Consider the following 67,650-nt stretch of genomic DNA (forward strand, 5'->3'; position numbering starts at 1 on the left):
TTGTTTTTAGGGTGACGGAAAATATGTTCAAGATTTTCTCTGACGAGATATTAGGTGAGTCCTAACATTTATACAAACGTCATGATCAGGGATATTTTCCTCAAATAAGAGTTGTTTTCCTTTCCTTGCCGTGTCTCTTTGTGAACACCGATGAAAAAACGTTTATACCAATTTTAAATCTATCAGCTAAACGAAAAATAAGACTTTTCCCAGTTGGTTGTATATGAATCTTATACGGTACCAGATGCGCATTTCGACAAATTATGTCTCTTCAATGATGCTCATGCCGAAACGTTGGAAATCTGAAATATTTAAATAAAAAAAACTGAGAAGAGCAGAGAAAAGGGGTGCCAAAGACTGGGGCCAAATATGTGGAAGGTTCAGAGTTATGCATAAGGAGGACCATGCCGATGGAAAAAACTCCATTGTCCACAAACTTTATGGACAATTTCATGCCACTGATTTAAATTCCCTATAAATTTATTTTTCTATCTACAGGGGTCGCTAAAATTCCTTAGTATAGGTTTCTTTAAGTGTCCCTTGACTTTCTTAAAAAGTGTTTCCTGACAATATTCATTTTTTGTAACAAACTCGACATGAAAACGGTTGTCTTTTCCTCCCTTGTGTTATACTGAAAGATACAACATGAAATAAATAGTTTCAGCATAAAAAAAAAATTACCGAAACTTCATGTCTTTTACATTTACATCGATCCTGCTCCATGAGTTTAGTGTATACAGTTTATTAACTTATCTTTTCTAAGTGGTCGAGGAGACCTAGAAGTGAAAGTCAATGGTCTTTCGGACGGGACCTTAAAAACCGAGGTTCCGTGTCACCGAGGTGATAGCACGATAAAGAATCCTCAATGCTCAAAGACCCTGAGTTTCGAGGATAAGTCTAAAATTAAAGCCATTTACCGGTACATATAAATGGTGACGTCTGCATATGAGTAAAGAATTCTCGAATGGGCAGTAAAACAACACACAATCAATCAATCAGTCAAGTATATAAGTTTTACTTTGATTAGTTATGTTACGTTTCAGTTAACGTATTTTGCACTTGTATTTTAAAGAGAGCATTTTTATTAAGTGTTATCAAACGCATGCTTCTACATATGATTTACATCTTCCGATTTGGAAGAGTATCAAATCCGCAGAAGTAAAAATACGCTGATTTATAATCATCTTATAACTCATCGACGATAAGGAAAAGACAAGCAAGTTGTGCAACACCGGATGTTTTTTCAAGCATATTTATCCGCCTATTGAAGCACTATATTGAAGGATAGCAAGTTCACAATAGAGAAGTTTACAGAAAAAGATGACATAACTCATGAGGAAATGATTCATTGTAATAGCAAGGTTAAACTGAGACCGCAGAACATTGCCTGGCAAGATTAGAAATATACAGCTTACAAATAAGTTCCATCCATTAGAGAAAAATCAATGATTTCGTGCATGCAAGGGTTGATCTTTGGAGATTATTTGCCGGAAGTTATTACATAATGAAATGTAAAGACAACAAATATTTATCATGCTCAAAAGTCCAACCACACAATGCATATTGTGAGTAGAACCAACAAATATCTCCGAAACAGAGGTTAGATCGGTGTCCTGGAAGAGAAAGCATCTTCTGTCTACCGGTCACTACTGCCGTGAGCTACTCGTCATGATCGGGTAAACGGAAAAATCCGTAGACAACTCCACATTTACTTAATGGAGACGTCAGTTCAAATCGGATTGAAATTTTATATGCAAAATGATTTTGAACCAATCTTAAGAAGTTTTGGTTTGATTTAATAGATATCTTACAAAGTGTAATATAATCACGTGCACTGCATTTAATACGTTTCATTTGTGTGCTTGAGAGTCGCAAAATGGAATTTATTTCGCTTTGACACCTGTAATTTTAATCCTGATTCCACAAACACGCGCACAGCTCTATCCCACAATTACTGATGCTAGATTTTCAATACAATGATTTCACGGATGTTGTAATATATAATAGTCCAGCGTCAAAGATTTTGACTACAAGATATGCAAATGACGTAAACGATCTATTTCTTATCTTGTTAGCTATGATCCGGTTTTCAAGGAAATTTAGTGCATTGGGGTTCCTACTAAAACAGTGATTATATTCTTCTATCTGATAAGTGGAGAACAGTACATTTTTTTAACTTTACAAATACAATCTGATCCTTGTTTTAGTAGAATTAAAAGGCTTCATAAAATTTTCTAAATTCATATCTATATGTGCACAGATTGCTGTAGAATTTGAAAATTACATTTACTGTATGTACACTTCATGGATTAGAATTTGTCTTTATCGACATGGATGGAAGTATCAAACTTCTGTATTGTCTTGTTGGATTAATATTAAGAGAAAAAATAATATCTGCTTATGGTAAGTTCATTTCCTTTCACTTAGCTAATTTTCGTCTTGGAGTTTGATTTTTTTCGTTATTCTTTTTTCGTTATCATTTTTTTTTCAGCTGAAACCTAAAAACGTAGTATTAGTTGTATATTTCAACACGAGTTCTTTCACACAGTCTTAAATTTCTGTAAAGCACAATGGACCTTTAGTATTTACAATTAAGTATTCACCATTAGAAGTAGTTCACTTTGGCAGAAATAAAATTCAAATAAATTTGATTGAATATTTTGCAAAGAATAGCTTATTTTGAAGAAAAACAGTTTTCTCATTTAAATTAAATTAAGGCAAAGGCAAATGTCTGGATCGTAAACTTGCACTTGCACAAGTTACTTGGAATTATTTGTGTAAGCATAAACATCTGAATTTTAATTTCGATATCAATAATGACAATAACATCTTGCAATTTCACATTTCACGGCAAACTCCTGACTAAAAACATGAAAGGTCTTGAGATGTGTTTGTTCCTATAATTAGTGGTTCTTGTACAGAGAGCACAAGGAATTTCCTCGTAGTCCTAAATTGAAATACAGCCTCTAAAATACTTTTTTAAAATCTGCATGTGATTTATTGATTCAATTTCTTTTCATGGATGAAAATTGAAATGGTCGTTCTGAATCATATTCAACATGTTTCTCGCCAAAAAATGAAAAAAAAGAATGCAAAGAATGACAGTCTGTTTATGTTCATTTGTGCTTTTTAGGGGTGGGGGTGTTCACGTTTGTTTGTTTGTATGTTGTTTAACGTCCCTCTCGAGAATTTTTCACTCATATGGAGACGCCACCACTTGCCTGTGGAGAGCTGCAATTTTTCTGTCCTATACTGGGCACTTACGGCCATTGAGCAGTGAGGGATCTTTTTCGTGCCAGCACCCACTGCTACACAGGACCTCTGTTTATACGGTCTCATCCGAAGGACCGGTCACCACGTCCCGCAGTGGGAATTCGAACCTGCGAGGTAAGGATCAACTCCTTACTTCGCGACTCTAGAGCAGACACTCCAACCACTGCGCCAAGCGGGCGACGGGGTGTTCAGGTAAAATAAAACATAATTCAGGTAAAATAAACATAATTCTATTTCATGGCACAACAGAGACAGATATACATGTTCATCTGATTTAGCGATGTAAATGATTTTCATTTTTTGTAAGTTTGATCCTTCGCCTTAAATGTAATTATTCTTTAGAGAAAAAAAAAAAAAAAAGAAAAGAAAAACCCTAAACCCGAATAATGCTCAATTATAATATTCTAAATATATTATATTTTTCTTTATTTTTTCTGCAATTTTTATTTTTTAAGTGCCTATCATATTGAAGTGTTGTAAAATAATAATATGATAAAGAACATCAATCTAGTTTTTATTACGTCTCTCAAAACTTACTCTGACTCACAACCCCTACAATACTGTATGTGTATAGATTCAAGATATAGGTTTTACCTCTCAGAAAAACACTGCAAGAATTCAATTAAATTGTCTACATATGAGGACTAAAATTCGCATCCTAATTTTATGATACCCCGTTCCTATCTGCCTTACCTTTTCATTGATATAATTTACATAATACATAATAATCTTTTGCACCCAGTTACAGATTTTTATTTTTCAAATAAAGTAAAACAGTCCATCATGCAAGGACAATCATTAAAATTTCTTCAAAATACTAAGGTCAATGTAAATAATATTTGCATTACGTCGTGTTTTTAATTCAGAAACTTATCTGCTCTATGTAAGTTGTATTTCTTTTTTGAAATGAATTATTTTCCAGTATACATGTACTCTAAATGGAAAAAGTTATATTGATTAAAATAAATCATTGTACACTTGCTTTACAGAAAATATTGCTTTGAACAAGAATGCCTGGGAGCAGTATCCGTATAATGGCCGGCCATGGGGAGCGGATAAAGCAGTGGATGGGCGGTTTTCAGATCGTTCTGCTTCTGGAGGACAATGTACGATATCTGGCAATAAAAAAATAAATGCAACCTGGAGGGTGGATCTAGGACGAGTGCTCGGTATACATCATTTAACTATCTACCTCAGGACGGATAATCTTCCATGGGGTACTGTATTACAAATGTTTTCAAAGGAAATTACTTAACTTTTCTTCACATTCTATTAAAATGTTTAGACATTTCATTGCTTTTTTATATTCATTTTCCTACAAAATAATGGGCCAAATATGACCAGCAAATAGTAATGCAGTCATTAAGCAAAAAATATAGTAAGCAATTCTTTTCAAATACGTTTAAATGAGTTTTTTTTTTTTTTTTTTTTTTTTTTTTTTGTTGATTTGCCCTGACATTTTCCGAATGTCTACATAATAGACAAGGACTTAAGATTTTGATGTTCCCCTAGTTTATCAATTTAAATATTTTATTACATTTTCAGCAATGTAATTCTGTGATTAATTTATTGAATAAAAGTGATATTCTTTCACTGTGTGAAAGGATACCAACGTGATATATTCTGTCACATTGTGAAAGTATAGGAAATAAAGTATTAAAGTATAAAAAAAAAAATAATTTCAAGACTGTCATAAGTAAGAGATAGTAACTAAACCATATTGATAGGAACTAAAATTGCCAATTTCTTCCTAATTATGTTGGGAAAATCCATGTTACAATATTTTAAACCTCACATTTGCTAAGCTATTACGTCTCAACCGCTCAACTATGACGTCACAGCCTATGACACAAAGCAAAGAAAAGACAAGGGGCAAAGGGAAATCAAAGAAAATGTAATAACATCACTTATACGAGCCTGATCTCGGATAAGTGAGTTTATATCAGTAACCCTAGTAATATTTTGGTTCTGGATAATAAACGTGCATTCGGTTATTTATTAACTATTAGTCACAAGCTATCACTCCGGACATATTAAGCCCATTGATATATAATCTAATATAAAGTTGTTCACCATTTCCTTTATCGAAGAATCAATTAAACGGTAAGGTCATATATATTCTAAGGAAGTGATACTGTGGCAATTTTTTTTGATTTTTGAAATTTAATGTTTGATTTCAAGAATAACTGTTGAGGTTTGTTGATTGATTGATTGTGTGTTGATTTACGTCCCGTTCGAGAATTTTTCACTCATACAGAGACGTCACCATATACCGGTGAAGAGCTTCAAATTTAGACATTTACTCGGTACTTAGGGCCATTGAGCAGTGAGTGTTCTTTATCGTGCGAACGCCTACCGTGACACGGGACGTCAGTTTTTAAGGTCTCACCAGAAGGACCCACAACTTTCACTTCAAAGTACCGAGCGATTGGCGAAGAAACAATTGCTGCCTCTTTTTTAATGACTTGGGTCAGTCGCGGTAATGATTGGAACACACGACCTTCCAATCACGGAGCGAGCACTCTACGACAAAGCTACCGTGACGGTATATTGAGGTTGGTAGATGCGAAGCAGCAAACCAAATTAGCCGATGGCGAAGTTTGACATTGGATTTGGCCGGATTATATATTTTTTTAAATCAGATGAAAACTGTTTTTATTTTACGCAGTATTGTAGTTTGCATTACAGGTAAATGGAATAATTTAACAATTGGGGGTCAACGGATTGTTTAATTTGAGTTATTATTTTAGGAGCGAAATGTTAAACTTCAATCCATCATAGCTATAACGGGGGGGGGGGGGGGGATTTGTTGTTAAAACACGGAATTTCAAAGAAGCCTTACATACTCGATGCGAGACAGTTTTGTTTTCCACAAATTTTTATTGTGCTTGGAGAAGGTACATCCACATTTGCCAAAATATACTCGTCTTCAAATCGGATGAAGCATTCACGAAAAATTGGTCACTTTCACTTTTGCAGTAATCAAAGTACTTATCTTTTCCTATATCCGGTAATTAACAAGGACTGTAATTAAAGATTTGCAAAAATTACAAAACTAGGATATGTTGCTGCCGTTCTAAAACTAGATATAAAAGTGCAACTAGCAAGTGATATATATCCTAATCCAGCTACAATTAATTACAGCTATTAAGATTACATTCTGAGGAACAATGTAGTTTGGTTAAGTGATTGCCTTTTGGGAGTGGAGAATATTTCAAATGAACTGGTAGTTTATGAAATAGTTGATCAAAATCAAATTGGTTATCTCGTTTGGATTGATTTAAGTGTATTCAGTCGCACCTCAACACAACTGGAGGAGAGCAACACATATTCTTGTGTTCATTCCATTGTTTCTCATATTGCAGATGAGTTGTTAATTGAAATTAAGGATTTGAATTTGTGCAGTGGAATATAATTGACAATTAATTGACTTGATTGATATTAAATTGATTGATTGATTGATTGAAGATTGACTGAATTTGATTAATAATTGAATTAGTGACGTTCATATTGTTGTGATCTACCCAGTGTATGATCCGCCCGATTTGGGTCGTCACATTTGTTATATTGATTGTTGGTTGTGGGGCAGCCCTGTGGTTGCCCCAGCAAATTAATCACCGCGGCCGGAAGCGCAAAATTAAACATGCACAATATATAACATCTCATTTTTTTGTTTGATTTAGAGTTTGAAATAAACAGAAAATTCAATGTTTTGTTGTTGTATATGGATTTATTTCACTCCTGAGACAGATTTTTTTTTATATTTTCACTCGTGCTTCGTACTTATGAAAATGTCAAAAACCCTGTCCCACTCGTGAAATAAATTCCATATCAACTACAAAATAATGAATATTCTCTATTTCTTTGGAACTAATACTCTGTATTTTGTGTTCAAACCCTGAATATTTGGTCATATGTCATAGGACCATACCCTGAACATTCAACTGAAATAACATTCTTACTTTTTTCTACCTTGTATAAAAAATCATATGTACACTCAAATATGGTGGAAAACCAGAGAGTATTTATATATATCATATTCTATGATGTATTGATTGTGATGATAATTATTGCTATATTCTTAAAATTGATGTTTAAATGGAGTCAGAGAAATTTCGGAAAAAAAAAATAATTTAAAACCATTCTGTAGACCTTCAATATTCCACTGGTGACAGTAAGTGGTTTTTTTTTTTTTTTTATTATTTATTTATTTATTTATTTTATTTTACATCACAGGAACATTGCATGTGTACGTGTAGCTTAAATTTTCTCTGTCGTTATTTATATGTAATATCAAGAAACAGAAGGGATATATACAATCTGATGTATTGTTTGTTTGTTGTTTAATGTCCCTCTCGAGAATTTTTCACTCATATGGAGACGCCACCACTTGCCAGTTGAGGGCTGCAAATTTATATCTATACTCGGCACTCTGGGCCATTGAGCAGTGAGGGATCTTTCTCGTGCCAACACCTACTGCGAAACGGGACCTCTGTTTATACGGTCTCATCCTAGGGACTGGTCTTCATGTCCCGCAATGGATTCGAACCCGCGACGAAATGATCAACTCCACAATCCGCGACTCTAGAGCAGACGCTCTAACTACTGCGCCACGCGGGCGACTATACAGCCTGAAAATCAAATTTTTACATAACATTATACATATTTTATATGGATTCGAGGGCAACATACCAGAATATTTGCCCCCAAGATGACAGGAAAGCCCTGGAGTGTTATGTATCTCGATTCCAAAGGTAAAGGGCTATATAACACTCCAGGGCTTTCCTGTTACCGAGGGGCAAATAATCTGGTATTGTTGCCCGAAAAGTCATGTAATATATAATATATAACATTTTTAAAAACCAAATTCCCACATATTTATTGACGACTATGGACCTGTGAAAATATCTAGAAAAAAAAAAGAAACATGAAAATTGTTTTTAAAAAGCTGATTGGTTGGTACTAATAGTTTCGATTAATGCATCTTCGCTAGCCAAAGGTATCTGATACGCTACTCTCCACATAAACTCTTGGCATACGGTGCTGACAAAAGACGGGATTGTTTTCGTCACGTGATCACGATTCTTACCAGGTTCGCACAGATTGCGTCATCGACAGAAATAAAAAGCGTATTTAAAAACATAATGTTTTTAAAGAATAATTAACAAGAAGGTATTAAGTTATGTTAATTTGTTATTAAACATGTTAAAATGCAAATCTACATCTTCAGTATAGATTCTTAATCACATATTTTGCACGTAGCCTAAGATATTGGATGACACCATATAGCTATTCATAGAATGGCATGTTATCTTACGGATCGTTGTTTACTTGCGTTTTTCATTCCCGATATTAAAGAGTCAAGATATATCCCGAACGCAAATATCGTCATTTACAAAAAACAATTTCAGATTGGTCGAACGATGTCGATCAACTCCAATCACAACTTGAGAAAAAAAATCCCAACTTTTTTTAACACCGTATGCCAAGGGCTTATGAGGAGAGTAGCGTATCAGAAACCCTTGGCTAGCGAAGATGATAAAAATGCTAAGGGACATTAACACTATTGTTGTTAAAATGATAACAGGGGACGGCTGAAAGTTATGAAGGCCGATTTCTCTTCCTTTATAAATTCCGAAAAATTGCGTCTTGTTTCATTGCAGAATGTTTTCAGCACGCTGACACTTGTGTTTATAAGTTTTGTTGCATTTACGGAATTTTTCTCCTCAATCAAACTATCTAGTTTCTCTGAATTTAAATGAAGATAAAAAAACGCAGACGTTGTCCGGATATTTTCATTTTCGCGGAACTGTTTACGTTTGCTTAGCAACTACCTCTGTGATTTTTGAACCCGACTTAATTAATATGCAGAATAATTGCACGTGCGGGAATATAAATGTGTTCGGGAGGGATATAAATATTTCTGGTGTAATATAACTATATCCGGTGTGATTCAGCTGTTTTTCAGGGCATATGGATAAAAATATCATATTTGTGATGTACTGGGAAAACTTCTTCAAAAATGTTATATACAACAATAAACAAGTTGTGCAAGAAGTTGCTTCCTTCGAAATGGCTTTTATATGGGTAAACCCTTTCTGCTAATTATGTTTCCTAAGCGAAGTTTGGGAACGTTTTGTTTTTACTTTACTTTTTTCCCGAAATATCTTCTCTGGTACTTTTTTTGTCCGCCAGTATTCGGAAAGTACACATCTGATTGAGATGAAACCGTTAAAGGCTTAACAGGCAGGTTGTGTAGATATGCGGCACAAATGTCATTGTGTGGGCACATGCATGTAATTGCGTGGTCGTGCAATGGGTGAAATGCCTGATATACTTTATATAGCCATAACTTTTACATTTTTTGATGAAATACTTTGAAACTCAAAACATAAAGATATATTAGTAGCGTATACATGATAACATGGTCAAATAATCATGAACTAACGCGCATGCACATGCGCTTCGATCTGATTGACTGAAACAGAAATCTCAATATCTTCCTTTTTTTTGACAAAATACTTTGAAATTTAAGATATAGATATACATTATATGGTTCGTGTATATGCAGAAATTCCTGAAAACACGAGCATGCAGGTGTTCTGCCATTTGATTGGCTGAAACTTTAAATGACTGTAACTTCCTTATTTTTTCAACAAAACAGAATGAAATTTAGAATATAAATAGGTATAACTGGTTCCTACATTATGCTACTATCAACATTGAATGCAAAGACATGCATGTACATGTGCTGAAATCTGATTCGCTTATGCTTTATAGGTTCTACCTCTCTTATTATTCAATATAATTCTTTGAAATTTAAGAAACTGGCATATGTTGAGGCACTATGAAAATATATATATATGAAATCTAGAAGATTCATGCAAGCACGGGTGCTGAAATTTGATTGGATAAAGTTATTTGTATCTTTATCGTTCTTCATTGTTGAGGATGAAATTCAGAGTTTTTATAATAATACAAGTTCCTACATTATTCAATCTTCAGGAATGTACATGAGGACATGCATGCATGCACACTGATTTCTAATTGCTTAATATATTTATGTTGCTGTAACTTTCTATGTTTTCAGTGAAATTCTTTGAAATTTATATGGAGCTTTTTATTATAGCATTCTTTCAATTTTTTACATGAAATATGTCATTCTTTAAATCATGTGCTTGCACGTGTACTTAAAATCTTATTTGCTTATGCTTACTGTGCTATATTTGCATTGCTATTTCTTCAAAATACCTTGAAAATAAGTGGTTAAATCAATATTACAAAGATTGTGCTTAATTTGTGGAAGCATATAGGGAATGGGGCTCCAAAGTGTGTAGGGGGAACATATGTAACGGTCTCCGTTACAATTAGAACTAGTTAAAATATGTTTTACTTTATCATTCACCTTTTTAATAGCTGTTACTTTTAATTTCTGAAAAAAAAATTGTTACATTCAAACACAAAGATTATAAAGAAAACACTTATTATGTATTCTTCTTAATTGCATAATATTGATCACCAAGCCCATAAAATTCTTTTTATGAACCGGCAAGGTACTATTTTTAACTAAAAAGAAGGAGTTTCGAGTTTTTTATCATTTCTTCGAAATAAAAAAAAAACAAAAAAACATAAGATAGACTTATCTTGCTTCAGCAAAGTGTTCCAAATGAAAGACCAATCACACATGACCATTTCTCATTACATTTAACTAGACTCATCAAATGATCATGCAGCACGGTTCCTTGGATTTTCTGTCTATATATCGAACACGACCAACAAAGATAGAGGATTTTTATGTTATAAGGACATAAACTTCACCAGAGCTACAATACCGAATATCACTACAATAGAATGTTTAAAGCATGGAAGATACGTTATTTATTACAATGAAAGATTCCCAGGAGTTACCTACCCTGTTGGATATTCCAAGTACGCATTCAACGAGCTCTGTGAATTTCAAGTTTACGGTAAGAGAGTACACCAACACACATGAGGAAAATAAACATATCATTCTCTGCTTAACATTAAACTACGTCGTAATCACGTATCTTTCTCGTTAGTCATTTAATTTTGCTTTAATTAAAATTTATTGATTTTAAGAAACTGAGTCTATCCCTCTGCCACTGAATGACATATGTAGAGATAACGAAAAGTATTCGAACTCAAATGTCCATTAACTATCACAAAATAAGAGCAGAGCAAACACAGACCTCTAAGACATCAGAGGTGGGATCAGGTGCCACGGAGGAGTGAGCATCCTCTGCCGACCGGTCACAGCCGCCGTATGCTCCTTGTCATGATCGGGAAAGAAGAATGGCTTTCAAAGTTTTGAAATGGAAAAAAATGATACTGATATGCTGGTCCATTCGTTTCACATATTATCATGTACTGACAGGGTCAGGTGAACGTTGGATTTATTACCTCAGCATGTCTACCTAAAACAATATTAGCTTCTTCATGAACCTTCTCCCTCGAATAGCTTTTGTATTCTTTACAAATGAAACATTTTGTTGAGGTTCTAGTGATTTATTTTTAATTTCTTTCTGTTCCTTATCATCACATGTGGATAAAATGATTTAAATATCAATGTTAAATAGATATTCCATGCAGTTAATTTATGGTATGCGTATAAAACTTCTGAATAACAAAGGGGTGATAAATTTAATATATAAAAAGATAATATAAACAATTTAGAGCTGTCAGTACCCCTGATAATGGAGCTTAAATGGTAGCAAAACTTGACAAAATCATACAAGCTAAGGGAACATATGGCTTTGTCTAATTTTATTTATTTTCGACAGGACAGATCATTTACACTTAATTTTTTTTTTTTTTCAATTTGATTTAAACATGTAGTATTAAACATGTAAATATTTACATTTCATGGGTTTTTCTGTGAATAGAGTTAAAACGTTCTTTTTTTATGAATGAAGGAGTTTGAAAATGTTTTGCAATTTTAGTATAAAGAAATATGAAAATTGGGTAGATTTTACTTAAAGACTTTGACGCATATGCTTTGAGTTACAAAACATTCAGACGCAATAAGGAGTCAATAGTCGTTAATAATCATTACCATTCATTTAGGTTGCCCTACCGCAGGATTTTATGGAGAAAATTGTACATTACCGTGTCCACAGAATTGTCAGGAAAGACATTGTAACATTGTGGATGGGACATGTCTTGGATGCGTTTCCGGATACAAAGGACCACGATGTGAAAAACGTACGGTCACACACACACACACACACACACACACACCCTCACACACACACACACACACACACACACAAACACACATATATATATATATATATATATATATATATATATATATATATATATATATATATATATATAAAGAGAGAGAGAGAGAGAGAGAGAGAGACCATTGTTTTCATCCAAATTTTTAGCACTTTATCTTTATTCCCTTATTAATACGCAATACAAAAGCCCCAGGCAGGTATGACCCAGTCATCGGAGGATCATCGCTTTAGCGTATGATTGTCGTCCTAGTTCTTGTGGTTTCAATGGTTTGTGTTGCCCCGTTCTTACTTTTTTTTTTATTATTAATAGATTCATGAGATTGATGATCTACTTAAATAATGCTAACTTTCTTCTTATGGCAAATAAATAAATTTCCCTCTCAATGAATGAAATAATCATTTGAGAAACCCTTTCACGTTATCAGCAAATTTTTAAGATTTAGATTTAAAATAACAATCTATTGTTGTTTTTCAGAATGTGATAATACTAGATATGGCCTTGAGTGTAGTTTTGCCTGTGGGAACTGTAAAAATGGAGTACAATGTAATCATGTGAACGGAAGTTGTCCAAACGGATGTGACGTCGGAACGCAAGGAGATAAATGTTATCAAGGTCAGTTATTTATTTACTTATTTTTTTTTTTTTTTTTAAATATTTAAATTTAAAACATTAAATCAAAACTGAATAAAAAGTAGTCTTTCTAGATTATTCTGAAATGTTCAATATGTGAGTGCGGGTGCATTTAAAGTTTTAAATTAAAAGTTAATCATTTAAATACCAATAAATAATATCTATGTTGTTAAGGTAATGAAATATGATATTATTCTGAACATATTTTATTGATCAGCAATTTATTGTTAATGTTTTAATCGTTATTCATTAGCTATATTGGATTTCATATATTTTGAATTCTTCAGTCTAAAATGTTGCATTCATGCAATAAAAAAAAAAAAAAATAAATAAATAAAAATTCAGTCTCATCGAATGAATCCACTCAATCATGACCTTTGTGTTATTCCAAAATCAATTGCAATGAATTATGTTGTTATATAATTATTCACTGCCTATTAAACATTTCAGCATGTTAATACAGTTGAACTTTGGTATCTCGAATACATATCTCGAATACCATGGATATGTCGATGTGATTTGGAAGTCCGAACTACTTATTCTTTAAGTATTTTACCATTGATATCTCGATTCTTCAGATATATCCGAGAATATTTTTTTTCTCTGTCCCATCGAGTTCGAAATAACGAGGTTTTACTGTAATGCCAAACATTCTCTTTCATGCTTAGTGAACCTTCCATCATTATTTAATTTGGTTAATCGATTTGATGTGTCTCTAGTTTATTACCTGTAGTGCTGAAAGCCCTTTTTACGTTACTTTTTTTGTATCCATTATGAAAAGACTTAAGAGGGCTCATTTCCATGCGTTAGGTCACCTTTTAATCACATAAATGGAAGCAGAAGCAGTATTTAATAAACCATTGCAATAAGAGGTTGTTTTGCTAGTTATGGAAATACGCAAGAAATATTTAGCAAATTATCGATCCTTGAATAGGTGAGGGAGGGATCTTAACTCTTCTTGCAAATCAGTCACACAGGATCAGGCGTGAACATTTCATAATGTGCCACCGTAGTTGTTACCTGCAACTGTACGGTATCTATATAATAATCACATACTTAATTGACCACTCATAATTTTTTTTTTATTTCATGCTTTTCCCTAGTTAATATAGATATTGTGGATATAATCTAATCCTCTAAGTGATATGTTTAACACCATCAAAAAATAAGAAGAGCATGCACAAATGAGTCTTGAATAATTTTAGATAAAAAAAATAACGAACTGTTTCTGCATTTGAATAATTGATGTTATCTTTGTCAAAAAGTGTATATGACGAACACCATTCCTAAAAGACGTCGTGATGGCAACGCAAATGAAAAATAAACAAACAAACAAAAAAAAAACACCAAATAATACATTCAGCAATAGCACGTTACAAGAAAATTCTTGATAGGGGGGAAGAAATAAATAATGTAAAGTCCTGAATTTCTTTTAGCGATGAAGAACTGTAAAGTACAGCAGCTAGGTTAAGAACGCCTATTGAAAATGCGCCTAGAAATATTCTGAGGAAATGAATACAGTTATTTTTCATATTTGACATTTTCATTAATATAAATCGGGTCTCTGCTTAGTTCGTCTGAAACAACGTCACTTGCATCAGCTGTTTGTCGTGTGACAGGTTTAAATTAGAAGTATATATGGATGGCTACAAAGATCGTAAAAATTCAACAAAATAAGGATATCTTTTCACTACAAAATTGAATCTTTTTTTTTTTTTCTTTAAATCAAATTCCTTAACATGAAAACTGTTGGGATTAACTTCCTCGCTCTCGGGATCTATTGAAAATTTAGCCGTCTTTTTCAAAAAATAAATGAATAAATAATAAATCAGACAAAGACGTAATATGCATTCAAATAACGATAAATTATGGATTAAAGCAACAGTGCACAACCATCTCCTAGCATTTTTTAAAAGATAGGGGATAATAGCTACACTTTATCAAAAACTCAGAATTAATAGTGAAGAAGATATTATTGAACATTTGAGTTATTCGAGGGGCTGTACCTACCAATCTTAAGCATTACGGTACAAGTGTACCTTCCTAGGCTTTATAATTTGTCTCCACTTTAGTAAGGTCATTCTTGTTTCATATTAATGTTCATATTTACAACGTACGATAATAGTTTAATCCGCGCCTCAAGTACATAGAACCTGCGTGTCAAACTTGTCAGTGACGTCATTGCAGTCAGTACAGCGATATCAGGCTGGTTCATTATCATTAAACATTCCACAGTGTTATCATAACAAGATAAGCTGAACATTGTTTTATCTTTATTTTATTTATGAGAAAAGACAGCATTTTAGTGTGTTTGAAATAGAACATCAGCATCCATTCACCAAGATTCATTGGTATTGTTTTAACGTGACTTCATAATTGTTTTCCCGAACCCCTGCATAGGTTGATGTAAATATGGGAATCCTTAACATAGCTGCGTAATTTCTTTCGGGTATAATCATATGCATAAATAAAGTGACTTTCAAATCAAGTGATTTTCTGTTGCTTTCTATTGAACAACACAAAAGACAGGACAATTATTAATTTTCTGTGTTATCCTCTGACAGCTTGTCCCTTCGGTAGACACGGAAGGAATTGTGTTGAATTTTGTAAGCCAAACTGTAAAGGAGGTTGTAACAGATTCACTGGTGTCTGTGAGTTTGGATGTTATCCTGGATGGAAGGGGACCTTCTGTGAGAATGGTATTTTTTTATTCGATCTGTAATTTTCCTTAAGTCTTAAAGGATTCATTTTGAATTGGTCATGGTATGGATTTTATTGATTCTCGCGTGAACAGGTTATTGTCTAAATTGTTTACATTGAAGTGTATTTAACCCCGTTAATCCTACGTATATAAACAGTTGTCTTAAACAATTGGTCTAAAACAAAGTACCAGTTTCAATAATCAGGTAAATGGAATTTCATGCACGATCAGCACAGATTACTTTTTCTTCAATAGAAAAAAAACATTTTGAGAAGCAAAAAAAAAAAAAAAAAAAAAACAGAGCTGACAAACTCTAAATTTCAATTTTGGGAAGGGGAGGGTGCTGGCACCAGACAAAGACAACTTAACTATTTTCAACTTTTTTGAGGACATGCATACATGAAGATTATTTATTTCTAGCCACTAGAGAACAGAATATTCATTTTCAACATTTTGCAAGATTATTTCGAAAATTAGTCTTTGTAGTCTAATATATACATCGTATGTGGAATTACCATTGCCTTAAACGTTTTCTTCATTATTACTTTCGATGATAATGAGAATTTTTAAACATTTGTAAAATAATCATAAAAAAAATGTAAACAAACACACCAAGAGAAAATGAAAATGAAATAAAATTAAGTGTTAACTGTTAACTTTGAATGTTTAAATGCGTTGAACATCTGAAGGATTGAATTAAAATTCATATATTATATACGAGTATATATATATATATATATATATATATATATATATATATATATATATATATATATATATATATATATATATATATATATATATATATATATATATATATAATGCTATTAATATAGTAATATATAAATGCTCACAATTAATAAAAGAAAACTTACTCTGTTACTGTTTGATCATTAGGTCAAGAAAGCAGCAGAGAAAAGAACTTTAAAAGAAAAAAACAACAAAAAGAATATATCCTTGGAAACATTCTTTTAATAATACAGAAAGACCTTTATGGCGGTAGTAATCAAAAAATTTTGTTTTCGTTTTTGATCATTGTTGTAGGTGTACGTTGATTTGTTCCAATCCTTCCCAAGATAATAAACCATAAGGCTATGGTGTACAAAAAAGTATATACACAATTTAGAATATTTTTTTTTAAAAATAGAAACTAGTTGATTCAGAACGTAAAACTTAATAGATAAATAACAAAACTGGAAACCAGTAATAAAGAATGTACATCTATAAAAAGGTAATATATATGGCAACTTTAACTTAAAACAATTTGTTAAGAAATGCTTGCAACACCGTCGTTTTCTTAACTTAAGATAGATTTATCAAAAATAAATAAATTGACGACTTTAGCAAATCAGATACTAAAGTGTACAGACTCCGCCCACTTAATTTACAACTCTTTAAGAAATAAAAGCCAACAGTGTAAGAAACGAACTATCTCGTTTACAAAACGAAATACGAAAGGTACCGTACGCGCAGGTTGTGTAGTACCACGTATTATTATTATTATTATTATTATATTGTGAACATGGTTTCTTTCCAAAATTTTTTTTTTTTTTTGGATGATCATTAAATATGCCAATAAAAATGTATCTTAAAAGCGACATACCGTTGTATAATCCTTGTTCACAGAATGTGATGGTGGTATGTTTGGATTAAACTGTGCCCAGTCATGCGGAGTTTGCCTTGAAAATGAACATTGCCATTATGTAAACGGGACATGCTTGAATGGATGTGATAAAGGTTACCAAGGAATCAACTGTACAAAGGGTAATGAACCGAAGGTTATATATAAAATATTGAGATAGTGATAAAATTAGGCAGCGAAAAACAAATGATCACAGAGGATATGCTTTATTCATAAAAATAAATATCCGTTAGTAAGATAAATGGCCCATTCTTTTTACCAGAATGTCCGAACGGATTTCATGGATACAACTGCCAAGATACATGTAGCGCTGATTGTTTAGTTCCAAAGATTTGCGACGCAATAACGGGACAGTGTAGTGGTATAAAGAATTTCATTATTTATCTTTTTTTCCCTTTTCTTTGAATGATATAAACTTAACTCTATTGTCTAGCAATTTAGTAGCATGTCTACAGTTTAGAAGCAATCCTTGCAGAACGCTTGATTCTACTGAAGAAACTTTTGTACATTATTTTTTCTTCTTTAATCTTGGTAACGCCACCTTATACTGATGAAAGGCTACAAATTCAGACCTATCCTCGGCACACAGGACCATTGAGCAGTGAGGATTCTTCATCGTCTACCGTGACATTGTACCTCGTTTTTTTTTTTAAGATTCATCCGAAATGTTCGCTAATTTCACTTCTATTGCCAGTCGCTTAGCGAAGAAACAGTCACTACCTATGTTTGCGTCTGAGATCTGATGCCGCACGGCACACAATTCGAACTTCCCGCCTCACCACTAGATTACTGTGACCGCTTATTTTATTGACTGATTGATTGATTTTATATTGCGCTTTTTTATTGATTGATTGATTTTATATTGTTTTACGTGCTATTCGAAAATTTTTCACTCATATAGAGACGTACCATATACCGGTGAAGGGCTTTAAATTTAGTCATTTGCTCGGCACTCAGGCCCATTGAGCAGTGAAGGATCTTTATCGTGCAAAAGTCTGCCGTGACACGGTTCCTCGGTTTTTGAGGTCTCATCTGAAGGACCTGCAAACTTCCACTTCAAAGTGCCGAGCGCATGACGAAGGAACAGTTGCTTCTTATATTTTATCGACTTAGGTCAGTCGAGGCCGAGATTCGAACTCACGACCTTCCGATCACGGAGAAAGCGCTCTACCGACTCAGCTACCCTGAGGGTCCTTATTATCATTGAAAGATATTTCAGCTTTAAAATCGCTGTTATCACTGTTCATTATCTTCACCTTTTTATTATCAACAACGGTATTGAAATTACTCCTATTGAAAAGTGTATGCTTATGAACATCCGTTAAAAACATATTAATACTTTCTTAGACTTTTTGTTTGTATGTTGTTTAACGTCCCTCTCGAGAATTTTTCACTCATATGGGGACGCCACCACTTGCCGGTGGAGAGCTACAAATTTTGTCCTGTACTCGGCACTTACGGCCATTGAGCAGTGAGGGATCTTTTTCGTGCCAGCACCTACTGCGACACGGGACCTCGGTTTATACGGTCTCATCCGAAGGACCTGTCTCCACGTCCCACAGTGGGATTCGAACCCGCGACGTAAGGATCAACTCCTTACTCCGCGACTCTAGAGCAGACGCTCTAACCACTGCGCCACTACTTTCTTAGACTTAATAGAAATAATTTTATTTTCTGATTTTTTTTACTCAGATTAATTCTGTTTTAAATATTTTCTTTCCAAAATGTACAGAATATGTATGTCTTCGCTATTGATACATCAATTTAAAGTCAGGGTCTCGGGAAAATAACAGATGTATCTTATATCTTAACTTTTATTTTTCATTCATAGTTTGTTTTATTTGTAGAGTACTAAATACGTATTTAGAGCAAAATTAGATGCAACTCGATAGAGTAATTCTATGGGGAAAATGTGTGTTTGGATCAACTAAAATTATATTGTTTTCGTAATTTGTCGTTCAACATCCATTTTCGCCGTTATCTTGGTTGAGATAGTGGAAAGATTGATTGATTGATTGTATGTTGTTTTACGTCCCATTCGAGAATTTTTCACTCATATAGAGACGTCACCATATACCGGTGAAGGGCTTCAAATTTGACCTTTACTCGGCACTCAGGGCCATTGAGCAGTGAGGGATCTTTATCGTGCCAACGCCTGCCGTGTCACGGGGCCTTGGTTTTTAAGGTCTCATCCGAAGGACCCGCAACTTTCACTTCAAAGTGCCGAGCGCATGGCGAAGGAACAGTTGCTACCCATTTTTTATCGACTTAGGTCAGTCGCGGCCGAGATTCGAACTCACGACCTCCCGATCACGAAGCGAGCGCTCTACCGACTGAGCTACCGTGAACGGTGATAGTGGAAAGAAGATAGTGTACAAACGAACCGCATATGGTGCTAATTATTAGAATATAACGAGGTAGCCGTCCAGGAATGTTTATATCATTTGAAATGTTATTTTTGCCAAAACCTCAAAATTTGGTCTTCATGAAAACAACCTTTCTGAAACTGAAAATTGTCCAGTACATGATAAACTTTTCAGAGAATTTTTAGATTTATTATGTAAAGAAAGATTTTTTTTTTCTTTTTGTAATTACAGTCATATCATCAGATTCTGATATAAAAAGCCAGTGTTATCCAGCTCTTTATGGAGTGGTCTCTACGCTTTGCTTAAGCGTGGCTTTAAATATTTGTTTCGTAATTTGGTGAGTTTTATTTTATATTATCTTCTTTCAAAAGGAACACCAGTAAATAAATTTTGTAAAAAAAAATATTAAATCCAGTCACTTTTATGTGATAGAATTTTTAAATGTGTACATTTTATACTATTTCAATTTTAGGATTTGCAGAAATGGGGCATGCAAAAGGCTGGGTCAAGAAGAAAGAAACACAAAAGAGTTGCCCACAAAACACACCACCCCGGGCATAGAGCTCTATGACAAAGTCGAAGACAACGCACCATACCAGGAATTGGGTCAACTATGTCAACCTTCTCATTATGACAAATTACATTTATTTAGTGTTAAATGACGGATTCTGTGTCTATTCATTGTTTGTTAATATCCCTTTTAGTTGCACTATTTCAATAAGAAAAGATAGAGAAAAAATATAGCATCCTACCTTTGATCCTCATATAATAATCTGATTAACTGTTTGAAGCTTGTTCAATTGTTTAATAATTGAAAAAAATATGTTTATGCAAGGTATCTTTTGAAAGAGAATATGGATATTCTACTAGAAATCTTCATTATTCAAAATTAAGAAATTAAATGCATAAAACTGCAAATGACAAAAGAGATTACGATAAACAAATATAGCATATCTTGTAGCTAGACTTTAGGTGTACGGTTTAATCTACAGATGGAAAAGCGTAGGGCTAGATCTTTTGCGTCGAATTCTACGTCACCAAAAATTTAGAATCAAACTTGGATAACTTCTTAACGGAGATGGACAATTTGTCTGAACCCCCCCCCTCCCCAATGATAGCAATATAATAATAATAATAATAATAATAATAACGTTTCTTGTTACACCATCGTTCAGACTTGTTTGTTATTCTTTTGATACTTTCATTTTTCCGTTTCCACAATTCATGTATTTTACTGACACGATTTATGGGAGTCCATGGTTTTTTGGTACAGCTTAATTTATGTTTAATAGAATATTTTTCCGAAAAAAAATAGCAAAACTTGTTTTTGGATGATAAAGGCCATAGCTTTAATATTTGTTTCAATGACAAAATGTCAGACAAGCATTTAACAATCATTGGGTGCCAAACACCTTAACTGGTAACGGGCGTTATGGCACCTCGCCTATCTAGGGTATTCCATAGCAAAGCGTAACAATATTTATAAATCGACTCCTAGGGTACCCCTTAGCGAGTCAGCTGGGATATCAATGTAATTGCCTCCTAGGGAATTCCTTAGCGAGGCTACTACCTGTTATACCAAACAGGTAAGTCCACTATACCGAGTAAGGCAAATAAACCACCCGTTATACCGAACGGGGTACGAGGTTACTGTTATACCAAACAGATCCGTCACACAAGCTCCTAGTGCACTCCATAGCAAGCTTGTATTGGCTCATAGGGTAGCCTTGGCGAGCCATTACAGGCTCTACCAAGCATGTATAATAGATAACCATACATAAATAATAATATAATGATGAATAATGTCTCTGCTTGTCTTGCATATTCTACCACTCAGAGATGTTTATACATCTCTGACACCCCCCCCCCCCCCCAAAAAAAAAAAAAAAAAAACCTTATGAGGTGATAAAAGCTTTAATGGCAGATTGTAAAGTGTTTGTTATAATTGCATTTCCCACATCCGACATATGCACTCCGTCAAAGCGGTATAGCCCATCCTTGGAAAATTCTATATCAGGGTGATTGATAACTGTACCGTTAACAGATGCGGCCGCTTTACGACCGGCTCGCGTGACTCTTTTCCGTTTCCGTTCGACGGAGCATATGTCATGGCCCCTATCCAATTTCGGCTTGAGAGTATATCAGATCATATTATTTTGCAACTTGGTAGTCTATTCGCGATGACGCATATGTCATGCTCTATTCTGGTACACAATTCCTCGTTCCTAATTGATGTTATATCATTCCCCCCTTGGTGGATTATTAAGTATGCGGGGGAGGACATTTAGCTATTTTTTTCTCAATACAATCGATAAATTCCTCCCATCTCATGCCCCTTTTGCCTATCCAAGTTACCTGTACGCCTAAATTATCCAAACGTAAGTTAGTAGTATTATTTGCAGTTGCCCATCTACATGCCCAGTAAACAATCGAAAATCTAACAATCCAAACAAGGTGCTCTGGAGAGTTAATAAATAATGTGGTAAATACAATTTATTAACACGCTCACATCATATCTATTCTAATATACTTTAGGAATGTGCTTGATTTCCAGCGCCCTAGTAACTGAGTTTTGTCATGCGATACCCCTTTTAAAGCGAGACACGTTGCGCCTCCAATTCTAAAAGAATGCGATTTGTGAGCGGAAATTGGGTGATTAATTGTCAGAAGGTTTTTCTCAAGACTGCGTTAAACTGAAATCTAGTCAGCGGAGATTTATCACTATGCAGGAATAACGATCCCTCAACACTTGGTCTCACTGCAAGAATTTTTTTTTCAAGTTAGAAACTGGGCAAATGTGTTTTTGATGAATAGATGGTAATAAAATACAAGTTGCCTTTCCTTTTTGATCAGTTTTTGAGAATCGTAGAGATAGAGACAAAAGGAACGCGTTTGGACGTGCAAATTTTTTTATATATCCTCAATTGTCAATTGTACATGGACGCATTGTTCTGAAGTATACACTAACTCCCCCACCCTAAAAAGGCCGTAAAAAAAGGAACAAAGTGATCTAAACAAAGTTGGTTCGTATTCCGAATAACACACCTGGCGTAGAGTGCCACAGATTTTTACCAGAAGCTCCTCCGAAATAGGTGTTCGGTGGTCTTTTGTTCTATTTAATATTCGCAACCCTTCTAGCGACTTTCTAATATAAATAAATCAGAAGGATCGGCCCATTGTCTCATTTTGTGTACATAGCTAATACCCGAAATATAAGATGAAACTGTTGAAGCTGCTGAACCCTTGCTCGAATGATATGCTATATATAAAAGAATATGCTTTGACGGCACTGACCATTTATCAGGTATTTTTCAGTATTCTGAAGTCTTTAAAATTCTTTAAAGCTTGTAAATACACAGGCTTTATGTTTGCCGAAATGCTTGCGTCTAATAATCGAGTGATTTCGTCTCGAAAATAGTCAATAGTGCCGTTGGAAATGATGTCGGCTGACTGTCTGCATCCGGAGCTAACTTGTGAAATCGCTGAAATTGTAAACTTGACAAACTGTCCGTCAATGAGTTCTGACAACCAAAGACGTGCTGTGCTTTAAATGAAATGTTCAACTGCAAGCATTTAAGAACGAATTTGAGTAACAAGTTCATAACTAAATCTGATTTTTATGTCAAATTTACGATATGTATTACTGATTGATTATTAGATTGAAATAAAACTTTTCTGTTGCGCAACTTTCCCCCCATACAAATACTGAAACAAGCAAGGGAAAAATTCTTACACAGAGATATCATTGGTATAGCCCTTATTGAACCAAAACTCTGGCCATACGCAGTAAATCCATGCACCGCTAAAGTAAATTTCCATGCCGTTTCCTCGACGCGCCGAACTATCTGTAAAAAGTTCTAAAACCATATTAGAAACCCAAAAATTGTCTTGAAATACAACGAAACCATTAAATCTGTCAAAAGATTCCAGCCAAACATGCAAATCCGTTTTTTATCTCTTTGTTATTCTTAAATGATGATAAGGTTTAGATAACTCACGAGTTGCATTTGACCGCCGCCTGCAGAAAGTGCGCCCAGGAGGAATTGCTCCGCAGGCAAAATTTAAATAAGCTATTAAAGATTGAATGATTTTCAAGTTTTTTTTTTTATTTCAGCAATATGCCATTAAAAATCATGCTGATTTCGTAAACTTTTTCTTCAGGTAATCTGACCTGCATTTTCTCAGTTTCAATTTCTAGTCCAAGAAAAGTAATGACTTGCTTGGGACCCACTCTTTTTTCCCATGCTATTGGAACCGCTAATTCCTTGCACACTTGTATGAAAGTATTGACGACCATTTAGCACTCGTCCGCTGTATTGCCACCGAACATCCAAGTAATGTAAGACTTCTCTAGACGCGGCGCGCTCACGCACTAGCCACTCCAAAAAAGAGGAAAATTTCTCGAATGTAGAACAGGATATCGAACACCCGAAGGATAATCATTTGTCAAAGTAATAACAGTTGTCGAATTTGAAACCCAGAAGCTCAAAATCACCAGGCCAAATGGGCAATAATCTGAAAGCACTTTTGATATCCGATTCGGCTAGGAACGATCCGCACCCTAAACGTGGAACCATGCTAATGGCTTCGTCAAATTTGGTGTAATTGACCGAACAAAGCGCATCGTCAATAAAGTCATTGACGGAGTTATGGGTAGGGTAGAAGAGGTGACGAATAACCCTGAATTCCCCTTCTGTTTTCCTGGGCACTACTCCCAGGGGTGAAACTCGCAAATTTGACATAGGTCGCGATTTAAAAGGACCCTCCATCTGTCCTTTAGCAATTTCCTTCTCGATATTATCTCTGGCAACACCTGCATGTTTATTAAATGAGGGCAAATAACGTGCCTCCTTTTTTTTTCTCCGGGACCATGATAATGCAAGCGAAAAACCAAATTGAAAACCACTCATAGGTTCTTTCGCTATTTGCAAATTTGGATAATTTGCAAGGGCTTTTCTTAAAGTTGAAGTGTTGACAGGGGAGTTTGCCAATTTAAATTTTCTGGTTTTTATTGGTTGCAGCGGTGCTGTTTGAAGCCTTTGAGATACGAAAAGTGTCATTTTTTGAACAACCCGATTTCGAGTGCTTTCCCTTACAAATAGAACATAGATGTGCATAACTGCAGTTGGTTGTGTTGCAACGGCCCCTATTGTAGCTAAAACAGACACAATTTTGGGTTGGCGCGTGTGCTGCAGCGAGGCTAGATTCTTGCTTGGGCGGGACAGCGATCAAGCGTAACCATAATTCAGAATTCAATTGTGATCAGTTTCTATAAGAAATTGCTTGGCGCACTCTAAATTGCTCGTCATAATTTTTCCAACCCATGCCGGGAAATTTCCTCGCCGCAACGCGAATAACAAACATATACTGCACCAATTCGGCCGCCCTCCCTGGATGTCTTTACATGTAAATGTAAATATGCAAGAATATAAGAAAGACATCTATCCATCTATCGATGGTTGTAATTTTTTTCATTTAACACTTTAGGCTTAGCCTCAAACTCATCTTTTTCGTTCAATAAAAAACTACCCCCGGCTGCAAACTGCTGCAGCTCTGCACTGCCCTTTGTAAGTAAGGCTAAATTGATATAATTACCAGCCCAAATTTTTGGTTTCAATAAAAGTGGTGCATGTGCACTTATATCGTCCCCAGCACAAACCTCCATGTTTGGCATCGCCCCGAAATTATCTGCCGATGTCACGGCAGCTTCCCCCGGGCCTTATTAACCAGCAGCTCATGCCCAGAGTCCTCAACCGTCCCCGTGGAGGCTGGACCGACTTCTTTCGAACACATTTCGTCCCTGGCCTGCGATTCTAGCATGTTTTCAGTTGGGGCTTGGCGGACGGCCGCTAAATTCCTCCTTCCACCTCTGCCCTTCTGCTGCTTGTATCCTCTGGCCCTATAGCATGCTCCTGCCCTGGTGGAATTAGCAATGGCATTGTCCTTCTTGGATGTTATGGGTGGCATGGCGAAGGATTTCAATAGAACCGTTCACACGATTAAAACAATTATAACAATTGCAGAACGCTGGAGTAGTTGGTTGAGTAAGAGGAGGAATTCGCCACGTGCGCTCCTCTTTTATACTCGCGGCAGTCGGGGGAAAGTGTCAAATGACCTATCCCATTGTTTTTCGGAAATCAATTCAATGCGTTTTATTTGCGATTGCATTAAACGATCCTATTGTAACATTCTCTTTGATCTCCAAAGAGACATTAGCTATTTGAATGCCAGATTGTATGGTTTTCTGAGGAAACAATGTCTGATATCAACATTAATAAGAAGAGATCTCAACAGCTAAAACAGTGTAAACAATTTGTTTAGTTTTAATATCTTCTTGAGGATGATGTTTATGAAAAAAAAATACAATGGAAAACAACTTGTTAAGAAATGCCGATTTTAAATATTTTATCGTAAATCCGTAATATCCAACATTAAGGAATACTGTGAGGCATCGAATCTGTTTAATACACAAATTTCAACACAGTATACTCCGTAGTTGAACGGACATTTAATGTTGCATTTCTTAAAAGTAAAGAAAAAAGATACAAAGTAGAAATATGTAAAACACATTTTAAAACTTAATGTGTCTTTGTATGGTTGTTGTTATAGCATGTATATTGATTTTGAGTTATTTCATTTTATTATTTATTCCTGATGCTAAATAAAATCATAAGAGTTCTGCCATAGTTAAGTTCCTTTAAAAAAATCATTAATTCCTTGATCAAAAACACCCTTTTATTTAATTTTGGCGTAAAACTTTTTTTTTTTTTTAAATTTAAATAAAATAAAATATAGTAAATCTATTGATAATTCTGTTACATAATATCTATGATTTATTTCCATAATTATATTTCTATAAATCTAGTGCTCTGTCATAGTTTCTTTCTTTATAATTATCACTGGTAATGAAATAGCAATCTTTTTAATGTGGGCGGAGAACGGTTTTTTGAAAATGTTAAATCAAAGGATTAGTAAAACAATTTGTATAGTTGTTACACAATATTAATGTCATTGTCAATGGCATATAATATATTTTTTTTAATCATAATAACGTTTGTATAAAAAGAACCACTTATGTTGCTTAATTTCATGTAAATCAAAATTGAACTTATAAAAAATCCGTACATCTATACAGCTTTAGTAAATCTTAAAGTAAACATTCAAGAATATTTTTAATTACAATCATGTTTACATTTTAATAAGTGTGATTTTCAGTGTGATCAAGTAAAAATCTCTTCTTGCCATTTATAGAACAGAATATGCAAGATTTCTGTTTAAGTGTGAATGAAAATAGACTTTAATAGCGATTCTCTGTATCCACTTAAACTTCGCCACGCATGGTCACCGATTTAGATGAAACTTTGCCCATTATTACAACTTGACACCAGAAACATATAACAAATAAAATTTCGTTGCTATGTGTCTTGGTTGCCATGGTAACAGCCAGAAAAGTTGGAAAAATTGAGATTTTCAGCTACTTTGAATCTTTATTAAGCGTAAATAAAGACTATGAAAAACAAACAAACCATTCTCCCAAACATATGACACCTTGTTGCCACTTATGCTATAAAGAAACTATTTAGAATTTATCTCTAAGTAAGTGGTAACCATGGGTACATTTGGAATACATATTAGATGCTGAAAAATGCTGAAAAACGCTCAATATTCACAAATGGTAGATGTTACATGATCAAACTCAATCAACAACCTAAGAAAAACAATAGAAAATATTTGACCTTAAGTAATTAGGTATTGGCAATATTATTCTAAAAATAACTTTCATGATTACCATGGTAACACAGTGCTACCACGCAAAATCTGTTGCTATGATCGGGTTAATGCTACTATTTTGAGGAGAAACAATAAAAGTTATGACAGGCACATATACATCATTAGGACCTTGCAACACCGACAACATAAGAAAAATTGGGATTAATAGTTACTTTGCAATGTAACCATGGAAACAACGTACTGGTTGTTTAAAGTGATATTTTTTTGCTGCTTTAGGAATTTACTTACCTTTTAATCCAGAAATATATTATTTTACTCACCTTGAATAGTACTTATCTGGTAAAACTTAAGTTGAATATCATATATTGATCAAGTTTGTTGAAAAATACAACACTGTTGCTATGGTTACCAAGAAGAGAAAATGTTCGATTTTGTTAATTTTATGTCAATATTAAACCCTATGTACCAGCTTTTAGCATCCAGTTAGAGATTGGGTGGTAGTCAAAATTGAAAGTCAGGTTAGTTGTTCATATATATCAATCTTTAACGTTTTGGGAATCTACATACAAGGGTACGTATCCAAGGAAACAGAAAATTTTTCAGATTTCTATGCATGTTTTTCACCTTATTTCCATAGCAACGCTCTATTTAAAGAATTGAATTTGAATTTTTTGAAATGTGAAAATTAGGGTCACACCAACGCCTTTAAAACTTGATCGTCAGTTATATAGAAATATGCTTTTTAAAAAGATAGGATAAGATTAAAACACTAAGAGAGTAAATTTAAAATCCCTTTGTGGTATTAAAACCATGGCAACCATTGCCAACCTATAAGAAATATCATATTTCGTCCTTGGTATATGTTACAAGGATCTCAAGTCTATCATTTGCTTGCATTTCAACCTATAATTGTTTTTATTCTTAAGTGTATGACTTTATAAAATTAAATGAACAAAATTATTACTTTTGAATACTTTGTTTCCATAGTAACGTATGTAATAGTTGATTTACCAAACATGTTTATCGTGCATTTAAGACACCAGGCCTTCAACTTTCAGAAACAGTCATTGCCACTGGTTTGTTTTGCTGCAAACGTTAACTGTGGGACTCTGAACATGTTGAAAAATGCCATTTTTCAAACTTAAGGAGATGTTGCTATGGTAACCATGACACGTAGCAACCAATTTTTGCCTGATTTGCGTTTATGGTATCAAAGACTTTTATCATAGAGAGTTTGGAGAAATTCTGAGACTATGCGTGCCACAGCTCCTATATAAAAGTTCAAGTCATTACAGAGAATAGCTCTTAAATTTTGTTGTAAGCTCAGACTGGATTAAGAATTCAAATTTGCTAGTTTTATGGCACATCCAACGATTCATTGAGCTTAGCAAAGCTGTACAACAAGACTTTTTTTTTTTAATTTTAATGTTTTTATTAAATTTATTTTGAACTGTCTATCTGATTCTTTTGTCTTTTCGGTTTTCCTGACCCATTAAAACATTAGGATTGTACATGAAATTAGGAACAGAAATTTCAACATTAAAAAATCTTCATGTATGGACCTTGAAGACCCTCATAAGAACTTGCGTAAGTCTAAAATAACCCCATATTTTCATGAGCATCTTTTAATTCTCTGACAAGTCCAATGGATTCAAATGTGTTTGAATTATGAGAACTGAACTTTAAACGGGGCTAATATCTGGTATATTTTAGATGCATTTTCATAGTATCTAAATTTTAGCTTGTGTTGTTCGTGTAACTTTTTATCATGCAGTTTCAAAGTACAGTGAGCTCAAAAACATGTGATATAAATACTATTATTAATTTAAAACATCCAATTCAAAAAGTTTTCACTTATATAGAAATTTCACCATATGAAGTTGAAAGGCTTTAAATTTAGACCTATGCTTGGCGCAAAGGGATTATGAACTAAAGGAAATTTTTAAATGAAAGTTTTGTTATTTGATAAATTTGTAAATCTTGAAATGACCCAACAATTTATTTTTTATTGTACTTTAATTTGCATTGCACTGGGATATATAATCAGTTGTGTTTTTAGAATATTAAGTTATTTAAAGTCATTTATGTTAATTAAAAATGCAACGTTTTTGTGACTAAGCAAGGACATATATTTTCGGAAAAATGTTAATCAAAAATAAATAGATAATTAGATAAATAAATAAGTGACTATATTTTTTTCTGAATGTATGGTTACACTGTCTATGGTTATGTAATATACGTCTTACCTACCATAAGAGAATCTAGTGAGTTACCTAAACCATAAAGAAATGCGCTTTAAAACAGAGGAGTGTCATTTTTAAAGAAAAAAACAAAGAATTATGATACTATTACTTCATGGAAATTTCTAGACAGATATATATATATATATATATATATATATATATATATATATATATATATATATATATATATATATATATATATATATATATATATATATATATATATATACATATACATATATACATATATATATATATATATATATATATATATATATATATATATATATATATATATATATATATATATAAACCATAAATTTGCTATCCCTCTCCAAAAACAAACCTACATACATTTATGCATGGAACTTCATTTCATAAATAACAATTTCAAACAAAAAAGTAAGTAGAGAAATTTATATTTGAGACTCAGTAAAGTTAACATCATGTTATTATAAGAATAATGTTCTTACAAATATGTTTATACAATAAACGTTCAACCCATATTATGAACAATACAAATGTGGCTATTGCTGTAAATAAATCCAACTTTTAATGAAATCATATTTTTGTAAGAACATATTTTCTCTCTATACCTGTATTGTTCAACCGAAGATAAAACCACATTTTAACTATGATCTCTATACGTAGGTTAAACTTAATTATTTGCTGAAAAAAACTAATACATAATTATTAATGAAACATTCAATCAATTTTTCTGAATACTATTTTTTAACCACAGTGTAAATTAACAGAGTAGTAAGTAAAATAAAGTAAGGTTATCTCCCATTTTGTCCACTTGGTGTAAATGAAATGTGAATTCTAAAAATAATATTCCAAAGACTCGAAAAATTAAAATCGCTAAACTTTTCTAAAACGAATAACATAAAAAAAAAATATGCCTTTCCTACGCTTTATACAGCATTAAAAAATAAAATTTTTTGACATGATAGACAATTGTTTTCTGAATTTTCATACCTTTTATTGTCCATCTATAAAATTAAATTGTTAAAAATCGTTCTGTTCCTAAATTCAAGTACTTTCGAGCTTATATTGAAAAAAAAAAAAATGGGGAGTTCCTTACTGACATTAACTATTATAGAAGAACCCACGATTGTCATTATTAATATTATTATTGTTTTCTTTTATTTATTTATTTATTTATTTTATTTTTTTTATTTTTATTTATTCATTTATTTATTTATTTTTTCTTGTTTCTCAATTACATTTTCAAAGGTCAAGTGAAACAAAAGTTTATGCATAAGAAAGCTATTTTATACAGATTACATATGTGTAAATATCTTATAAAAATTCACATGCTTCCCCATCTGGTTGGAAAGAGAAACAAGCCTGGCAAAGTTTAAAAAAATATATAGAATCTTCCTTTTCATCGAACAGAAGCACGAATGAAGAAAAGAAAGTTTGGGAAATATGCTTCCCGCCGAATATTTCTCTAAACAAGACAGAAAGTTTAATATAAATTAACGAAACAATTAAAATGAAACTAAAATATACTAAAAAAGGAAATATTTGAAAAAAAAAGATTACTAGCAAACCTTTTATTCCTTACTTTAAAAAATGACCTTGTCCTATGCTGTTTAATTTGGTAACATAAGGAGTATTTTTAAGCAAATATACGCTGTGAATCTACAGCCTTATAAATATTCGCAAATAACTATCTTTTGTGACTTACATATGTACTAATCATTCAGAGAAGTTTAATAAAAACATCTAATGTCATTTCCTGTATTCAAGTTATTTCCAATCACAATATGAACAGCGAAGCTATGTTGTTTTTGTTCTTTGGAAATTAATTTTTATCGGAAATACTAGTATAGCAAAGTCAAAGGCTTACAGTAAGATAATTCCTTTCATGCAACTAATTTTCCGTTTTAGAACTAGATTAGGATGATTTGTATCTTTCTCAGTCTCATTTAGATAGTTCTAGCTAAACGTGATTCTACACATATAAAACTGTCCTACAGTCGTAACATTTGGCGGTTAAGCGATTTTTGTTCATGTCCCAGTCTCATATTTAACATATAATAAAATGTCTATTTTAGGAAGTCAGACAAATAGAGATTTTTTGTATTTGCTTTTGACATTATTCTTCATAATGATGTTTCGAACATGAAGTTTTACACAAAACTGCACCTTTAAAAGATGTAAATCATTCAAAAACTACTATTTACTTATTCTTTCTGATAAAATATTTTATCAAGCTTTCATAAAAGATAAGATTATTTCTTTATCCACTGTATAGAAATATATAACATCGCAAACGAAAACTTTTGACGTGATACTTAGCATTCTTAGAATAGGCATATATATTTATTATTTTTGCTATATGATCCTGACAGAGACATAGCGTGAAACACATATCGTAATATATATACCCTTGTAATGACATCCTAGGTCGTCATTTAAAGAAAATAATATATAGATTTCTTGACGAGGAAAAAAAAGAAGCAGATTAGACAATAAAAAGGAAGGATTTGAGTAAGTAGTGAAATTCATTATGTGCTCTTTAATTCCAAATGTGGTAATCTTCTCGTGCAATACGAATTATAAATTATTCCCTATGTACATTCTAAAAAAAACAATAATAATAATTTTAACGTCGAAATTATTTGAAAAAGAAAATATTCTACTTTAATTGCACCTAACCCTAACAAAAAATACTATAATAAACTATAGTTAACTATAGTTTACTATAGTTAACTATAGTATCAAAGTAAAAACTTTGGAACCTTGATTTACTATAGTAAGAACTTTGAAACTTTGATTTACTATAGTGAAAACATTGAAACTTTAATTTACAATAGTGAAAACTTTGGAACTTTCATTAACTATAGTTAACTATAGTAAATTATAGTTAACTATAGCTTACTATAGATTTTTTTAATTGTTAGGGAAAAGCCTGTTCTTTTTTATGGTTCTTTTTACTGTTTTCAAGTAAAATGGAACTGAGAGCATTTCCTGGAAAACAAAAATTGTGAATCCAAAGCCATATAAAGATCTGGAAAGAACTATTTGTTTTTGACCTTGCCTCATTCAGTAAAAGATTATTCTGAAAAAAATCTACTGGCTCCACTTCCTGCTTTCAAGTTATACCGCATAAACGCTATGAACAGCGGACCGATGTTTTATTTTTTTGGCGAGTTAATACTGACAGGAAATATAGCAAAGGCAAATGGTAGGACAGTTTCCCTCCATCCAGTAAACTTTTTGTCTTCCTGAAGATTTCTTTAATGTTTAGCTTTTTTCTGAAATGTAATCTCGACCAGGTGCTAATTAAACGTGAATATATATATGTAATTGTCTTTCAGTCGTTAAATTTGACATTTGTTCTATTTTTACTCCTGTCGCTTACAGCTATATATTATTCAGATGATGAAGTTCATATTTTAAGACATCAGAATTGTAGAAAACTGCACATTGTTTTGTTTCTACTTGTACTTCATAACTAGAATATCGATGTTTCAGCCAAAATATTTTCATAAAACTTCACCTGTAGAAATCATATATTTAAACTGATTTGATGAAAACATACGTGGGTTGTCCCAAAAAGTCGTAGACAACGTTTTAAACTTTGTCAACATTCAACCAAAACTAACCAAAGTTTGTATGACTATCATTTATCAAAGATCCATTAATATAATAAATTTTCAAATGAAAATCTATCAGAGTTATGATATTATGAAGATTTAAAGAAGGTCAATATGGTCTGTCAACGAGCGCTTAAAATCCGGGATAGTTTAGTTATGTTTCTATTGCAATCGCATTTGTTTTTCTGATAATATGTTGAACCTTTAAATTAAGAATTATATAAATAAAATCAGAGAAAAAGTTAGCATAAATTGTTACATTTTCATGAGACAGATGAGTGGTAAAACAATTTTTAAACCATACTCTGAATCTAGCTTGCTGAAAATAACATTGTCAAAGGCGTGAACAGTAGAGTAATGATTGTTAAATTTTGGATTTTAGGAACGTTGTGGATCACAGTCAACTTAAAACTCAGTATATTCTTCGCTTCTTAGGGTCGCCATACAAGAAATAAAATTTGAATCTTTGAAAAAAAAAAAAAAAAAACCTTAAAACTTTATTGCGTTCCATAGTCACATCTGGTTTGTCATTGCATTTGAAAAATTCAAGTACGCGTGTTGCGTACAAAGGCCAGTATTTTGAAAAGAATGATCATGATGTTAGAAAAGACGTTAATTATGTTTGCATTCGTGCGCAGACCTACACTATTATGCTTTCTTTATTTTAAAATTATTTTCTTATTAAGAGTGTAATTCTTAAGAAACTTGAAATGCCTGATCATTAAATTTTGACTTTTACAATGACAAACAAAAAGCCGTGAAAGCAAAGGCAAAGGACAAGGTATGGTTACGGCCAAATAAGCCCCTTATTTGATGTAAAAATCAGAACGCAGTTAAAATTGTGATAGTTCGTAGTTAAGAACTCAAAACAATGCTTGTTTTAAAACAAACACTAATTTTGATTCAAAACTTACACAGAGGCCACAAGAGGGTGCAGAAGTAGGACATTTTCCCGAATTTCCTCAATTCTGTTGGAAATTTGTCAAATTTGAGATTCTTTTCACTTCGGGAAACATAGAGCACAAGCTTGCCTATCTGAGATTTTTATACACAAGATGCATCTGATACTAGTGTATGAAATATATAAATTTGTTATATAGGCAAGCTTGTGCTCTATGTTTTCTGAAACAAAATGTGGTGTAAAATCGATGGAAATTCGCGTAAAAATGAGAAAATTCGGAAATTGACATATTTTCTGACCTTCCTGTGATCTCTGTGTATCCCATAATTTAGAACTAATACTCATTCAAAGACAGGGATGACAACAGGTTTTTATTGATAAACTGTGGCATCATTCTAAAAGACACCCCAAACCAGGGGCCAAAAGTGGGTCTTAGCCTATCTTGTCTTTTAATTGAATAACCTGCCTATGACTCGTAAGGATTTATGCAGGAAAAAAAATCCATCATGGCAAGGAGCACACGGCGGGTGTAACCGGTCGGCAGAGGATGCTCACTCCTCCATGGCACTGATCCCACCTCTGATGTCTTAGAGGTCGGTGTTTGCTCTGCTCCTATTTTGTAATAATTAATGGAATTTTGAGCTCGAATACTGTTCGTTATCTTCACATATTTCACTTTTATATATTATGTCTGGTAAATCTTATCAGTTATATAAGCAGGTAATCTTTCACTCATTTATCCTATCAGTTAAATTTTATCTGGGAAATTTTATTTGGGAGTCGTAAAAGAAAAATAATCTAACCACTGTACAAATAATTTTTTTGCAGTTTTCATACCCCCTTCCCCCCTACAAAAAAAAAAAGGAAAAAAAAACAAACAAACAAACAAACTATAACAAATTTATAGAAATATCTCAATCGTTGACAATAGGACGAGCTATTAGGTATTCCTTATATAGGACTAAGCATTAGTATCTATTTTGTTTAAATCATAAGTAACCATGACAGTCATATTGCGAAATCTCACATCCCGGAATATACAGTTATAATGACATCGTAGGCAAGAATTTAAAGTGGTTAATTTGTACTTAAATCTCTCTATGAGGAAAAAGGAAAAAGGAAGAAGATGAGAAAACAATCACATTGAGGAATTCCAAGAAAATGAGGAAGGTGTATATTTTATTCCGGTTTTACGCTGTCACACAAACTCCCAGATTTGGAATCATGTTGTTAAGATACAAACAACCATTTCCTTGTTTGAATGGTTTTCTGAGCTTGAATAAGTTTCTTAAATCTATATATTTCATTGGAATTATCCACTGGCATTATTGCATATTTATATTTTTTGATTAGTTAACTCATTCGTCTTCTTCATTGTGATGTTTAAATGCAATTACATACGCAGCTTTGTCAAGGATTCTAGAAGCACAAAATTAAATTTTGTACATAGCATTTCATTTACAGCTCGGGTTTGATTTTCATTTATATGCTATGAACATAAATACAGATAAAATACAAAACTGGAACATTCAACTAGGCAACTATGGTAAGGCTGCCTGAAATATTTATTTGCAATCAAAACGTATCTCTGCATTTCCAGCTCGGTTATGAAATCAACTTATAGCTACGAAAATGAATACAGACAATTAGCAGAAGGGGGGTCTCTCAACTACATATTTACATATTTGTTTCAATTACAATGATCCGGTTAATCACGTGACGGTCAAGTATATTTCGTTTTCAAGTGTAACATATAAATCGCCCCGGCGCAATCTTTACTAATTTTTTTGACATAAATATTTTTTTTTGGTATCCAAAAGTTCCTGAAAAAGTGCTTGGGATGAGCAATAGTATTATCAATGTACGAAATATTTCCTTTGAATTTAAATTTATCCACATATTTGAGGATGTTTCCCAATTCATCGTAATTTTTATTAAAGAGAAGCGATTACACTTCCATTCCAAGAAGATTCATTTTTAATAAAAATTCTCCTTTTAGAAACGTTTACAAAATATTTAAAGTTAAAAGTTTTATTATTTTATTATATTTAAAGTTTATTCTTATATATTTACATTTCCAATTGTTTTCATTTTCATATATCTTTGGAAGATAAGTGTGTTGATTTCTCGATCTTTATAACTGAACGTAAATTTCACCAAAGGTTAAGTGCCTTATTTGCGTAGGCTGTCAGTGGATGGGGACTACGAAAATTAACATGAAATGTTTTGTGTATTCCAGTTCTATTATAGAGCATTTTTATTTACATTTCTATTCTTACTTCATATAGAATTGTAAATATATGAAATCGCTGTCTAATTTGTTGGGTATGCAAAGATCATTAACAACACCAACAAACTAGTCAGTGATTCTTAACAATGATTAGCGCAAGCATATTATATACACACAAATAAATTCTACCTCTTAACACCGTCCTGAAAAAGGAAGCATTTCAAAGTCAAGATTTTTCAATATCGTATTGAATACACTTAATTTTAATTCACAGAAACTAAACAATGTGACATCTTTATATAATAAGGACCAACCCTCAAAGGTAAAAACTTTTAATGAAATTAGACGTGAACTTTATAACATTATCCCCGTCATGAGAGCTCAAGTTTGCATTGACTTTATGTCATATTCAATTTTGACGTCATATCTCGGTATTTAGAGAAGTGACTGGATAGGATGTACTGTGATATTTTACGCTAAACTTTAAGCTAATATAACGTATATATTTTGACACATCATGTCCTGCTTGATTACGTGACGGTCAATTACGTTTCTTTTTCAAGTGATGCACAAAAGTCGCTTCGGTGCAAGTGCTTAACAAACAGTTTTTTTTAATTTATTTTTTTGTTACATAAAGAAACTCGTTTACTGGTGTAACTGAAAAATTCTCGGATATATAATAAAATAAAAAAAAATAAAAAAAAAAAAATACGAGAATTTGAACTTACCTGCACATTTGATGTTTTCCATTCTTCATCATAAGTATAGTAAATCACGTTTATAACGAACACGCTTATTATGAATTGACCCTTACACCGAAGTGATTTTCATTTCCTGTAACTTGAAAAGTATATTTAAAACTGAATGAATATAACAAATTACTCTTATATATAAAATTGTCCGTCAATGGTACTTCGTTATAAGCGTATTTTATTGTACCTAGAATTAAGAGCAAAGTTTTAGGTATTTAAAAGGACAATAGAGAGTTTTAGAAGATCTTATGCAATAAATGTTAATTCAAACGAAATTTGCAAATTAATACCTGCAATAACAATTACATGTATTACATTTTTGTCATTTCAAGATTCATGGAACAAGTTATGCATTATTGTCGAGCATACAGATTAGCCTGTAGAGTGCTATACTCAAAAAATACTTAAAAAAAGAATATTACTTACTGTGTTTTAATTGAATGAAAAGATCATAATAGTGATTATCGTTCTGCTATTATTAAGAATATCCGGGGTTTTTTTTTTTTCCTCATTCTTTGAAACAATTTTTTTTGTATAAAAGTTAAAGACACTTGGATCTATTTCATATGATCATGAGAATTGCAACAATAGAAAGTAGATAGACAGTGTATCTATAAACCTATTTGTTCACAGTTTGTGACAGTGGTGCGTTTGGACTAAACTGTAATCAGTCATGCGGGGTTTGCTTTGGAAAAGAACAGTGTGATTACGTAAACGGGACATGCTTGAATGGCTGTGACAAAGGTTATCAAGGAGACACTTGTAAACAAGGTAACGCATTAAAGGTCATTCACATAAATTATATATTTTATCATTCTACAACTATTTTAATGCGTTGTCAATAAAAAACTGCACAAAGTATTTCTGAATGCTAAAGTTTAACTTTTTACTGATTTGTGTATTTTATTAAATCATGACATAGTGCTGTGCTCAGGTGGTCACAATGATGAAATTCATTCACTAAGGCGGAGAATGTAAGAGATATCATACTGAAACGCATATGAAAGGCAACATCCTATCTTAGAGGAAAAATATTCAGATATAGGGTATAATTTTGCACTTAAAAAGTGAGGACATCTTCATCTTTGCCAAGTCGGTAAATTAATTGAACGAATTTCATCACGATACCGGACCAAAGTTTGATCCCGACTTAACGGAAATCAAAAAAAAAAAAAAAAAAATAAAAAAAATAAAAAGTTATAAAAACTTGCATCTTCTCATCATAAGTATTGCAGCGATATTCCGACAAATAATTTTTCTTTTCTTTCTTAAAAGTATTACTAAGGCTTTCTGAAAATGACTTTCATTCCCATCGCTCTAGCTGATATTCTTAAAATGATAAAATGAGATGAACGTGAGTGACAAATGCAAAGATGCACTATATCACATATCATCATGGTCATATGTCTCACTAAGTTGAGTAACAGTCCGTGGACTGGAAGTCTAAGAGTTTCTAGACTGTGCCAGTTTCGAGGAAATTCGACCTCAGATTCTGAAAACAGGCATTTCAGAAAGGCTGAATAATATTTCTTTCGCTCAGATCAAGAGACTTATGAACTTAATGCATCGTAGAACTCGAGCTGCAATTGTTGTGAATGACACGCTTTGATTTTCGTAGTCCCCATCCACTGACAGCCTATGCAAATCAGGCACTTAACCTTTGGTGAAATTTACGTTTTTTGCTTTTGTTTTTGTTTTTTGGGGGTTTTTTTTTTTTTTTGTACATCCACAATATTTGGATAAATTGTCTAGTTCGTTTTTTTTTTTTTTTTTTTTTTTTTTTTTTTTTTTTTTTGCAGAATGTCCAGATGGTCGTTATGGATACAACTGCCAGGAAATTTGTAGCACTTGCACTGCAATCAGAAGATGTGACGCAATATTAGGGCAGTGTAGTGGTACAAATCTATAATATTTATGATATAAATCTAAAAAGTATAGCCACAGGGTTAAGTAGCATTTTTTCTCATTTACATATTATTGCAAAGGAAAAAAGTTCACAGTTGGTTTTTGAAAATTTCACTGAGTGGGCAACAAACAATCTGAGTCTAGGTATATGTAATCCAATAATACAAAATATTTAAAAAGAAATAAAATGAAATAGATTTTGCACACGACAAAAAAACAGTGTATGTGTTCTTAAGTTAAAAACAAGTTTTACCCTATTTACCTCGTTATTCTTTGATACTTACTTGATAACATCACTTTGAAATTGATTATGGTAATATGTTCTAATTTAGTAAAAACAAATTAAACAGTTTCGAACAATTTCTCTTCGAAAAAAAAATAAAATGCGTGGTCAATATTATATTAGGATTTCAGATTATTTTAAGAGGAAGTGCACACGTTTATTTTATGTTATTACAGCCATTAGAAGATCATCAGATTCTGATACAAACAAGTCCTTACTATTTCTATACGGAGTTCTCTCTTCTCTTTGCTTAAATGTGGGCTTAAACATCTGTTTAATATTCTGGTGAGTTTGTTTAAATTTTCTTGTTTCCATTTTAAATTTCAAACTTTTCAATGCTGTTTAAGTTTATTAAAAATGATTCAGCAAAAATTTATATGAAAGGAGCTCTTATATTTATTAATTGTTATAGGACTTGTAGAAACAAGTGCAGAGGAAGGAAACGCCAAGAAAAAAGAATCACACAATTGTCCTCGGAACCTCTCAAGCCTCATACAGAAAAAAGAATCACACAATTGTCCTCGGAACCTCTCAAGCCTCATACAGAAAAAAATGCCGATGATGAAGAGAGTGTTTTGTATGAAGACATGGATCTCATTTATGACAACTAACATTAGAGTGAAGTTGTAGAATTTGAGTTTTCAACCTTAACAAACAATAATTTTAATATGTCTTTAATATTTACTACATGGTATCACTAATATTGTAAGAAAAAAACAATAAAATGACAGAAATAGATATAAAGACTCCGTGTATAGTTTGGTACGTGTTTTTTTTTTTATTCAAGTTACAGGAAAGACATAACACATGTTCCTGGTATACAAATCACCAATTGAAAAAAAAAAAAAAAAAAAAAAAAAACTATAAATAGAACATAAAGAAAATAAATGATTAAAAAAAAGAAAACAATAGTCTCAGTCAACATGACTCTTGTGACTGTAGATAAAATGAAATATTCCCAACAGTTTTCTCTGGTATATCTCCTTGAAATTTAAGTCTTTTGATTTCTTGGTATTTACAACTGAATGTATAATTCGCCAAGTGAAAGGTCAATGGCCTTATATGCATGTAAATTTCCCGCAGCTGTCGTTGTGTCTGGCGTCAGTGGGCGGGGAATACGGATATATTTATTTATTTCATATATAAATGTAAATATAAGGACTCACCGCCCAGTTTGTTGGGTATGCAAAAGACATTAAGGATGGTTCGAAATATGGGATAATGTACGTATTACGGGTGTACCCAACAAATAAGAATTGATTCCTCACGTATCATGCAGAGAAATACAGGAAACAGAGGAGGCAAACCAAACAAAGTTTGTTCTTACGTAAACAGTCACCAGCATGACGCAGTGGTTAGGACGTTTGCTCGCGTAGTTAGGAATCGCGTAGTTAGGAATTGATCCTTAAGTAGCGGGTTCCAATCCCATTGCGGGACTGAGAGACCGGTCCTTTAGATTAGACCGAATATACCGAGGTCCGTGTGGGTGTTTGCACGTAAAAGATCCCTCACTGCTGAAAAGTTTTAAGAGCGAGTGCAGATCCTAATTTGCAACCCTCCACCGGCATGTGATGGAGTCTCAATATGATTGAAAAATTCTCGAAGGGACGTTAAACAAACAAACATTATTAAGTTATCGAATCAGTCCAAGGTAAGATGTTTCTGTTCATCATTTAAATTGTTCCTTTAAAGCAATCAGCTGATGTTTCCATTTCTTCTGAGAATAAGGACATGTATTTTGATCAGGATTCTCTCTGATTAGCCATTGCAAAGTCTGACAAATCTATTTTATCGAAGAATCATATCACTTCTGTTTCTGAACACAAATAGTGTCTTCTTATGGAAGATTTTTTTTTTTTTTTTTTTTTTTTTTTTTGAATATTGTATCTCATTCGCAACATGTTGTACGTACTGAATTTTGAAGAATAATTTTAAATGAAAAATTGATTATTTGTAAATGAATTTGACATTATATATATACTTTATAGGGTTTTTTTATGTCCTGATTATATGATATTGAATACAATGATAATAATGCTGATAAAATTATTTATTAATGCGATCAGCAGATTCATTTTTGTTTTTAAAAAAAATTAAAATTAAAGAAACAATTCATTTAAAACAGCTAGTACATAGTGCAACTGCCAACGGTGTTTTAGGTTTATCTAACTTATATATTGGTGAGCATGGGCATGAGTTGGCTGTACAATTGCATGATTTCTATACGTTTTATATGACACAGTTTAATCTTACCCATTATTTATTAATGTTTTTTTAAATAAAATGATTTAAATTTAATGAGAAATATATTGTTCAATTCTGGTACCTACATTAAAAACAAGATGTGATTGTGATACACTGATGCCCCCGTATGACAACTCATATCAAAGGTTAAACTTTCTCAAATACAAATCAAATATGTTGGTACCCAAAGTAAGGTCTTGTCTAGAGGAATGTAACGTTTTGGGTTTTATAAGTAAATATAAATAAATTCACTGCCACCAATTGTAACGTGTAATTTTACATCAAATCGGTACCTATGAGGCACGTTACAATAGTTGGGTTCGAAGGTACCTAGTTTTAAAAAAGGAAAGAAATATATATAAACAGTTAATACATATATTTATTATAGCATCAGTACATATATTTATTATAGCATCAAAGACAATAAAGTTCAATAAATATTTAAAGTGTCTCTTCAATATTAAGTATGCTGCCGAAATTCCACGGAGCTCGGTGTTCGGTGCTACTCGGTGCTTCTCGGTGCTCGGGCCTACTCGATGTTCGGTGCTACTCGGTTTCCGGTACTACTAGGTGTTCTGTACTTCTTCTCGATTTCCGGGGCTTCAAGATGTTCGGTGCTATCTGCTGCTACTACTAAGTATAACTATACAGGCACAATCAGGAACTCTGATACTGTAATCAGAACTATATCTGAAATCCAAATATCTACTTCTTAATAACAAAAAGTCCACCCCCCCCCCTCCTATGCTAGCATGTCATGCATATATAGGAAAGTTCTTGTGCTAATGTCAACCATCATTTATAACCTATGCAACTTAGAATGGTCTAATATATACTACTCGGTGCTCGGGACTACTCGGTGCGACCAGGTGCACGGTGCTACCCGGTGCTCGGTGCCGCCGGTGCCAAACTGCACCGTAAATTAACTTTAGCTAAATCTCAATAAAAACAAAATTAATTATTCTAAACTTGCACAGTTGATTATACTAAAATTTATTCCAATAATTTAAGAAACAAACTTTGGCTCAGAATCTCACACCGAGTAGTCAATATCTGAATACTTTAAACTAATAAAAATTCTCAAATATTTTCTAAAGAATTTACATTTTAATATACTATATCTAAATAGGCTAAGAAGGTTTTAACTTTTTCTAACTTATCTAAAATACGAATTTACCTTAAACTTTACTGGCACCAACCAACACCGACTTTTGCTTTATTTTTCTTGAGGAGATCTGACGACGCCGCATCGAGTTTGCTGCTACGTCATATGTAAAATGTAAAACTCCAAAAACAATACTTTTATCAATAAACTAGGATAAACCAACCTACTAATAATACTCCAAAAGATCTATTTTATATAACTATAATTATATAATTATTTTAAGCTTATATTTCTAGAGTTATATATCCCGAAACTAATTTTATAATTATTTTAAGCTTATATTTCTAGAGTTATATATCCCGAAACTTCTCGTTTGCCAATATTCCGGATTAAGATACTAGGCTTTGTGCGCCACCGGGAACTAAAATCGAGCACAAAGCAGGTGCCCTACCACTAGGATTCTGCGACCAGTAGAATGTATTGCATTTACGCGTTCAAAATCGGGTTTTTATATTCTAAATCGAATTAAAAGTAGATTGTTTACTGGCATAATCCTCTCTCTCTCTCTCTCTCTCTCTCTCTCTCTCTCTCTCTCTCTCATCAACTTCCTATTAGAACTTCTTCTTCAGATATCTTATTCTACTTAAACCAGCTTATGTTGTATCAGGATATAAAGAGACACACCATGGATCGGAAAATTTGAATCTAATTAGTTCATCCTTATGAATAGATTTAAAAGATTATTTGATTTGATATAATTTGGATATTTTCCCCGGGACTTCATATACTCTTATGACTGTGCATGAAGATTTATTAATACATTGTATGTTTTTTTTCTATTTATATATGAATAGAATATAGGACACGGCCAACAATCATTAACTGATCGAAAGTACATTGTATATAATAAATAGAAACATGAAATAATTCTGCTTTGATGGGGAGATCAATTTTTGATTTAAAACAATCAAATAGGTGGGTTGGTAAATTGGGGAATGGGTTGGGATAAAGGGTACCGAACTGTTATATTGTCTAACATCGATAATCAATAAGAAAGTGCATTTTCACAAGATGAAACACTTCCTTAAGCTTGCCTTAATGTTGGCTTATAGGTTCTTAATGATGGTTGAATGGTTGTCTTGAAGTCAACATTAAGAATCTTTAAGCCATCTTTAAGCTAACATAAACAACCTTTAAGCCACCATTGAGTCACCATTACGCAGTCCATAAAACTGCTTTTATTGGTAAAATATTATTTTTATAATGATTTCTTCTCCCAAATTAACCTACCATTAAGCCACTTTTAAACCAGCATTAAAACACCATCATACAGTCAATAAAACTGCTTTTATGGGTAAAATACTATTTTTATAATGATTTCCTCTCGCAAATTATAAATGTCGAGTTTACACATTTGTTAATTTGGCGAAAAATAATGAAAAGAAAGAAAAGTAAAAAAAAAAAATATATATAAAGAAAACAAGCCGTTGACAGGATTCGATCCCACGACCTTTGTATAAGAGGTCAAACGCTTTAACTACTAGGCTTTCGGAGCTATTAAAATATAGTTTAAATATAAAACCTTTAATTTTTAACAAAATTTGTTTGAGCTGGTACATGTATTTCTTTTTAATGTTTTGCGTCCCATTCGAGAATTTTTCACTCATATAGAGACGTCAGCATATACCGTTGAAGGGTTTCAAATTTAGACCTTTACTCGGCACTCAGCAACATTGAGCAGTGAAGGATCTTTATCGTGCTAACGCCTTTCGTGACACGGGGCCTCGGTTTTTAAGGTCTCGTCCGAAGGACCCCGAAGGAACAGTTGCTACAAATGTACCTATTTTTTTATCGACTTTGGTTAGTCGCGGCCGAGATTCGAACTTCACGGCCTTCCGATCACGGTGCGAGCGCTCTACCGACTGAGCTACCGTGACGGCTTTTAATGTTTATATTAAATGTTTATATTTATTAATCAATAATATATATATATATATATATATATATATATATATATATATATATATATATATATATATATATATTTAATCACTGCAAGGTATTAAACTGTCCAATGTTGAGTTCTCTCTCACATAGTATTATTAAAGAAAGGTATGGATATTAGAAAAAAATAATAGATAATAGTGAAGGAAATTGAATACGGGTAGAACAGAATTAGAAGAAAACTGATAACTTAAGAACCCTATAAAATTTTGAAACATTTATTTTGAATATTGTACTAATAATCATAGCATTTTTGAAAGGGAAGAAATTTTTTTTAAGAAAATATGAATTTATTGGGTAGTAATAACTATGTGGAGAGAAAAGTCTTGATTGTCACCCCAAACATTTTGGCATAACTCATGTTCATCCTGGTGAAGTCATTCAGTTTGTTAATACCATTAGGGCGGAATGACTTCAGCCTATGCATCCAAATTTTTTCTTTGCTTTTTTCTTTCTGCATCGGTCCATTTTGGATAATTGTCAAGAACCACTACTGTCATGTCCTCCCATTTGTACCGAAAAGGTTCATTGAGTTTCTTGGTCTTAATGGTCGAACGGTAATTATTGGTTCTCCTGCGGAGATCTCCCGATTCTCCAACGTACTATTTAGCGCAAACTTTACAACTGATGAGATTTATGCAGTTCTGTTTGAATAGAAAAATTTCCCCGAAATTCTGTAGCTGCGGACTGTAACGGGGCTGTTAAAGCCATCTGTGTCAGAGCTGTGCTTACAGAGAAGACATCTGTCAGAACAAAGATTTAAAGCCTCCGTTGGGTAATGGATATTCCAATCTGGTTTTTGCTACCATGTCCTTTAAGTTCCTCGGGAACCTGTATGCAGCCAACGGAGGTTCCTAAGAGGCCTCTGCCATTCTCTTGTTTGAGTGGAGAATTGGCAGCTTCTTAAGAACCTCAGCAGTATTCTTAAAAAGAACCTGACAATTCTCCATATGTTATAATGAGAAAAACAGAGAGAGGCTTAATAGAACATTTACTGAGCCCTGTATTTTTTTTTTTTTTTTTTTTTTGCAAGGATTTTTATAAACTTTTCGTTGTAATTCATTTCTTTTGAATGAAAAATTTATGACAAGTTTCTGGTTCTGATTAAGCCCTCGAAAACATGTAAAAGTACAAATTTTGATAGTTTAATATTTGAAGAGTTGGGACGTCCCGTAACATTTGACGTTAAGAAATTATACGGGATTTATAAATACATTGTAACAACTTCAAAAATCAAATCCGAGGGCTTATTGTTCTAATTTGGAAATGAAAAAAAAAAAAAAAAAAGATTTGTGGGGATTAAAAGAACATAAAATTTTATTCCTAGTCAATTGCATGTACAAGCAAAAACCAAGCGAATGGGGCTGAAAAAAAGTGCCCGGCCGGATTTCGCACTAGGTGTGGACACAGTCATCACTGTATAAGTTTTGTTTGTTTGTTTGTATGTTGTTTAACGTCCCTCTCTAGAAGTTTTCACTCATATGGAGACGCCACCACTTGCCGGTGGAGAGCTGCAAATTTTGTCCTACACTCGGCACTTAAGGCCATTGAGCAGTGAGGGATCTTTTTCGTGCTAACACCTACTGCGACACTGGACCTCGGTTTATACGTTCTCATCCAAAGGACTGGTCTCCACGTCCCACAGTGGGATTCGAACCCGCGATGTAAGGATCAACTCCTTACTCCGCGACTCTAGAGCAGACGCTCTAACCACTGCGCCACGCTGGCGACATCACTGTATAATGAAATATATGGAGATAACGAACAGTATTCAAGCTCAAAAGTCCATTATACAATACAAAATAGGAGCAGAGCAAACACGGACCTCCAAACATCAGAGGTGGGATCAGGTGCCATGGAGGAGTGAGCATCCAATGCCGTCCGGTCACACCCGCCGTGTGCTCCTTGTCATGATCGGGAAAAAACGGAAAAATCCGTCGACAATTCAGTGTGTAAATAATGGCCTAATAATTAGTATGAAAAACGTCAGTCAGCATTTGACTTAATGATAAATTGTATTTGCTGACAAGGTCATTGTATCGACCATAGAACTTACGAAATGATGACTTTAAACGAGACAGCTGGTATTCTGTATAAGTAGAGAGTGCTAAAATATGAGAAAAGGGTTTTAAAATGATGTACAAAAATAAAGCACAATGTACTTCAAAACAAGTTTATGTTCTTTAGTTCTCCTTTCAAACGACTGAACTTGATTTTGGTTGAGCAGGTAAAAAAAAGCAACATCGGTAAGAGTGAAAAAAATGTCATTTATTGAAGTAAATGACGAAAAATCTTAAAACATACTTAACAAAGCAACTTTCTACCAATGGAATTATAAAGAACGAAATATTGTGACAAAAATCCAACTTAATTGCAATAAAAACGATTTTACCTACTTTACATGTAAATAATGATATCGTCCTTTCTTACTGTTTCTTTTTTATAGTAACAAAAAGAGGATTTCCTTTTAAATGTACATTGTTAACCTTAAGTCGCATAATCATTTCGGAAAAATATGAGTTTCTGACCTTTCTACCTCATTTATATAATAGGTTATTCTAAAACAAAAACTTGATTTTGCTTCCTGCTTTTAAGTTATTCCGTATCACACTACATAAAAGGGGAGCTATGTTGTTATATTTTCTTGGGGAATTGATATTGGTCGGAAATATAGCAAATGCTTATGGTAAGATGATTTTTATTCAACTACTCCTCTATTTATCATTAGAGTTAATTATTGTATTTGTATTTTAATTTCGATACTTGCGTAAAAAAAAAATTGCTTATATTGATTCTATACATATAATTCCGTCGTACAGTCGAAAAAATTCGGTTACTTGTCGATTTTTACTCCTGTCACAGCCTTATATTTTACCGATAATGATGTCTGTTTTAGTAAATCAGGGAAAAAAGTAGATAATTTTTTTTTTAATTTATACATCATAATTATTATGTTTCAATAATGGTGTTTGAGACAAAATTGTACCAATACAAATGAATGAATGTAAATTAAAGAAAAAAAATATTTTTACTTTAATTTTTTTTTTGTGCTTAAATTTAACTTCTTCCCTCACTGTATAGAAATATAATATCTCAGTCGCAAACGTGCCCATGTGCTACTTAATGGACTTTGGAATTTGCATACTGAATTAGTTTTGTCACGTTCACATCCGGAAGTGTGCCATTGTAATGACATCGTAGGCCGTACATTTAAAGTTGATTTTTAGATTTCTCGACAAGGAAAACGGAAGAGAATAAAAAAGAAGAATAACAGAAATAAACAGAAATAATTATTAAGTGTATTTTTCTTTTTTTTTTTTTAATATTTACAAGAACTACTAGCGAAGTCATTGCACGATTTATTTTTGTTTAAGCTGTGATATTATTTAAACCTCAGTTTGTGTATCTTATCGTAAAACTACAAATAAACACTTATTTTTTAGGTATACAAGTATTATCGACTGGCCTTTTATTAATTTGCTCATTCGCTTTTGTCATCTTGGTGTTTGAAAAATGAAACAATGAATACTTCAATGTAATGAAACCCTTAATATTATTGCTCTATGTTAAATTTCTGTATCTACATGTATCTATATTGATTATCGATAGTAAATGTGAAAATAATTCTAACAAAAGCCTCTGTTACTCTATGTTAAATATATGATTTCTTTTCTGAAAAAGTAATATCGAGGTTTTTAAGAAAAATGCAGTCAATGCATTTTTATAAGGAAATACTTAATACGGTCTATGTACATTGAAGCATGTTAAGAAAATGGACCTAACTATTTTTAAGCAGAATTATTGCATTATTGAATATTCATAACAGATTGCATATGATGGTTTTTGCTTTGTTTTTGCCACAGGAATTCATCTACAATTAACATGCATATTAATTTTTGAGATGTTAAAATTGCAATTCAGGAGTATATATTTGTCATTTCTGAGATATAATTTTCTTTTTCTTTCTTTTTTTACTGATCGATATCTTGTTATATAAAGTTTTCTTCAAGATTTTTCAGTAACCAAAAGACCTTGTTTCCTTTTTTTTTATTAAGAAAATCTTGCTTTCTATAAACCGACATGGCAACAGCATCCCTATAATGCCTATTACTGGAACACTAAGTCAGATAATGCAGTGGATGGACTGTTTTCGGACAGGTCTCTTAATGGTGGACAATGTACGATATCAGACAACAAAAGACAAACTGCAACCCTGTGGGTGAATCTAGGAAGAATTCTCAGCATACATCAAATAACTGTCTACTACAGGACGGACAATTTACCATGGGGTATCGTACTAATAGCCCTCATTTAAAAACTTAGTTCATATTCTTTTTCAATGTTAGAATACTCGTAAATGATAGTATATATTCTAAGATTCAAAAATGATCGGCGATTGGTAACGTGGGTATTTTGCTATGAATTCTTTTATATGTAAGTAATTATTATACACCTGAAAAAGCAATGTGATATTCATTTTTTATAGAAAAACTGAGATCTTTATTTTAAACATACAAGTCAGAAATATGAAAGATGTCAACAACCAAATTTGTTTTGAATATGCTGAACTCTCGATCGTCTGTTAATACTCTAAAATGAATGCTTTCTTGGGTTTTGTATGCTTAACCAGGTTATTTTTTTTCTGCAATGGCTGCAATTGCTTATACTCGTATTAACTGACAAAGAATGATATATTTGATTATATTTTTGTCCTTATAAATTATTTATAGAAACTGATTGTAAGTACTGAAAACTATTGTATTGTTGATCCGAAAGTTGTATTGATAGAAAACCCACTTCTCAAAATATTGTTCATATAGACGGCTCTAAAACAGTTCTAACTTTATCAGTGTAAAATGATTAGCGGGATTCGGTCTATCTAAGAGAGAACGTTGAAATAAATTCATTTGATCTAAAAATAATAATGAATTGATCAAAATCTTCTTCAATTGTTATTCAAATGTACAGCTACATGTGGTTTACTTCTAGTTGAATTTTTTTTTTCTTCCAAAAAATTTACAAGCGCTCTAAAAATTGAGAACTGGTAATTTATTTTAAGTAAAAGAAATTGCTTGGACGAGTTCAGAATTATTACTCGAAGACATCTCTCAAAAGACAGGGTTATTCAGCTTGAAAAAAAAAAAAATATATTCGTCATAAATATTTGTTTGAACGCCTTCGATGGCATGACATTTCACACAGAGCTGCGGTTATTTTTTATGAAATAAAGAGCTCAATGAGTCTCGATTTTTCTTCGGATAACAATTACTACATACAGTAAACGACCCTTATAACGAAGTGTCAGAGACGGACGATTTTGCTTCGTTATAAGCGTAATTTGTAATATCCATTAAGTTTGCATAATTTTTCAAACTTACGGGGGAAAAAAATCACTTCGCATTAATCGTCAATTCGTTATACCGTGTTTACTTTAAGCGTGTATTACTGTACAATGATTAAGGTTAGACTTAGTAAATTATTGTGCTTATAAACATCAATTCCTTTTAATCTTTTTTAGAATAATGTTAAAGGTATTAGGAGCATGTTAATTTTGTATTTTGTACATATTATATGTTTGTTTCAGTAACTAAAAAATATACATTTAATATACTTTTGTAAATTAATATTCATCGAGATGTTTTGCATGTCTTTTGAAGGATTTACATCAAACTTTGTAAACGCATGTCTCTGAAATATGCTCATTTCAAACTAGAAAGAGAGTAAGAATTACATGTATGTTCTTTAAAAGAAGTTATTCCCTCAAATTCATAGAAATAATTTTATTTCAAGACATTTTGCTTCGGCAAAACTATGAATTGCAGTGAAAGATATTTCAGGCAATATTAATAGTTTGATATATTAAACCAGACTTAACCAATGGCTACCCATCGCGCTTCCTTGGCTTCTCGATTTACATATCGAATACAACCAACAAAGATGAAGGGTTCCTGTGTTTTAAGGACACAATCTTCACCATAGTCACAATTCCGGATAATATTAAAATAGAATGCGTAAAACATGGACAATATGTCATCTACTACAATGAGAGACTCCCACGAGTTTCTTACCCGGATGGTTATTCTCAATATGCATTCAACGAGCTCTGTGAACTTGAAGTTTATGGTAAGAGGACATAGTAAAATGCTACTGAAACAAGTAAAGGTCTAAATTGGAATCCATCAACTGCACCTAATAATTTTTTATATGAATTAAATAATCTCTCAAGGGACCTTAATCTGTAAACAATCTACAAATCTGTTTAGTGTTAGTGATTATGTACCTCGCGTAGTCAGATAAACTTTGTAATGATAATTATAGCTAAAAAAAATTGAGGTAGCAGCTTTCGCAATTACTTTTCTTATGAATATTTAGCATTGAGTACCATTTTTTACATTGGTATGAAAAAGTTTGCATGCACATGTTTCTGGTAATGATTGAGGCAACTTGACCAATTTATGAAGCTACATACATGTAAAGGGATATACTGATATAAAATCATTTACTACTATTTAAATAGGATGTCCTACCACTGGTGAATATGGAGAAAACTGTATTCTAAATTGTCCACAGAATTGCCAGGAAGGTCATTGTAACATTGTAGATGGGACGTGTCTTGGATGTGTTGTCGGATTCAAAGGATCTCAATGTGAAGAAGGTACGCGCGCGCGTGTGTGTGTTTGTGTGTGTGAGGGTGTGTGTGTGTGAGACTTTTTTTGATGTACTGTGACGACAAATGAATGTCATGTCAAAGGTCATATATTAATCAAATCGTACCAATAAATGTATGTTATAAAATAATGGCTTTATTTGAAAGAGTTTTACATAGGCTTTCCCCTTAGTGAATAACTTTAATATGTTTAGTGTTCTGAAGTGCGTGTATCATTGATGTCGGAATCCATTATAATTAAATGTGCAAAGGTAGAAATCCATTTTTTTTTCAGAATGTGACAATCATAGATTCGGTCTTGAGTGTAAGTACACCTGTGGTAACTGTAGTAGCGGAGAACAATGTAATCACGTGAATGGAAGTTGTCCAAACGGATGTGACGTAGGTGCTCAAGGAGTTTCGTGTGAAGAACGTGAGCTATTTTTTTAGCCATTTGTAAAACTGCCGTGTTTCTTCTTTTTTTTTTCAAGTAAACAGTCCAATACATCAATATGTCTCTTGATTTCTCATATGTTTCCTGGTGTATCATACTGATATAAAAAGCAAGAAGAAAGACACTAGACCTATTGACTCCTTGGTTTAAAGTTTGTTTTGAGATAATCTTGTTATAGAGGTTTCTGACACAGAATTTTGATCATTGGTTTACCTATTTTGTGACAGCTTGCCCTGTTGGTAAACATGGAAAAAATTGTGATGAAGAATGTTCGTCAAACTGTAAAGGCTGCAACAGATTCAATGGTGTTTGCGAGTTTGGGTGTTACGATGGATGGAAAGGAACGTTTTGTGAAAATGGTATTTTTTGCTCATATAGCTTTTTTGTATGCAAATCAATTGGTTGAATTTAAAAACATAGCGTTTGTAACTTTCACTTACTGGGACCTTGGTTTTGTTCTCTTAAATTTTTATTAGCTAACAAAATATTTTAAAGCACTGACTTAATGCAGTGTATTGTAATGCCTCCTAATTCAATAATTCATTATTAATTTATTTGAATTTATAAACTTGTATATATTTATTGCAACGGATCATGATTGTTATGTAGTTTTACTTTAAATCAGATCTACTCCTTCAAGGAGTTTCTTAATTCTTCTATGAACATTAAAACACACTTTCTTGTATTCATGCGTAAAATATAAATAATTGAATAATGGTTGTTGCAGAATGTGATGGACTGATGTACGGACATAACTGCAATCAATCATGTGGTTTTTGTTTGAAATCAAAACAATGTCATCACATTAATGGGACATGTTTAAATGGATGTGACAGAAGTTATCAAGGAGAGAATTGTACAGAAGGTAGGGGAGATCTGATCACGTCCAAGACCTTTATCAAATGGTTCATTTACTTTTGTTCATGTTTACCAACAGGACAAGCTGTCACAAAGTAGGTAAACCATAACAGAAGGTAGGGGAGATTTTATCACATCCATGACCTTTTCCAAATGGTTCATTTATCAATATTGGCACAGCACACGGATGAAGGCTACTGTTACAATCTATATTCCGCACGGAAGTGAAAATATTATACAAATTATAGTCTTTCTTTGCTGAAATATAAACATGCATTCTCTTCGTAAGGTCATGGAAATGATATTTTTTAGAATCATAATTTGTAGACACATTAAATCACACATGCATTTGTCATTGATTTAATGGTAAGTCTCTCTTTACGAATTTTATTTGCTATATCTGATTTCAAAAAGTAAAGTAGATATCAAAATGCATTGAGAAAAGCTACACAGTTTGTACGAATTTGCTTTGGAGTTTATACAAACCTGTTTGTAAGAAATGCTAAATGGTTTACAAGAAAGTCTAAAAATCTGATCAATGTAGAGGGTCCACGGGGTGTATTCTTTCAGGAGGGAATATTTAACCTTCCTAAGCACTTTTGATCTCACCTGTGTGGTAGTCGTCCAGCAGCTTATTTCGTTTCCTTGTTCACGATTCGTATTTTTAATGAAATTGATCACTGTTATTTTCACCTATCATCGTATATGGTTTCTTGCATGCTTTATGCATTGATTTGTCATTACATTTCAATTACAGCATACCTCTTCCCTTTTCTTCTATCGAAATTCTCTTAAAAGTATTATACGTTTCTTCTGGTCCTTTAACACAACTTTTTGTCAATATAAATATTTTACAACAGCTTGTTTACAGTTAAGCAGACAAGTAACAACACAGTTCAAGAAGACAATCACACGTATCAATGATTCCTAATTCTTATTTTTAGTATTCTTGCATTTTTAGAATGTCCTGACGGATATTTTGACTACGGATGTCAGGACAAGTGCAGCATCAACTGTGGGGTTCCTGGTAAATGTAACAGCGTGACAGGACAATGTCAAGGAGGATGTCAGGCAGGATGGAGAGATACGAAATGTGACAAAAGTAAGCATTAGGTAATCTATACAAAAATGTAATAAGTCTCATATTTGATGTAATTTTTCAGAAAGACAAATGGATTATCAAATATGAAATTTATGATTTGTCTCAAATTTGATGTAATTTTTCAGAAAGACAAATGGATTATCAAATATGAAATTTATGTTTTGTCTCAAATTTGATGTAATTTTTTCAGAAAGGCAAATGGATTATGAAATATGACGTTTATGTTTCGTCAAAGATATGGATGCTTTATTACCGCAGTTATCCGTATACAGTGACAAAATGCTGAGAATGTTAAACAAGAGGCCCATGGGCCAAATCGCTCTTCTGAGCACAGTGGCTAGGAAAATGTAGAAATTAGTTAAAGATTGAAAAGCTTACCAGGTGGACAAACTTAAATTTATACTGTCTCAGGATAGATGCTTTCATATCAATACTACTAATCACGGTTTTTCTGTTCCAGAGGAGATGCATTTTGATGTATTTTCCCCTATGTTTTCCTATGTAAATCTCTAATTGCTCATTTTAGCCCAACATTTCCCATCCTAAATTTGAATAAATTTGAATTTAAACAACCTGAGGATTCTTCTATTATAATATTACTACTTGTGGCTTTTCTGTTCTTGAGCAGATTTGTTCGATTTGATTCCTATATTTTCTTATGTAAAACTTCCTCCCTAATCCCTGGGCCGTCATAATTTGGACAAACTTAATTATACAATACCTTAGGTTGCTTCTGTATAAATATGACTAATAACGGCTTAGTTGTTCTTGTGAAGAGGACATTTAAAGATATTTCCTATGTAACGTGTGTGATCAGGTTCTTACAAGGGATATATAGGTTTCCTTTTACTCTGTCTGATTTAATGATTGGAATGATTATTAAGACTGCTCTGTCTAAGGAGGAAATTCCAAAGGACTAAATTTTTTTCTCTTATCGAGAGAAGGGGACTGGGTAAGGTACTACTTGCACCGAGTTTCTCCCCTAGGTTCCTTTTGATAGATAAGAAACAGGTGTCTCAATCTTCTTTAGATCTACTACATCCAGAACTTAATATCAATTCCATGGAATGCTTCCCACTGGAACTTTTATACTTTTATTTTGCTCTTACCCTTAAATTCTTTATTGCTGATTTTCAACGAACATCTTCTGCAAGCTTCTGAATGTCTGCCTTTCCGAAAGATTTGCCTTATACACCCTTTGGCAAGTCCATTGGCTAGTCCATTCTAGGGGTTGTCAGGTCATTCCACCAGTTGAAGTCTTCTATGTGTTTTATGCAAATAAACATAATGGCCGTTGTTTTTGAAAAGAGGGGTTTTAAAGACATTTCCCCCTCAATAAAATAAAGGCAATTTGCAGGTTTCAATCTTACATTTGTTTTTATAGAATGTGATGGAGGTAAATTTGGACTAAACTGTGCCCAGTCATGTGGAAGGTGCGTTAGAAAAGAACAGTGTCATCATGTAAATGGATCATGCTTGAATGGATGCGATAAAGGTTACCAAGGAATCCAATGTACACAAGGTGTCGTATAAATTAAAAGTGATTGCAGCTAGGTTAAGGGCACCCATGGAAAATATGCCTTAGAATATTCCGAGAAAATAATTAAATACGGTGTTATTATTATTCTTTTTAACAGAATGAGTTTTGATGAATATTAATTGATCTTTTTGCATTCCTATTTATCGGTTCTCTGAGTTTGGCCGAAGCGACATCATTTAATCAGCTATTTGTCACGTGACAGGTTTAAAATTAGAAAATATATGCACTGCTACAAGGATCGTAAAAGTTCAACGAAATACAGTATCTTTTGGCTGTACAATTTATTTTGTTTTCTTTGAGACAAATTTCTTAACAGGAAAAGGTGCTAGGAGCAACTTCCTCATGCTCGGGAATTATGTAAAAATAAGCCGTCTTTCTATAAACACCCGATACAGATCTTATAGACATTAAATGCATGCATAGGGTAATAGTACTTTTTAACAAATGTTTTAAACCAAGCATTTTCCCTATTTAATTTGAGAATATAATAAATAAACGGGAATGTGCCTGCGTTTTGCATACAAAAATTTAAAGTAGGGATATATCTGTTTTACAAATATATATAATTGTGCATTATTTTAATAATAATTTTGACATATTGAGCAGTCTTTTTTTTCCAGAGTGTCTGGATGGACGATATGGATACAACTGCGAAGAATCCTGCACCAATTGTAGCTTTACCAAGAGATGTGATGTAATATCAGGACAATGTAATGGTATAAACACTATCTATTATTGGCAACAATGCTATTTATAGGAACCGAGTTTAATATCTTTTAGCGATAAACAACCTAAAACATAGAACAATTTCTATTTAGAAAAGGAACGAAATGAAACAATCAAAATTGTGTGAAAAACATCTGAAAAGATTGCGAGAGTTGCAAAAGTTATCAAATGATGCATATATTTGGACTCTAAATAATGTAATTTTATTATTTATCAGAAATATAGAGAGAATCTATGGAAGAAAAAAATTAAATACTTATATACCATTTAGTATCAACAAAAGGGAGCACTATTGTCCCTAAACCATGTTAATGAACAGTTTTGCGTGTGTACATTGTATATATGAATATGTTTCTTTATATGAAATAATTTATTTTACATTATTTTGAGTCCAAATATATGTATCATTTGATTACTTTTGCAACTCTCGCAATCTTTTTTTTTTTTTTTCAGAAAGATATTCACGTTTATATTTTTATTTTATGTTATTGTAGTTATAAGAAGATCATTGGATTCTAATACAAGCGACCAGATACCCTCAAGTCTGTATGGAATACTATCTTCTCTTTGCTTAAGCTTTGGCTTAAACATCGCTTTAATTTTCTGGTGAGTTTGATTTATTATAATTTTTCCATTTTAACTTCCGACCTACATGTAGTTCATGCCTTTAAATATCATAAAAATATATTAGCTTACTTCTTTTCCATATAACTTTTGTTATTAAAATAATCATTTTAGGAGTTGTAAAAAGAAGGCGTGCAAGGAAAAGAATGACCTAGAGAAAACTACTACACATTTATCCACAAAACCTACTAAGCTGGATACACAGCTCGATGATGATGTTGAAGACAGTGTAGTATACGAAGACGTTGATCAATTAAGTCATCAATCCATTTATGAAAACTAACAGGAGAATGAAGCTGCAGTGTTTGAGCTTATAACTTATATAACAATAATATTAGTATAATAACTTTTATATCTTCTTGTGTATTAAAATAGAAAAATATGGAATTGATATCAAATCACGGAATTGATAAGATATCAAAAGCCGGTATACTGATTTATGTATAAATGTTCTGCTCAAGAGAGAGAAAAGAATGTACACCTATAGTTGCGCTTCTATTTATAAGACTCTGACAGATTGCACCCTTTGTTGCAAGCGATCTTTAAAAATTTTTTCACTTACTCTATATATGGTGTATATTTCTTCATGTTCATAGCAATTTCGTACTACTGTTAGACCTTTATTAGCAGCAAACAATGCAAACCCTTATATACATTCTCAATGTAAGTAAAGAGCTTTAATGATGGACGACACAAATCACATTCTTTAAAATGGTACATTTAATAACGCTTTTAAAACTTGTGTTTGTTTGACATTTAACATTAAAACACATTAACACTAACACACAAGTAAGAGGCATAAGAATGAATATTTATTCAAAATAAATCAAATAAATGACAAAACGGTAAAATGAGTATAATCAATAAAATGGACTCGGGACAAAAATATGCTAACAACCCGCAAGATCGAAACGTCTTTGACTAAAATAAACATACACTTTGCAGCAGAAGCGAATTAAAAAAAATACCGTAAACTAAAAATATCCCTAGGTCCTAATTGTAAAATCAATTTATTAGCAGCAAATCAAGTAGCATATTTCTAAATGTAAGCATATGTACATGTACAACAAAATGACAATATGGAGTGCCATCTGGTACCCTAAAAAGGTACAGTAGCATTATACCAGTGTGCAAAAAGAAGAGAAAAAAAAAAACACCCGATGTTGGCTTGCTACTGAATTATTCAGTGAATTGATTCATTCTATTTAAAACGATACAGGATTAAAATCTGTCGCCGATTTATTGATGATCGAAATGAAATTCAAAACATAGCTTTCTGGTTTTCTGTAACTTACTATATTTTTATAAACTGTGCAATAATTTTTCATCAGTTTTTTTTTTCTTTTCTTTTTCCAAGTATAAGCTCTACTTAGTTCTACTGCACTGCTGGGTCCAAATAAATTTGTATTCTTTTTATTATTATTATTATTTATTTAACTGTTCAATTATTTTTCATTATTTGCATGACGAGTAGTCCCCAGTGTCGTTGCTTAGCAAATGTAAATAACTGACATTTTTAACGCTTGTTTAACAAACAAAACACAAAAAACTGTGTCACAGTTAAAAACAAAATCTTCAATGTCTGATTGGATTACTCCAAAGTTCGAAACATTTGTTAAAAGTTTTATCTGCTTATCGGGATTGGAACTATATCTTTGAGAGCAATCGTGTTGAGAGTATCGGCTGATTCTATACACTGATCAAATGTATTAATCAAAACTACCGAGAACGGGTTCATTTACAGAGAGGTGAAAAAATAATAGACAAAAAATTAAGACAATGTAATTAGGCACAAAAGGATATTTCCTGGCATAAAACATAAAAAAGACAAAATTTAAAAGTAAAAATTAATAAGAATTTTCAGCTTAAATAATACATTTAATGTACCGTTATGGGACCTTATACCACTTTTAGAAATAGACAAACATTGATGCAGCAAGGTAAAACGCATAGATGAAGCCTCAGCGGGGAGTTTTGCAGCAAATTGTACACCAGGTAATGTGCTCCCCGCATTAGCGTTAGCCTAGTAATCCAATCTGTATTTACGCAGACTTGGGGGAGGGTTCAAAATCTTACGCATGTTTTAAACAATTATAAATCACTTCGACAACATGGAAATACATTAACAATAACGTTTATATATTTAGAAAATTCCTCGGTTTACTTCGTTTAAGGGTGTGTGTTGTCTAGGCAGTGGTTTAGTGTAGCGCATTTTTCTAAGCTTAATTTGGTTAGGAAGCAGTCAGCATATTTGGTTGAGCACTGAGATAAATTGCCTGAAGAGCAATGACCCCGGCTAAAAATATGTGTAAATGAAAGAGAAATTTTTGAATGTTGAACAATAGATGCATGTGCAATGTCAGTAACACTTAAACAGTTTTAGTGCGTAACTTTAAAGGGTTTTGGCAATGAAATACAAAGGTACTTAATGTGTTCCTGATCCTGATATTTAAAAAAAAGTGAATGTTAGATTTTCCCCCGTTTTTCTTTGTACGCTTACATTCATCGAACTATAATCACCAATTTCTACCTTTACAACTTTCTTTTAGTAAAGATATACATGTATTACCATCTGGAAATCCAGTTTACATATTCATATTCTTCAATTGTTGAAAAACTTTTTTTTTCGTCGTCTGTCAATTTATACAGGTGTATGCCTTGAACCAAAACGTAAAGAATACCTAATGCAAATGACCGAAAGCAACTAAATTGAGGTATTTCGAATACGAATGGATAGTCTTAAAAAACAGAGGCAGAGTCAAAACTTTCCATGCATATTCGAAACTCTACTATATTTTTCATGTTAAGGACGGTGCACTTAATTCATTAAACTACTACCACCAACTTATTGTCTGTGTGTTTTTGTTTACCAGGAGGCATGATCTCGAAACGTACGAATGAAAATATCCCTTGCCCTATTTTCATAATAAACTTTTAGTGATTCTAATTCTAATATTCTAATAGTACCCCGTATTTTCTAAATATTTAAGTCTGTACAATCTTCTTTCCTTGATCTATATAAACATGATGAACTCCTCTAAGATGCACCCCAATGTCATCAAAAGCCTCAATTCTCATTCTGCTTTATTACCAATATTTCATTAAACATTCCTGAAAAAAATTCAGAAAGTTACGCGTGTGCAGAGAAATTCTCCAAATGACGACATGATAGAGAGTGACTTCAAATATAATCGTTTTAACACAAATTGATTCCTAGTTAATGCTTTTATTATTAGATATTACTTACTTTATTGAAGGAAATTTTGGTCGTGAGCATGTGACCCTACCTTACGCACATATAATCATGGTAAAATCCTTATTCCTGATTCTATCTTATAATAATATATAAGAAATTTATAATAATAAAAGTTTACTCAAATATGATAATATTTTCTAAAATTTCAACCCAGACTGTGTCTATTTTTTTTATTATAAATGTGTTATCCACTATTTTTCAAGAAAATTCTCTTAAGTAACAAATGTTTAGCACTTAATTCATAAATTAAAAATAGCTTTAAATTAGAAATGTAAAAGGTAGATATTTATCTTATTTTCCAAATCGATTTAAAAACTTCTGGCTAAAGTGTTTCTACTATTACTTAAATTTCATAATAATAATAATTATTATTAAGTAGGCCTATTGTGGTGGATTCTATTCCGTTAGAACACTTATACCCCTATATTTATCAACCTCTATTAACGTCATGGCTTTAAATTACAGAATTAACAGGAAAGTCATGATGTGATAATATTCATTTTGACAAAAAAAAAAAAAAAAAAAAAAAAAAACTAAAAAAAAAAAACTAAATTTTATGCTACTGTTAAAGAAAACTAGAAGGTATTTTGTTAGAAAATGAATTGTTTTATAACCTTTAGATCTTAGAGTATTACTTGAAAAAAGTTTAATTGGTGCAGAAGCACGTTTATTTGATGATTTGAATTAGTACCTTGGTTATTTAAAAAATCTTTATTTTTTAATTATATCAGTTTAAATCAATTAAATTCGTAGCTAATAATTGTTTGAATCTCCATTCTGCACCATGCAGCAATCATTATTCTATATATTATGGATCAATTGCCAAACGAGAGAAAAAAATCCAGAGTTTTGAAAAGATATACGAAAGAATGAAAATTTTCGCTCCTCCCAGGGCTGATGAGTATTATAAAAATGTTGCTAAAATACAAGCTCTGTTGTTTAAACCATTTCACTGTCAGCTGGAGATTGAACAGACCTTTGTAGTTTTCTAATTTTAGGCGAGGAACCAATATCCGGATATTCAACACAGTGACATTTTTAAGGAAAATACAGCATATTAAAAACTGGGCCAAAAAGCTGAAGCTTCTCATTATGACAAATCAAGTGTGAAGTTGCAGAATTTCAATTATTTTATTAAAAGTATAAGTAATTTCTCAATGGCTACCTTTGATAGTGTGAATAAAAAAGAAACAATAGTTCCAATATTACCACCCTGCTGAATGAATTTTAAGAAAAAAAAAACGAGTTAACAAATTATACATGTACAATTAACATCATAACCGTGTTAATTCTTTATTTGGATCCAATAACTTGCATGTTCATAAATGACATTTTCAAGAATATCAAATGATAAGGATAAAAAAAATTAAGCACAAATCTTTATTCTATGGTGTAGATTAACCGTCTTAATCAAATAAATACGTGTACAGGTTTGATATTAAAATTGACGACCTTTCCTCACTAAGAAATAACCCTTGTGAATTTCGTTAGGACATAGTAAACAGGGTACGTAGAATTTTGGACAAAATCGCATCGATTAGGTCTGTTCGATGTTAGGAAAAAAACCTGAATCAGTTTAAATAACTTAAATTTTTAGCTCATAATTGTTTGAATCTTCATTCTGTACATTAATAAATTATGTAATAATAATAATAATAATAATAATAATAATAATAATAGGAAATAATATAAGCATATTTGTTTATTTGTCGTGTTCTGTTACCACGCGCGATGTTTTTTCAATCTGTTTATTATTAAAATATTTAACCTTGGAATGATTAAATCCGTGTTAAAATCACTCCATATACGTAAATATTTATTTTGATATAATCTCTGCGTCATTATTTGAACTAAAACAGATTAGAAAAAAAATATTCATCAATTTCATCTTTTGCTAAGCACATGCCAGTCATTTCATAGATTAAATGCGTGTTAAAATTACTCCGTCTGCGTATTTATTTATTTCATTTTAATACGACTTCTTTGTCACTATTTAAAAAATAAGGTATCATTTTTAATTCCATAAAGGCCGAATAGCTTTATGGTAAATTTGATCTCGTACCAACCCGTATTTATATCCCGATAGATGTTTAAAAATGATACCTTATTACTTATATTTACATTTGTGACTTATTTATATTCTATATTTGCCTGATTATAATTCTTAACGTGTGAAGTGTTTTATTTTTCAAACTCAACGGCACGTGTTTAATCAATTGATTGCGCGTCGACCCTTTATGACGTCACTGAGAAATTACGTCGAACGTTTATGACGTGAGGAATCCGTGTTTATACGGATATAGATACACATTGCTTTCAATAGTGTTATATAAAGAAAAGCATTTGCAAATGTAAATATTTGAACTTAAACAGATTTAAAAAAAAAAAAATCCATTTTGTCTTCTGCCCAGACAAATCCCAGTCATTTCATGTACCTGAATTAGCAAAAAATAATAATTGATATCTCTCCGTACTTCAAAAACGGTATTTTTTTTTTTTTTGGTTCGAATGTAATAAATATCCACAACATTTAAAGTACATGTATCCCGTCACGACAAGTGCTATAAATCATCCTCTAAATTGGTGATATCTATAAGTGATCAGAGGACTACCAACCACCATAATCCTAAATCTAATGAACCATAAATCAAATGAAAACAAACTAGTAAACCCTGCGAAATTCTAAATCCCTGTAGTTGGCATGAACTGAGGAGTTTAGATAAGAGTTTGACTTCCCCTCTTGTATTGAATTTTAAATACCTGAAGTGCTAACTGTGCTGCTTTTCTTCCTTGTCTGGTTATTGTTGATAGGGCATATTGCTAATGTTTTTTTTTGCAAGTAATCGATACCTTTTATCAACCTTCAGTCTATTAACAGTTATCTTTAATACGTTCTCAATAACTTCTTGCCACTAGATCTAACAACGTAGGTTTTAAATAAGAATATGAAACATTTGCATGAAGCAAACATTTTCCTACGAAATTATTTAGAGCATTTAGTTGAATCATGTTTGATAAAACTAGAACACAGTTCCTAAATCATAAAAGAAAAAAGCTTCCCATATGGTACTTGAAGCGGTAAAAAAAAAAAAATACTAATAAATATAAAAGAAATTGTCTCTATAAGATGGGGGTTTATTTGAGTGACAGTCTAGTACGCCTTAAATCACTGGATGAAAAACCCATCTTTAAGCATTCTCTTGAAGAAGACTTAATCGCAGCTGAAAGGGTGCATAAAGAAGTTAAGTTCTAAAAGCCATCATTAAGCCACCTTTAAGCAGCAGCTTATAGCTGCTTTATATCCAAACTTCTTTAAGCCGTCATTAAAGCAACTTCAAGCTTCCTTTAAACAACTTTAAACCACTCTTTAAAGATTTTTTTTTTTTTTTTAAATTATCTTTAATTATCATTACTTATGTAAAATCTTTATTCATTTATTAATTCTGCCTCGCCAAATCTAAATTTTTGAACGCATATAAACTCAGGCACTTAAAACTGCCCCTGCAATTCACCTTAAAAATAGAAAAAAAAAATAAATACATGATTTAAAATATTTCTTATCCATAAACACATATTTAATATTTTTTTCAGTCGCCCGCGTGGCGCAATGGTTAGAGTATTTTGCTATAGAGTCGCGGAGTAAAGCGTCGCAAGGTTCGAATTCCACTGCGGGACGTGGAGACCGGTCTTTCGGACGAGACCGTATAAACCGAGGTCTATGGCAAGCCCTTTTACTATTTATTCGTAAAATAAATTTTCACTCAAAATTACAGAGATATCTCTTATTTTAGAGAGATATCTCTTAAAAAACAGAGATATCTCTCAACTTAAAGAGATATCTCTCAACTTAAAGAGATATCTCTCTAAGAAAGAGATATCTCTTTCACTTAGAGAGATATCTCTTACACTTAGAGAGATATCTCTTTCACTTAGAGAGATATCTCTTTCACTTAGAGAGATATCTCTTCCACTTAAAAAGATATCTCTTTTCCTTTGAGAGATATCTCTTTCGTTAAGAGAGATATCTCTTATCGTTAAAGAGATATCTCTTTCACTTAGAGAGATATCTCTTTCACCTAGAAAGATATCTCTTTTACTTTGAGAGATATCTTTCCAAGTTTAAGAGATATCTCTCAAAGTAAAAGAGATATCTCTCTAAGTTTATCTTAAGAGATATCTCTCAAAGTGAAAGAGATATCTTTCAAAAGTGTCCAAAAGAGATATCTCTCAAGCAAAAAGAGATATCTCTTTACTATAAAGAGATATCTCTCTACATTATTTTTATTTAAAAAGCATTTTTAATGACTTGTCCCTTTACCGGAAGTAAGCTTTATATTCACGGAAATGCATTAAATCAAAACGAAAGTAGAGACGGGAAAGTAGAACATGTTGTGTTTTATGGTATTTGTGAGCAAATTACTGACTTGCAGGAGTAACAATTACCCCAAGATACGACACATAAAAGGAGCTGTCCTTCTACAAGTGCTTGATCAACTGATTTAATGGAAAGAAGTTCAAAGTAAGAAACTTAGCCGATCATGAAACATCGTAAATGTATCACAGGGGCTTGCTCCCGAAATGTAAACAATATAAATTAAAAAAATATTTATTTTAAAACCCATCGTGATGACTGATACAATTTAGTAGATCTACAAATATTTCTTTCTCTTTATTAACATTGTTTACATTCCGGAAGCACCCCCTGTGATCGTTACTTGCATATGAGTTGGATACCTTATGTTATTAATATACTATCATACTATATGGGTTAAGAAAAAGTATTACAGAAACAAGTGCCTGTGGAAAGCGAGTAGACCATTTGATTCTGAAAGGGGGAAGTGACTTGCAGATTTTGGAAATAAATAATCTGAACCTCAGAATGTTGAAAACAAATAATTTGTCCCCCCCCCCTCCATGTGTGTGTGTGTGTGTGTGTGTGTAAGGGGGGGAGGGTTAAAATGTTATAAGTGAAGAAAAAATATATATAATTTTCTGTATTTATCATCTTGAAAATAGTTAGTTTGTCCTTCACTGGTATGGAAAGAAATAAGCGGACTTGAAAAATAGTCCTCTATCCCCCCTTCTTAGAATGAAATGATTGTTCCCTTAATTTTGATACATATTTAGCTTTCCTGTGCAGAAGGCTCAATTGAGCTTTGAATTTTGATCTAAATTTGTGGATCAAATGAAAGATATTCAAATTAAAGGTCCCGCTCTCTTTCAGTAGGAGATAATAGATAATTAGTTAAAATTTTATGACATATTTGATAAATATAAATCTTTCTAAAGAACCACTGGGCCAGGTGAGTTGAAACTTATGTGCAAGCTTTATTATATAGACTAGTATAGATTCATGATTCATATTTCTAAGGAAGCTGGGATCCTCATGTCTCCAGGGGCTAGGGTTGAGCCAGCCAGAACAGGCAAAACAATCAAGTTTTACTTCGGAAGATGGGGGGGGGGGGGGGGATCTGCTTATAAAGAACAACATGGCCATAGTGCATAGTGACTAAGGTGATCATTGTGACCATGGGCCTTTTGATTTCATGTTTTTCTAGTGCAGTTGCAGACCACTGTATTTAATTTGAAAAGATCAGTTACATGTAATGATTAATGAAACATCCCCTACAATTTTTTTCTGTCATTGTTTCAGATATGAAGTGCAACAAGGGTATGTCCAACACAGTTTCTGTGACACTTGTCTTTGAATGCGAAGGATGTCCAAGATTCCAGTGATTGTAACAAGTCAATATGATTACCTGAAAAAGTGTGATTTAATTTTTACATGTGTATGTATTTTTTTATAATAACTTAGAAATATGCTGTTAACAACATTGAAACATGAAATAGATCAATTCAAAAAGACACTATGTTCTCTTAAAGTCTTGAAAGATTTTTCCTTGTGTATGTGTAGGTCACAAGTACAGTCTGCAGAGACAAGCACTTCTATCATTGAGGGAAAGTCTGCATTGTCAAGTTCTTTGCATAGATAGAAAAGAGATAAGCAATGGGGTGTATGGACCAGACCAGGATTCAAGTCAGGGCCCCCTGAATCAGTAGTCATTTGCTCTACCAATTTAACAATCTGGCCACCAGACATTGAACCCACCTGAATGCCCTATATGGATCTGTGGAACTCTGAAATATCCAAGTTTTATCAATAAGAGAGGTTTTACTCCACCTATGTCAAGTGACCATAATTTAACAATTCCCTGTATACACTTCAACAAAACTGCAACCCAAGAAGAAATTATTGTCCTATTATTAATCTTCTGGCTACAGAAGAAAAAAATTACATATGATGTTAGTATAGTTTTTTTATTATGTTTACTGATACTGTGGACCTTATTTAAACTTGTAGGATATCAATCTCCTATGCAGAGTTGTCATTTGTTCCTCTCTCAGACATGTATGGGCCAATGGTAGAGAGTGGTAGAATATTTCACATGTATAATATTTTTACACAATACATTCAATTTAACGGCAGTCAAGTTTATAACTTAAGATTTTTTTTTTTTTTTTTTTTTTTTTCAATTCTAGCTCCCAATACAAAAGTATATATTTCATTTTTCATTCATCTATAAGTAAAATAAATTTTTTGTCTTTTCTTTCATTTTCTTTTCTTTATGTTGTTCATATTTACCTTACACTTTTTTGAGTGAGGGCTGAATGAAAAGGCTGACTGTAGCCCAAACGCTGATTTCCTATTGAAGAAGCATTGGAAGTTTGTGCCTCATGCATAAATTGAATATATGTTTGATGGCCTTGACCCAAGGTTATTTGATGAAGTTTGAGGTGATTTTATAAAATAACAATTTATAAAAATCTATAATTCCTGTTTGACTACATCTTGTAATTGAGAACATTTAGAGGCTCATATTTATCGCAAATATTGAGCATGACCTGCAGTTATGACTGATCTTAAATCAAGGTCATTTTTAAGCAAGTTCAAGGTAACTGGCAGAAAAAGTGTATTACCTTTGTCAAATGCATAATTTGCAAATGATACTTGACACAAAGATTGCTTATGACTAAATGGTGTTTCATGACCTTATCCAATGTCAAGATTACTGGCAGTAAATGTGTGAAATTTGTTTTCATTTCATTACTCCCTCATGGATAGGTATTGAAACTAAACTTCAAAGATTATTTGTAAGCTGAAAGTACATCATAACCTTTACCCATGATATTGTGGCAAGTTCAAGGTCATTGACAAAAAAAAAAATGCTCATGTCAGGTCCTTAATGTCTTAATGGAGAAACAGTAAATATCTCCCTTTTATTTAAAGATTTATGATGAATAGAAGATGCATCTTTTCTTTCTTAACCAGTATCATTTTGGCAAGTTCAAGGTCCTATTTAGAAAATTGATATTGGCATTTTCAGAAAAAAAAATGTATAGGGGGTATAATGTTGGAGTTTGTTCACAGTTATTGAATTATATAGGCATAGTTCAATTATAGTATACATGCAGGTAGAATCCATGACAATTCAGCCATAACTGGTATTTTTGAATCCTTAATGATAGAATTTTTGCAGATTTAGATTTTACTGACTTAACTT

General features: G+C 32.5%; 2 protein-coding genes and 1 long non-coding RNA gene across 3 annotated transcripts; all 3 read left to right on the forward strand.

Annotated features, from left to right (window-relative positions):
* The first annotated feature begins 2,330 nt into the window (after positions 1-2,330).
* LOC133201004 (scavenger receptor class F member 2-like) lies at positions 2,331-40,253 on the forward strand. Its single transcript, XM_061336806.1, has 9 exons — positions 2,331-2,403; positions 4,263-4,490; positions 10,986-11,240; positions 12,358-12,495; positions 17,495-17,632; positions 37,975-38,112; positions 39,141-39,236; positions 39,706-39,814; positions 39,942-40,253. The coding sequence occupies exons 1-9, from the start codon at positions 2,331-2,333 to the stop codon at positions 40,138-40,140; spliced, it is 1,374 nt and encodes a 457-aa protein (XP_061192790.1). The 3' UTR covers positions 40,141-40,253.
* Positions 40,254-46,944: 6,691 nt separating this feature from the next.
* On the forward strand, positions 46,945-55,475 carry LOC133201005 (multiple epidermal growth factor-like domains protein 10). The gene is made up of 9 exons (XM_061336807.1): positions 46,945-46,966; positions 48,938-49,171; positions 50,751-51,005; positions 51,400-51,537; positions 51,824-51,961; positions 52,210-52,341; positions 52,710-52,847; positions 53,802-53,942; positions 55,327-55,475. The coding sequence occupies exons 1-9, from the start codon at positions 46,945-46,947 to the stop codon at positions 55,473-55,475; spliced, it is 1,347 nt and encodes a 448-aa protein (XP_061192791.1).
* Positions 55,476-56,102: 627 nt separating this feature from the next.
* LOC133201122 (uncharacterized) lies at positions 56,103-57,117 on the forward strand. Its single transcript, XR_009723051.1, has 3 exons — positions 56,103-56,198; positions 56,703-56,814; positions 56,947-57,117. It is a non-coding gene; the product is annotated as an uncharacterized LOC133201122 (long non-coding RNA).
* Positions 57,118-67,650: the final 10,533 nt, after the last annotated feature.

Source organism: Saccostrea echinata, unplaced genomic scaffold, assembly GCF_033153115.1.
Source record: "Saccostrea echinata isolate AGI-Se365-2 ecotype Australia unplaced genomic scaffold, CSIRO_AGI_Sech_v1 ptg000042l, whole genome shotgun sequence".
Taxonomy (NCBI): domain Eukaryota; kingdom Metazoa; phylum Mollusca; class Bivalvia; order Ostreida; family Ostreidae; genus Saccostrea; species Saccostrea echinata.

Excerpts from the sequence above, each read along its gene's own strand:
- LOC133201004 (XM_061336806.1), top strand. The coding sequence starts at position 2,331 with ATGGATGGAAGTATCAAACTTCTGTATTGTCTTGTTGGATTAATATTA. Across the intron at positions 12,496-17,494 it reads AGGACCACGATGTGAAAAAC|AATGTGATGGTGGTATGTTT; the intron begins GTACGGTCACAC and ends CCTTGTTCACAG. Across the intron at positions 39,237-39,705 it reads AATATTAGGGCAGTGTAGTG|CCATTAGAAGATCATCAGAT; the intron begins GTACAAATCTAT and ends ATGTTATTACAG.
- LOC133201005 (XM_061336807.1), top strand. The coding sequence starts at position 46,945 with ATGACTTTAAACGAGACAGCTG. Across the intron at positions 51,006-51,399 it reads CTGTGAACTTGAAGTTTATG|GATGTCCTACCACTGGTGAA; the intron begins GTAAGAGGACAT and ends CTATTTAAATAG. Across the intron at positions 53,943-55,326 it reads AGATACGAAATGTGACAAAA|AATGTGATGGAGGTAAATTT; the intron begins GTAAGCATTAGG and ends TTGTTTTTATAG.